The sequence below is a fragment of the Apium graveolens genome, chromosome 6 (genome assembly GCF_009905375.1).
Source record: "Apium graveolens cultivar Ventura chromosome 6, ASM990537v1, whole genome shotgun sequence".
NCBI classification, from domain to species: domain Eukaryota; kingdom Viridiplantae; phylum Streptophyta; class Magnoliopsida; order Apiales; family Apiaceae; genus Apium; species Apium graveolens.
Genome location: NC_133652.1, coordinates 222601060 through 222673148, shown reverse-complemented (window position 1 = coordinate 222673148; position 72089 = coordinate 222601060).

The following is a 72089-nucleotide window of genomic DNA, read 5'->3' as shown; positions in this document are numbered from 1 at the left end:
ACTTATATTTTATTAAGTTTATATTATTCTGAGAATTTTAAAATTATTTTGAAAATTTTCGGGATTTGTTTCACCGCGCGTCGTTTCGTTATTTGTTAAAAACCGGGTACCAAGTGTACTTTAAGAATTATTTTAAAAATTTTGAAAATTTTGAAAATTATGTTATTGTAAACTTCGGGAAATTTCTGAAATATTAAGAGTATTTCGAAATTTTTCTGATACATTTAAATCGCATTCTGTTTCGTCAAAAATAAGAATTCGGGTTAAAAATCGAGCCCCTGAATATTCAAGGATACGTGTTAACAACTTATAATAAGAAGTTAACATGTATCCAATTTTGCAGGACACGTGTTCACAACATCTTAATTCCTCCAACCTTATTCTTTTGTCTCGGTTGTTTCTTTCTTTGCCCTGTGCTCTCGGCTTCTTCTTCTCCGATTCACTTCGTTTCCTTCCCGTTTTTCTTCTTCCTTTTTCCGGTGATTCTCTGGCCTCCAGTCCCAGTAATTACCTCCGGTAATTTTGTTTCGATTTCCATTCAATTCATTCCTGTATATATATATGTGTGCATGATTGTGTATATGTGTGTGTGTGAGTTTGTGCGTGTGTGTGTGAATATGTATGTATGTGTGAATATGTGTGTGTGTGTGTTGGTGTGCTGGTGTGTGTGGGTGGCCGTGTTTGGCTGTGCTCCGGTCGCGAGTGTGGCGCTCCGTTCTGTTCTCTGTTTGCTTGGTTTCTCTGTTGGGCCTGTTCATTCGGGCCTTGGTTTCTTTGTTGGGCCTTGCAGTTGGGTTGACTGTTGGGTTGGGCTTTGCAGTGGGCTAACTGTTATAATTTTAATTCCTATTTTCTTTTTCTATAGGAAAATACATGATTAGTATTCGTGAAATTAAAACTTTCATTGCGGGAAATAATATTAATCGGTATAATTTATTTTGGAACCCATATTATATTGGGTGCCAATAAATTGTGTCGCCGTTGACGATGAACTTCAGTGAGTCGACGGTGGACGGTGATGACGATGTTCTGAGTCCTATATCTTATAAATAAATAAAATGATTTATGAAAACTAATTTCGGACTTAAAATAATTAATTTCGATTGGTGTTGGGATGTACGTTGTATGAAATAGTGGAGTAATAATGTGAAGTGTTGTGATTGTTGACATCGATTGTAATCGACGGGTAGTCTTATAAACAAAGGAGTTGCCGCCAAAATTTTCTAAAAATATATTTGTAAACGTACATAATTGTATTATACGTGTTACCCATATTTGTGTTTGGGTTATGTGGTTACGTGATTATGTGTATAATAACTTTACGAGTCAGGTTATCGGATTGGGTAATTAGGATTTAAGGATATCAAGCATGTCGGTATAACTGAATAGGTTATTCTGTATTTGTAGATCCCAGTCGAGTTTTCCCAAGATCAAAGTCAGCGTGAAAGCTACTTAGGGTTTTGTAAAGTGTTGCAAGGCAAGTACCCCTGACCATTCTTTTATGGTTCAGTGCATATGAATAGCTAAATATTTTACTTTCGTAATGGAACAGAAACGTTTTAAGTTCCGTATCCCCGTAGTTACAAATCACTGTTTTCAAATTGTTTTGGGGACAAGTAACTTTGAAAGGTACCTATCTCGAATGGAATGATTTACGAAATGGATTTTATATGTGTGCTGATTAAATAAATGATTTTGAAAATGAGATAGGTACAAGTGTTTTGAAAACTGGATAAAACGGTCAGATATGGGATATATTGGGGCCAGAGTAGGCCTATTGAGGTGGCGTAAGAGGCTAATTCGGTTGCGCGCACTATTAAACCGATTGGTCTAGCTGGTCAGAGACCTAGCTAGTCTCTGAGTTCCGGAACAGGTAAATGGGATGGCAGTTAGAGCCGTTGGGTGTTGATAGCCTGATCAGCTATCTTCACATATCCGCTACGTATCTGATTGGGATTTATGATTTACATAGGAGCATAATTAGTTGATACAGCGGTTTTATAAAAGTGATTAGGATGCTAAAATTGGACTCTGGTTTTTATACATCACACTAGTATGTTGCTTTGATACAGCATGCTAGTTAGTGATATCCATTTATCTCTGATTTTCATTATAAAATATTGATATCATGATTACAGCTCTGTTCCTATTATTGTTACACTACTGCTTTTAATCTGTTATTCATATGTTGGTGCTGCTGAGCGATTATGCTCACCCTTGCAAACTATTATGTATATCTCACAGATGCCTAGAAGACCAGTCAGACAGACCCATGTTCCCGCCCCTACTAGACCCGGCTCCTCTGAGGTAGTTTGTATCAGGCCATGAGGTCTGATGAGTTGCTGAATAAAGTTAGAGTGTGTTAGATGTTAAATAAATGGGTTGTAATATTGTGAATCTGAATTATACTTGAACCTGGATCGGATCTTGGTTTCGGGTCAAGTTAGTATATTTTTATAATAATCTTGTTATTTATATTTTGGTTATTGTGTTTGGTGACGTCAACTCCTGACCCCGGGGTTGAGGCCGTCACAACTTTGTTGAGTAATAAAATCCTTTTTCTTTTGGTTGAGCAATTCAAAATATTTCTTCTAAAAATCCACAGGCTCAAACCTCCTCTTATCTAAGCTTGGCTTTCTGCACTCATTGCCAAAGTGACAATTTATCCCACATTTGAAACATTTGAATTTAGCTTTATCAACCATGTTTCTGTTGGATTTTGCAGCTTCAAAGTTTCTCTTAAATTTGAGTTTTGCAAACCTATTTGATCGAAAGGCCAAATGCTCATCAATATCATCCATTTCATCCTAGCTTGTGCAGTACTCATCTTCTGCAACCAAATCTTTGCCTTTGCCTTCCCAAACACTGGTCTTTGGTGCAGATTCGACAACTTCAACCTTTAACTATTTTCCTCTTTCTTGTTCAGCTACTAATGCAACAGATCCACCCTTCTTTCTTCATTTCTCTAAATGCTCATCCTGTTTCGAGCTTATAGGTTTTTAAGATACCATATAGTCTCTCTAGAGTAAATTCTTTATACTCTTGAAAATTTATGAGAGAGACTGTCATTGGCTTCCATTCTTTTGGTAGAGACCTCAGGAATTTCAGATTTGAATCTTTAATTTGGTAGACCCTCCCATTCAGCTTTAACCCATTCGGTAGTTTTTGAAATTTACTGAAAATATCACTCAGTGACTCACCATCTTCAAAGTGAAAATGTTCATACTTGCTCAGTTCCCTCACATAGCACTTGAATTTGATCCCAAATTTCCTTAGTAGTATTGTAGTTAATGACATTGTCAAACATATCTCCATCAAGACCATTAAACAGAATATTCACGACCTTTTCATCTTTATGAACTTGCTCAATATCTTCATCTTTCCATTCTGACCTTGGCTTTGGGACTATTTTCTCATTTCCAACAGCTCCTTCAACATCTGTTGTAGCCCTACATAGAACATGAGGTCCTTTCTCTATGCAGTCAACATATCTTTCATCTTAAGAGAGTAGATGAAGGTGCATCTTCACTTTACAGTGATGATAGCTGTCTGTGTCCAGAATTGGAATCTTTATACAAACGTCCTTCCCTCTTATGTTGTTTGATTGCTTTGAAGTTTAAAATCTTTATGTGTCAAGAGCTTGCTCTGATACCAATTGTTATTCCCAAACAATCTATCAACATAATTATAGAAGGGGATGAATGTTATTCTGGTTATTTTTTTAACTTTGAAAATCTTCTCACTAAAATATATAACTGTGTTTGAATATGCTTGAGTGCGGATAAATAATAATAGTATTCAAGAACACAAAGTAAATAAACAGGTGTTTAATCACTTTATGATGGATTATTATTTCCAAAAGAGATATGTTTATAGAGAAGAATACTCTGTGATGCTAATAGCACACAGCTGCTTACAAGTGTTTACAAACTTGACCTCTAAAGACTCAGGATACAGCTATCTTGCTCTGTTGTTCTAAACTAAATTATAATTTTTAGCTTCTAAACACTTGCTACTCTTGGTTTATATATCACCAAGATACATGTGAGATAAGACAAAATATTTAAACCTATCAGCTAGGTCCAATCACATGTTTCTTCATATCTTTATCCAAAGCAATCCAGTTAGATACAACATCTTTGAACATCCCTGTTTTGCATGAAAATGGAAATGCTTTATTTTCTTCTAAAACCTGAATCCAGGCTGCCACATTCCTTTTGCATAAAATCAACCAATGTGACCGTCAAGTCACTGTCAAGTCCCTTTCAACTTTTATATTGATTGATTATCCATTGAGGCTTCATATGAGTTATCCGTTGAAACTTCATCTATTATCCGTTGAAACTTGATTGGCTCATTTGTTGAAACTTGACTAGCTCATCCATTGAATCTTTGTAGATTATCAGTTGAAGTTATTTCCATATTAGTTGACACTCTATCATTTATACAAAATTACAAGGCATTTTACATTTACAATTAACCCTCCTATTTGGTATATCTTGCTAGTAGTCAACATGACTTAGAAATAACTAAAACTCCCAAATCCCCTGGCTAATCTAGGATATAGAATGTGCTACAAACTTATTCAAATAAGCTACTCTTTCAACGGATAAATAATGTGGTCATCCGTTAAAAGCTACAAAATTATTTAACTTATCTACTTAGATTGTTTGGTAAGTTATCATCAAGCCTACAACATATTCCTCACAGTGTATCAAATGGATGTGAAAAGTGCATTCCTTAATGGTAATTTAAGAGAAGAAGTCTATGTGCGACAACCACCTGGCTTTGAAGATCCAAAATTTCTAAATTTTGTTTACAAACTTTAAAAGGCTCTATATGGATTGAAGCAAGCACCAAGGGCATTGTATGACACATTATCAGAATTTCTAATCAAACATGGTTTTACTAAAGGCACAATTGACAAGACTCTATTCTACAAGCAACATGATAATGACATCATCCTAATTCAAATCTATATAGATGATATCATTTTTGGTTCTACTAATAAAAAGATGTGTCAAAGATTCTCAAGACTCATGCAGAGTGAATATGAGATGAGCATGAAGGGAGAACTAAGTTACTTTCTTGGCCTTCAAGTTAGCCAAATAAGTGATGAAATCTTTATCAGTCAAACCAAGTATGTCAAAGATCTTTTGAAGAAATTTGGAATGGTGGATTGCTTACCTGCATTAACTCATATGTTTACAGCTACCAAGTTGGATGAAGATAAGAAATAAAAAAGTGTAGACATATCAAGTTATATGGGAATAATTGGATCTTTGCTTTACTTAACTTCTAGTAGACCAGACATCATATTTGCCACATGTCTGTGTGCCAAATTTCAAGCAAATTCTAAAGAATCACACTTAATGACTGTCAATAGAATTTTCAGATATTTAAAGGGAACACTAAACTTGGGTTTGTGGTATCCTAAGGGAATTGGTTTTGAAGCTGTTGTATACAGAGATGCAGATTTTGCTGAATACAGGGTAGACAGAAAAAGTACAAATGGAAGCTGTCAATTTCTTGGTCAAAGACTTGTATCCTGGTATAGTAAGAAATATCAATCTATGTCAACTTCCACAGCTATAGCTGAATATATAGTTGCTGAAAGTTATTGTGCTCAAGTGCTTTGGATTAGAAATCAACTGATGGACTATGGCCTAGTGTTGCACAATATTCTAATCATATATGACAATATTAGGATATATCCATTATTTCTAATTCAGTTAATCATTCTAGAACTAAGAACATTGATGTAAGGTACCATTTAATTAGAGAACATGCTGCAAATGGTACTATTGAGCTTGTGTTTGTTCCAACTAAAAAACAGTTAGCTGACATTTTCACTAAACATTTGGATGAAGCAACTTTCACTAGACTTGTAAGTGAAACTGGTATGTTAAATTCTTCATCCTAAGGCAAGAACTCAACTAACAGTTGCAACAGATTAATTCTTGATAAATCAAAATCAATTTGATTTAATTAGGAATTAACTGGAATATGATCTTGAAATATTTTAGATTTCTCCGTATATTTATTCTTCTAAATAAAATCCAACCTAGAATTTTTCTGATTTTAAGAAAAATTGTCCAAATGTTACTTCACATGATTGATATGTGAAATTAATATAAGGCATATTTAAGAAAGATCAAAAGTATGTATAGAACTGAGTTCTCGATAAGTCTAAATGACTTGTCGATAAGTCATTTTCTGACTTCTCGATAGATTTCTCGATAAGCCTCTTTTATGACTTCTTGTTGGACATCTTGATAAGGCATTTTATGACTTCTCGACAAGCATTGTAGAGATCTCGATATACTTATATATATGGAGTTCTCTACAAGTTCAAATTTTAGACTTATCAATAACTCATAACTGAAATAATTTAATTCAATAAATTATTTCAGTAAAATACTTATGATATAAAGTCAATTCTAATTTTATGTTGATTTTTTCAATATAAATTAGAATATTTTAGTCCAATAAGGAAAAACTAGGCATTTGTACAACATCTCGATAACTCACTATCTAGTTCTCGATAAGAGTCAAGAAAGTGATATCTCGATATGAGTTCTCTATAGGTCATGTGACTTCTCCACAAGCAAATATCAACTGTTCATTCATTCGCATGTTGATAAGTCACATCTCTACCCTATAAATACCCAGACATCTCGACATAACCCCTCTTTACGCTTTCGAGATCTTAATTGACTTAGTTTCTGCAAATTTTCTTCATTCTCAATCATTTCAAGCTTTATCTCTTTCAAAAACTTACCCACTCAAATTCATAACTCTCTCTAATGGCATCCAACACAAACACTGTTAAGAAAACCATCCCTAAGGAGGGTAAAAACTTTCTAGCTTTCTTTCATCTATCACAGACACCTGATAACTTTAACTGCTTTGTGAAATTTATGGCTGATTCTTATATTACAGGGGCCCTAACAACAATCCCTGTGTTGTAATTGGATGTTTTGAATGAGTTTTGGAACAGTGCTGTAATTTCCTCTCATGAAGATGACAATCAAGTGATGACTGTAACGACCGGGAAATTTACGTTGTATGATATCATATTTATAATAAAATATATGTATTAATATGTCATTTATATATGATTAAATGTGTTGAGTCATTAAACCTTAACTGCTACGTGTTACGTGTTATCTGTTTTGATCCAAATGTGTTTTGGACATTTATTGAGTGTTTTATTGTAAGTTAGATATCTTATATCAAAACCCGTACAGCTCAAAATCATGTATTAAAAGCCCGTATTTCAAACAAAATTCATTGGCCTTATTTTTCCAAATATGCCCTATACCATATCGTTATTCTGAACCCCTAGACGTTTTACAAATTGACCTTTTTCGCGAAAAACGACTTTTCCGGGCCACTTCGGGTACCAAAAACCCCACAAAAATCACATTTTTATTTTTATATATTCATGAAATTATCATATATCATTTTTCTTTGCATTTTTGTAATATTCACAATTTTTGGGAATTTTTAGCATTAATTTTGTATTTATTGGATATTTAAAAATTCAATATTAATACCCAAAAATTATAAAAATTGGGGCCAAATATTTTTAATAGGAGTGTAATTAGACCCTTAATTTTATTTAGGGGTATTATTTTACATAGTATAAATAGCTGATTTTTCAGTAATTAATTATTAATTTTAATTAATAATCAGCAAAATAAACAGAAAATAAAAAGAAAGAGGAATTAGGGTTTGTTTGGGTGAAGAACAGGCAGAGAATCAAAGTCGAATTTGAAGGTAATTCCGGAACCCAAATCGTTCATGTAAGTATTCGTTTTAAAGCCCAAGAATCGTAGTTTCTGATTATGCAATTAATTTTAGTGTTTGATTTCTGGATTTTAATTTCGTTTTTCGGGTTTAATTTCTTGAATTTGGGTTTTACACATCGTTGATTGTTAGATGTTTTGATGGTTATGAGTGTTTAGATCGTCGTTTTGCGAGTCGATTGGTACCGGGTTTGCTGAGTTTGGTGTTGGTTTTAGCATCGCCGGAAAAACGACGCCGCCGCCGCTGTTCTATGCGGTTCCGGCGTCGTGTTTGACGAAAACGAAAAGGGAATCCAGAGGAGCGTCGTTGTGTTGCTGTTGAACAAAAGCATGGAACAAACAAGAGTTAAATCACACGTTTTGATCGACTTTTGGATTCGCCGGAAGTTTCCGCCGGGCCGGAATCTGGGCAACGGCCGGCTGTTCTTCCCGACCCGATTGGGTTGGGGACGACCCGGTTTCTAACCCGGTTTCGACCTGGGTTCGATCCGAAAAACCCAAACCCTAATTTTGTTGTTATGTTTCTGATTAATTATTTATTTATTTATATCTTTAGTATATTAAAATTCAGTTTTTAATAATTCTAAAAATCCAATAAATATTAGATTTAAATTCTGAAAAATAATATTATTAATTTCTGAATTATTTTATTAGTTTATAAATTCGAATTTAATTATATAATTAGTTAATATTGCGGATAATGATTCGGTATTGAGAATTATTATTCGAGCGTTAGTTATTTGAAGAATACAGTAATAATTATTCGTATCGTATAATTAAATACCGAAAATTAATTAATTAACGAATCGTTTAAATTCCAATAATAATATATTAGTTCGGTAGTATTCGAGAATAGTGCGTAGCTCGTATTTATACGAGTGATTAATCGTTAAGTTGATTTATAATTCGAGTAATTCATAGTTATTCGATAAATAGCGTATCAGTTAATTAAATCGATTGATTATTTGTAAATAATCGATCTAATCAAATAAATAACGATGAGTTGTAAATATTTGTAATAAATTATGATTAATCCTAATAATTAGGGATTAATTATTTTAAATTAGTAAATAATTATCTATTAATTATTTATTAGTTATTTATTTATTAATTATTTAAAAAAGTGATTAATTATTTCGATAATTAGTCACATAATGTTCGATAAATCATAACTTCTTCATTTTAACTCCAAAAATTATATAAAAAAAAAATTGACTTTGATTTTTTTCTTAAATAATTATATAAAAATTATTTTGGGATTTAAAAATTAGCAATAATTATTTATATTGAATAATAAATTGAATTATCAGTGTTTAATTGATAATAATTCAACCGTTAGTCCGAATTGAGCGAAACGAAAGCCTGTTGACTCAGAAAAATTAATTTTTTTCACTAAAAATAATATGAAGACCAAATTTCTTCTCAAAATTAGTTGATTTTATAGATTGCTTGATTATCAGTCGAAATGCGTGCCAAGACGAGTTCGAAAAATTCCAGAAAAATGGGAAATGAAGCAGAAGGTGATCAACGGAGCAATCAGCGAATCGATTTCGATTCTAAAAATTATTGTAACTATAAAAATGATTATGTGCTTATGTGCTTATGTGTATTATGTGGTTAAACGAGTCACACTTGTTTATATGTAATATTCGAGTTGGTTATAAACATATGGGTAAATAGTAGGAACAAAATGAAGTTGATTTAAGGTACGACAGAAGTACAAAATGACTTAACCAATCTATTTTGCTAACAGAAACTAATCCAACAAGGCAGGTCAAGTAGGGGATAGACGGAAGTGATTTAATTGCAGTAAGTCGCACAGAAGGCAAGTTTCTCCTCTATTCTATTTTTCCAGAATAGTGATATTCTCTTCAGATTCTTGTTACATTTGTATTACTTTAACTTCTTTATTCATATCTCAGTTCGATTCTTGAATTATTCTTTTCATTTGAATTTATTATTCATATTCCAATTATTACTCACAATTATTAATATATTCTGGTGATTAGAATATATCAAATTATACCGATTGTTCCGGTTGCTATTCCAGGGACTGGATAACATTACTTTTGGGGATTAAGGTTACTTAATCCTAAGGACCAAGACATAACTGGATCCTTGAGATGGGCCGTAGTGCCTGGGTGCCCGACGGGATCTATATAGTGAGATATAGATCTGCACTGTATCCTGGCTGATCAACAGGGTATAGCTGCGAACTTGAGTCTAGTGTAATTCGTTTATATTCGCCAGCAATGGCCTTCTTTTGATTCTTATAAGGTTATATCTTTGCAGATAAACCTGGGATACGGATTCAGTTATATTGCTTTAACATTGTGTATATTTTGTAGACTTGTTGAGCAATTTTGGCGCACCCCTTTTTGTTGTTATTCACCTTATTATTTCAGTTAAGAAGGAATATAAAACCCGTCAGAACACGAGTGGTAAAGAAGCAGGTCAAGCCTCGGGATCCTCTTATACCCAAGGTGTTGATCCCTATCCAGGAAGAAAGCTTTGAGTTGCCCGAGCAGGTGGAGTGTTGATAGATAGTATGTGTGTTTGAATAAAAGCTGAACTTAGTTTAAAATGAGTTAGACAATGGTTTGTAATAAAGAAAGTTTGTGAGATTTTGAATGTTGGTTTGTAATAAAAGTAGTTAGTGGTTCTTGTTTTCATACTTCAACCTAGAAAGGTCCTGGTAGTTGTTAAGGGGTTTAGTTTTATTTCTTTATTATTTATTATTAAGCTTGTACAGGTTTGGTGATAGCTCGTAACCCCTAGACTTATACCCCGGGTCTGGAGGGCGTTACAATGACAATTGTGGTACACTTCAAAATCAAATGGGTTATAGTGGAATTCAATGTTGTTCATCTAAAAAAAGCACCGGGCATCTCCATAGAGAAGATGGGTGCAGCTCCCAGCTCTGAAGAATTCTCAAAATTTATGGACTTTATTCATTATGCAGACAAGATTGATTTGGCTAGGATCAACAAGAAGCATCTGAGAAAAGAATGGTCATTTGTGTTTGACACACTGATTAGAGCCTTCACATGCATGAATATAGGCTTTGAAAATATTTTCAATGTGGTGCAGAAACTTGTCTACTCCATGGCTTATGACAAGCACATTGATGTGGGAAGCCTCATTCTGGGAGAGCTAAGTACGAGGCTCACACTGCCTTTGGTAAGTAGAGGTAAAGAAATTTTTTTCCCTAGGTTTATTATGTCTGATTTAAATTATAAGGTGCATGACATACACTTAACTGAAGGATACCATTTCTTCAGCCATTTCTTCACAACCATAGCTGCAACCATTTCTTCACAACCATTAGCTGGTAGTCAACCAACGACTTCATCCTCTCAAAAGGATGGAGTTAGTAAAAAAAGAGGAAGCAGCAAACCCTATTAGTTGTTATTGAGAGTGGTGAGGAACAAATAAAACTGGGTCACTCTTGGTCAAAAAGCCAAAGAAGCAAAAGAAAGTTGAGTTGACTACTAAAGTAGACACCTCTGCATCTTCTCAAAAAGATTCAGTTATAACACAGGGGCTTAAATAGACTCTAGTGGCACCTTCTCAATAGGGTGTAACTATTGAATCAAGCACTCTCCCCAATGCATCCTGTAATGAGTCTACACCCCCTCTTAAGCACTTTCAAGAGGGTGAAAGAAGTCAATTGGTTGGCACACACATAGAGGGCACATCAATTAAAACCCCCTCATATATTCATGGGGAGTTGATAACACTCATGACTGAGCTCATAAATCTTATCTCTAAAATTTCTTCAAATTTTAATGAAGGGCTTGAATCATCTTCTCAAGCCCTGCCAAAATCAAGTGACACAGTTCATGAAACTATGATCACCACTCACGCATAATCTTTGGATGGTGAGAGGCTACATGCTGAGATAGACCTTGATGACACCATCACAAACACAGGGATTTCATCAGTTTTTACTGAAGACCCTATGAAAGTTTATAATGCACCTTCATGTGCTCAGCAGTCTTCACAGACTGATAGGTTTGAGGGTAGTACTCTTGAAGGGGAGCTACTCAAATCTTCTCCAATTCAATTGGAGGTTTCTCATGAATTAACAACTCCCCTCTAAATCCTAGCTAAAATTTCCTTAATAATTGAAGCTAAAAGTTCAATTTCCAATGATCCATCTATTGGGGAGGCAAGTACACATGCACATTCAAGTGATAGTTCCCTGTTAGAGGAACAAGGGTTTGAGGCCATGGTACATGACAGTAATCTGGTCAAATCCCCTCCAATTCCAATGAAGGTTTACTTACCTAGTGAAAAATACACTGTCATAACCACAACTCCCACTGTAAGTTCAACTGTGACTCCTGTCACATATACAATTTCACCTTCCATACCACCAACCTCAACCAACCCTAACCAACCCTCAATCTCTACACAATCACCACACCTTTTATCCCAATGGCTACAAAGTACTGAAACACCAACTAAAATTGTGGATGAGATGCTGGTAGATAAACTTGAAGGTTTTGGAAATATTTCTCAGCAATTTCTTACCCCAGACATGTCAAATCAAGACTACCAAGCCATCTTTCTCACCTATAGGGAGGAAGTGGAATAACAACAAGAAAATATTATGGATGAAGCTGATAGAGATGGCAATGTGGATGTCTGGCTCTCTAAATCATTTTCAATTGACATGGAGGAGGCACTTACCAGACGTAGGGAGGAGTACATTACAATCTTTGGAAGCAATGCAAAGGTGCTCACTCCACATGAAGTGTATGATGCCATTGCAGAGGTCTACAAAGCTCAGCTCAAAGCTTTCAATTATATTGAAAAGGCTATAGAAAAGACTCTGGATGGTCATCAAGGTGATGTCAAGGAGGTGGTAAATATAAGAATTGATGAACTGATGCCTATATTGAATGAGATGAAAACTTAATACATCAAGTTCTCATACAAGCTTCAAGCTCTCACTCTCACTCCTGTTGAAGAGAGTATCAAAAAACTAAGGGACTCCTTTATTTCTTTGTACAATGTAATTCAATAGTAAATCACCAACAACAATGACATCAAAGTCAAGTTAGAGCAGCTATACACAGCAAGATTTGAACCATCTGCATTAGTCATGGAGAAAGTAAAAAATGCAGTGCTAAATAGTTTTGGTACATCTCCTTTTACAAGCTCACGGACAGCTTCCTCCACTTCAACAAATCTTCAAATACAAGCTCTCCAATAACAAGTCACAGAACTACAAGCTTCAATGCATCTCTCACAACTTAAGTCTCCCAACTCACTTTTCTAGTACAAAGTAAACAACATGACATTAAGTCTCTAATAGACTCCCAAAAGAATTTTCAGATGCAGACTAGTGTGTCAATTGGAGCTTTTATGGGTGCTTTGAATGTACCCCTTAAGGAAACACTCAAATGGTAAGGGCACAAATCCCTCAACACTCAACATTGTCTGCTACCAAGCCTAAGGGGGAGATGATGGAGGCCAAGCTAAAATCCAGTCAACTATCAAGAAAAAGTGAAGATGATATTAGACTTGAAAGACTCAAGATGGAAGCTGAAGGCCCTTGCCTTAACAAGAAGTTTGCTGAGTTTCTAGAAGCCCTGAGAGTCTCCCTCAACTTTAATCATTTTACATATAAAAAGTCCGTGGACAAGAATATCAATTTCCTGAGGATGGTGCTAGTGACAAGACAAAATTTCAGAGAAAAGAGGGTGGTTATAAATGTCAATGACTCAAGAGTTGACAGGTGTATGTAGGTGTCCCTTTCTTTCCTGCAATCAAGAAGGACATCTGACCTGGACATATTCATCAACAAAGTCAAGGTAATGAGTCCAAAGGACACTCTTTTACTACATGAGCATAAAAATGAACAAATGGGTGCTTTTCCTGAAGCCTATCTATAGCCAAGCAAAGGAGTGGCCTATATCTGCCCCAACACTAAAAGATACAAGCACTTGCAACTACCCAAACACCGTGTAATGGGGAATAAAAAATTGATGATGACTTTGGAGACTGAGTTGAAGAAAAAGAGGAACAAAACTCATTAGGATGTGGAGATGATTAAAATTTTTGTCAAGTATTTGAAGATTGCTGAAACCATGCTACTAAGTGTTAGTGTTTGTTCCCTAGAGACAACACTATAATGTTTTATTTTAAGACATTTGGATTATTAATGTTTATGTCTAATCGATTATTCCCTTTATATTTTATTAATTCTTAATTTACTGCGATATAAATGTTAGATTAACAAATGTCCTTGGAATATGATATGCAATTCTATATCTCTATGTACGTGACTTAGAAATAAGATTATGAGAATATTATCAATATTCCTAAAGGTCCCTGGTCGAGTATTATTATTAGGGGACAATCATAATGTATTAAGATTGGTGTGTTTGTTGACTGATGATCACATCTCATTGATCATAGGTATAGTGATACTAAAGTCAAAGACACGGGCATATGTATATGTACATGCTGCTGGATAGACCCGATGCGAGATTCTACATGTTTGTTATGTCATAAGTAATTCTCACAGTGATAATAATGTAATGGTCCTTAGACCTGAAGTCATTATATTTCTATAAGAGAATTAATATACATTGATTCCAATAAAAGTTATCCTTCACCGGGTAATGATAAAAGTGGGCATTGGGTATATTATGAATCGTATGAGAAATATGTATGACCTAGATGGGATTTAACCCTCCTATTTTAGGAGTAATATTATTGGCCTCTTGTGTGAGATAGACTACGAAATTCGTGGCCACGCTCAAATGTTGATTTGATATGATAGTCTACTCATTGATCAAGAAAACTTGGATAAAATAATGATGAGGATGACACATTACATGCCTCTAGTTTAATCTATAATATTTGGTTAAAGGGATTATATTATATTGTATATTATTCACGAAAGGTTTAATCGATCACCGATTTAAATATTATTACTTGGGTAGCAATGATGTATTACTAGATGCCGCTCATTATTTACGATTTAAATTAGATTTAAAATTCATTGCCAACATAATAATATCTTATAGGGTCACACACAAAGAATTCTTGAAGTATTATTTAATGTAAATTGGATTTAAGTTAAACTAAAGTAATTTGAATTATTTATAATATTAATTAAGTTTGACTTAATTAATTAGATAAATAATGATCTTCGAATTTACTAATATTAATTATGAAATTTTTTTGTTATATAATTAAGTGAGACTTAATTATAATACAAATAGGAATTTCGAATTAATAATAACTCCTAATTAGTTAAAAGTTATAATTCATTTTTATACTCTCTATATAATATCTCTTGTGTGGATAATTTTGGGTGCAAGAGACTTTTACAAAAACCCTAGGCACCAAGAGAAAAAGATTGAGAGAGCAAGAAGAAACGAGTTTGTGCTAGTACACATTCAATCCTTGCGTTCAAGCATTCGTGTGGATACAAATAAAGTGTAGACCGCGAGAGAGGGATGCGTGGTGATTGAACAAGCTTTGGATCTCCATTAGTCAACCAATTTATAAAGCTTTTTAAGGTAAACAATCTGATCTATGAATTAAATATCTAATTTTTGCATGGATCCTACAGTGGGTTTCGAATATTCTGGTTTTTCACGTTTTTAATTACTGTTTCCGTTGCATTTATGTGCTCGAAACCCAACAATGACATCAGAGCTACTTGCGAAAAGTTTTTAATTCGTTTATGTGTGTACCGATTTTATGATGATAACATGTATATAATATTCCATGGTTGTTATGTATGCGATTTTGTATATTTTACATGTTATGTTTATATATGCGTATATATGTATATGTTTTGAATATATAATATTCTTGAGATTTGTATAATCATATGATGATTATATAATTTGTATATATACTGATATATATATATATATATATGTTTTATATTTTTTCTTATTATAAGAATTGTATTTGATACGATTCTTAATCGGATGCAGCAGATTTGCTGAAATTTGTGTCTGGTGTTCGATTTTGGCTAATGAATACGCTATTTCATATGGAATCGAGCGTTTGAACGAAACTGGTAGCTATAGCTATCAGTGACTGATCTGTAAGGCGTTTGACGTCGTTTAGGCCTTGTAATCTGCGATTTAATGTTATCAGATTTAATTTTGAATTTTCTGATTTTTGCCACATTTGGTTTTTATTATTAGATCATGATGGGTATGATATGTTAAGATCAGATTATGTGTTCTAACATGTACTTATGTGTTAATTGATCATGGTGGATGGTTATGGCTTATGACCCTAGGTTAATGGTTTTTTAAATACGGCTTGCATGTCGTTTGATCTTGTAATTATTAAATCTCGAATGTAACTCGAGTTTTTTTTTGTAAGTTTATTAGATTAGTTTTTTATATTTTATTCATGTAATGTACATGAAGACATGATGATTTTAAGATCAAGGAAGGGTATCTCAAATAGAGGCTATCCCATGAAGCAATACAAGAAAGAAGACATGTAATAGTTAGCTTGTATTTGTTTTTCACCTTAGATTGACCTAGATCTTTGTCATTAGCTTGATGAAGATCACATAGGATAAAGCCATAACCAACCACATTTATTTATTGCACTTTACATATATATGTGCATGTAATGAATGTATGTGTACAGTAGTTTATAAAGATGCATGCTTAATTAGATTAAAAATATATGTATTAGATATGATGTGGCGCCCTCCAAACCCGGGTCAGAAGTTTGGGGTCCACACACACACTATTTATAACCTGCTTATAACAATAATAAAGATAATAATAATAATATACAGTGACCCTACTTACCAACTACCATGGATCGCAACAGGTTAAAGTATGCACACAAGCCAATCACACTTACTTATATTACAAACCGTTCAAATCCCAACTATCCAACTTAGAACTGAGTATTAAACATTATTACAAACTTTTTACAAACTTAAAATTATTCCAAAAGAAGCCTACTAGCTCAACTCGATCAACCTAAACCCCTAGCTCTCGCGCTGGACTGAGGATTCTCGGTACCAACCGGTTCCTTCTTAACTGGAAAAGAACATAAATAACATCGCAAAAATGAGCTAACTAGCTCAGCAAGTCACAATGACAAAACTGAGAATAATGATCATCAAAGAAATATGGATACGATATCAAGTGAACAATGGATTATGATTTAGAATTGGATATTATATTTTCATTTTAAAAACCAAGGTTAGGCTGCTGATCAGTCACGCACTAACCCCGAGCAGAGCACACAGCACTGCTCTAACTACTGGATCCAAGGCAGACATTGGCCTAACTTGACCATTATATGGTCTGACCACGAATCTAGTCCATAATTTTATAAAAACAATCCAATTCTACCATAATAACAAAATAAGCAGTAATAAACAATAAATAGGATCATTAACAACATTGGACGTTCAATAATGAAAATGGTTTCAATCTGTATAAAGATCCATATGGCATTTCCAAAGCTGGGCTGTTAGGTAATGAAAGAATTGGGTAACAAAAGAATCAACATTTCAGGTTTCAAGGATTTGGTCTTTCAAAGCATGAGATACAATGGTTTGAATGTGTAAGCAATCTGGTTCAATGTTTAATATTTAGTTTGTATGTATTTGTGGAGTAGTATCGTATATTTGAGGTTCGTATTTGGGTATACAACAATCAATGCTATAGAAAGAATCAGGTTTACGGCTCAAGATCAATAACTGGAATCAAGGTTTAGGGTTCAGTGCTTCAAAGCACTTGCAATATAAAACAGGAATATCAATTACTACAATATCTCGAGAAAGTTCAGAACACTTGCATGGTACTAGCTTACTACACTGCACTTGCTCTCAATCACCACTGTCTTACTCTTTGACTATCTATTTCCCTTTCCTACGCCTTGCCTCTTCTGCTCATATATCATAAGCATCTATCAATATTTAACTCATACGATTCTATTCGACACATACTTCTATCTACCCTTCGTTTCACCCAAATCCGATTAACGGATTGAAAGATACGCAATAAACAAGTAAATATCGAATATACAGACCGATAGTTAACCAACAAGTCACATATAACACATAGCACGTCACATAATCAATAATATATCATTTATAAATAATATATTGACACTTTTTGACTATTGGGTTTGACTTAACTATGTTATCACAATAGGATTGTGAACTTAGAGGCATAGAGTTTGGCGAGATTTATTAGATAAATATGAATAAATGTTGTTCCACCAAGCTATCCAAGAGTTATATAGTTGATATAATTGACAAATGTTGTCTACTTAAATAATCATGTTTTAGGAGAAAAGCCAAAGCTGACCTAATGCATGGTGAAATATGGATCTTGGCTCACTAGAAAGGATATAGAAGATATTTTTCTGAATTAATAGTTAGGGCTATTGATTTGATAAAAATAGTGGGAGATATATATTATGTATATATATGAATAATCACTTGAACATAATTTAATGATCATCTGTAGACTAAGCCATTTTATGCACTTTTATATTGTAGATATCAAATGATAAATAACACAAATAACTTCTCTATGTAATAGTCCTTGAGAAGGACAAGCTGACCTGAAATAATTTCCTCAATTGACATGGGAAGTTGAGAATTGTCCTCAGGTTCAAGGATGTCACTCAAACCCCTCCCTTATTTCCTCTAGCTGCGAATGAAACATGTGCTGAACAAAATGCTTACCAGAAGCAAATTGATTATGCAACTGATGTTTCATATCTCATACTTGTAATTACGAGTGATGAGCTTTAGAAGCAACAAGAGCATAATGATGCTTATAATATGATTGATCACCTTCAAAGGATGTTTGAAGGATAGGCTCGTCAGAAAGATTTGACAACAATAAGGCACCGTATGTTTGCATTAACGGGATAATGATATCCGGTTGGACCACATGTTCTAAAGATGATAGGTATATGTACCTTGATATTTTGGGTTTCAAGAATAGTCTAGAGACTCAGCTTGATTTGATCAAACAATATTTGAATAACTTTTATTCTTAGTTTGTTAAGAACAAAAGGAATGAGATAAACAGAATACTCACTGAGTTGTTAATCATGTTTAGAACTACTGAAAATCCATGGTAAAGGCATGAATTACGTCCATATTGATGATGTACACATGGAATTCAAATGGGAAAGGAAAGTGGACATGCAAGGTGAAGATTTGATCTTATTCGGTACCAAACCAAAGTCCAATCCCAAAGGGCTTTTGAAGCCTGATAGTGGTGTTGCTAAAGGAGATGATTGTTATTTTTGTGGAAATAACTGGATGATTGGAAGTTAAATTGTCTAGCTTATTTGGAAGATCTAAAGAAAAAGACTAGAAATGGTCAAGCTTCAGGTATCGGGTTAGAACTGGAGCAAAAGTTGTTGCTCTAGTTGAAGGAACTCGATACCTAATTTTGCCCATATAGGAGAGATTGAGAACTTGATAAATTGTTATTACGTGCCTGCCTTTAGGGGATACATTAAATTAATTTCTTGTTAGGACAAAAAAGTTTTCATTTTAATTAAATAAACAATAGTTGTTTATTCTATTTTAATGATAAGGCCTATAATGTTAAACAATAGTTAATAATTTATATGTTCTAAGATGACTCAAATCAAACATTACCTCTACCCTTGTCGTTAAGCCATATTAATGAGAAACGCATTTCTAAGTTACATATAGATGGATACTTGGATAAGTTTGATTTTGAATCATACGAAAGATGTGAACTTTGTCTCATTGGCAAAATGACTAAAGCTTCTTTTACCTGATCAGGTGAAAAGGCCACCGAACGATTATGATTTATACATAATGATGTATGTGGTCGAATGCGTATGATAGTAATGGGTGGCTTATACTACTTCATAACATTTACTGATGATTTTAGTAGATATGGATATGTGGTTCTTATGAAATAACAAATCCGATTCTTTTGAAATGTTCAAAGAATATAAGGATGCAGTAGAAAAGCAAACAAGGGAAAAGTATAAAAGTTTTATGATCAAATCGTGGAGGAGAATACTTAAACCTCAATTTCAAGAGTTTCTTGAAGGAGTGTGATAGTGTATCATAACTTACTCCTACTGGAACACCTCAATTGAATAGAGATTCTGAGAGGAGAAATGATACCTTGTTGGAGATAGTACGATCGATGATGAGTTAAGTGAATCTTCCATTCAGTTTCTAGGGTTATGCTTTAGAAATGGCTGCATATACACTTAACCAAGTTTCGACTAAAGCGGATCAAAATACTCCGTATGAGATATAGAGTGATAAATGTCATAGCATGTCATTTATGAAAATTTGGGGACGTGAAGCGTTTGTAAAACATTTAGCCTCTGACAAGCTTGGACCAAAATTAGATAGATGTTATTTTGTGGGATACCCAAGTGAGACTAGGGTATAGTTTTTATAATCCTTCCGAGAACAAAATGTTTGTTGCTCGGGCCGCTTTATTTCTTAAGGGAGAACTACTTTCTAAGAAAATTAGTGGGAGGATAATAGATATCGATGAAGATCGGGAACCACATGATAACATTGAACCAGAGTTGGAATAAGATCAGGATGTACATCAAAATGTTGAAAGTAATCATGTTCAAGAAACACAGGTTATTCGTAGATCTAGTAGGATTCACCATGAGCCGGGGAGAAATTATGAAATTCTTTTGACTCATGATGGTGATGTGATGCTTACGGATAATGATAAGCCTCTCACCTACCAAAACGCTATAAATAGTTCAGACTCCGAGAGATGGCTAGAGGCCATGAAATCTGAGATGGAATCCATGTATCAAAAACAAAGTTTTAGCTTTAGTTGATCCACTCAAAGGGGTAAAACCTCTAGGGTTCAAGTGGGTTTTCAAGAAGAAAACTGACATGGATGGTAAATTACAGACCTATAACGCGACTAGTGGCAAAAAGTTTTAAACAAATTCATGGTACAGACTATGATGAGACTTTTTCATCGGTTACTATGGTCAAGTCCATCGGGATTTTGCTAGAAATAGTTGTTTACTTTAACTATGAGATTTGGAAAATGTATGTCAAAACTGCTTTCTTATATGGGAGCATTGAAGAGGATGTATATATGATTCAACCTGAGGGTTTTGTCAATCCAAAGTTTACAAAGATAGTTTGTAAGTTGCTTCTATCTATTTATAGATTGAAGCAAGCCTCAAGGAGAATGAATATTCATTTTGATAAAATGGTCAAAGAGTTTGGCTTTATTCAAAACGAATATGAACCATGGTTTTCAAGAAGGTTAGTGGGAGCCATGTGACATTCCTAGTATTATATGTAGATGACATATAACAGATATAGAATGACATACCTTCCCTACAGGCTATTAAGACTTGGTTGAGAAATAGTTTCTCGATAAAAGACTTAGGCGATGCTACCTATATATTAGGGATCAAGATCTATAGTGATATATTAAAGAGATTAATCGACCTAGTCGGAGTACATACATTGATAAAGTATTACATCATTTTATGATGCAAGAGACAAAGAAAGGATATGTTTAGATGTCTCATGGGATAGTGATCTCAAAAGATAATTGCCCCCTAAATTATTAGATGATAAGGGCCGTTTGAGAAATTTTCAGATGCGTCAGTAATCAGATCTATAATGTGTACAATGATATGTTTTTATCCTGATATTTCGTATGCTTTGAGCATGATGATCTGATACCAGTCTAATCTAGGTGAGGGTCACTGGATAGTTCTCAAGAATATTCTTAAGTACTTAAAGAGGACTAAAGATTTATTTTTGGTGTATGGAGAAAAAAGGGAACTGGTTGTAAATGGTTACACTGATACTAGTTTCTAAACCTAATTTCTGGATAGACAAGGATGATTATGTGTCTATGTATAGTTTGTGTTTTGTCTAAATATAAGTGATGTTAGATGGAATAGTTCATAGCAAGAACATTGATGATTCTACAATGGAAGCCGAATATATTGATATTTTTGCAACAACTAAGGAGACTGTTTAGACATGCCCTTAAGCGATATCACCTTATTAATGAGATTAATGATCAAGGAGATATAAATGTAAAGTGCATTGTAATGATAGTGTTGAAGACCCACCGACTAAGGCTTTGTCGCAGCAGAAGCACGATTTTCATACTAGTTCCATGAGTATTGGATACATGGGTGATTGGCTCTAGTGCAAGTGGGAGATTGTTAGTGTTTGTGCCCTAGAGACAATACTATAATGTTTTATTTTAAAGCATTTGGATTATTAATGTTCATGTTCTATCGATTATTCCCTTTATAATTTCTTAATTTACTGCGATATAAATATTAGATTAATAAATGTCCTTGGAATATGATATGCAATTCTATATCTCTAAGTACGTGACTTAGAAATGAGATTATGAGAATATTATCAATATTCCTGTTAGTCCCTTAACAATATAGCAAGAATTACAGAAGGGGGTTGAATGAAATTCTTGAACCTTTTTCTTAAAATAAAAATGTTCAAACTCGAATACAAGTATAATTGTTTTGATTAGCACAATGCGGAATAAAAACTTAAGTGAATCAAAATATAAGTAATTAAAAACAAGAGTCTTTAAAAACTTTCTGGTGGATTTAAACAATTCCACCGGAGATATATATTATATCGAGAGAACTCTGTGTGCAAGAATGCTCACAGCTGCTTACAAATTTTAAGTACTGAGAATACAGAGAAATGCTAATGATTCTGCTTACACATGTTTCTCACTTTTTGTATCTCAGATTCTGTTTCTATTTGCTACTTCTTGGTTTATATATTACCAAGATTACAAAGTCAAAAGATAGAATCATTATAAAAACTATCGGGTCTAATGCTTTGTTATTTCTTCTCTATTACCCGGTTAATAGGCTTCCTCATTCCATTTGCTTACATCCCGACGCATGTGACCAGTTGTCACTGTCAACTGATGTTTGAATTCTTTATCCATTGAATACATGATTATCCGTCGACTTTATGATCATCCGTTGATGGCTTCATTGATCATCCGTCGACTGCTATATAAAACATCCGTTGATAGCCATTTGATCATCCATCGATGGCTTTGTTAATCATCCGTCGGTAGCTATTTTGGCACTTAATTTCAATTCATTTATGCAGAATTACAAGACATCATCTATGTATAATTAATCAACCTATTCTGCATATCTAGTTAAAGTCAACATGACTTATATGCTACTATAGAATTTATACAAAGGTGTATGCAGAAATGTGCTACAGACTCATTATTACATAAGCTACTCACTCGATGGATAATAAGTCATCATCCGTCGGGACTATAATGAGTTATCCGTCGGGACTATAATTCTTATTCGTCGAGTGCTACATTATTTCACTAAGTAAAATCTACTTAGGTGTTTTGTTTATGAAATCATCAAGTACACAACATATGCACAAAAATCTCCCCCAATTTATGTCTACTGCCATTGTAGCCATAAATTAAGAGATACTTGATGATAACAAAACATCCTAAACATACAGCTTTAAAGAAAAGTAGATAATACTGAAAGTGCTTCAATTAATCAAAATGTACAAAGTTTGGCTCACAGTCATTTCAAGATGCTCCTCTAGCCTGAGCAGATTTATCTAGTTCCTTGAAGGTTTGGATCTTCTTCCAAGCTTTCTGTTGTTTTCATCAATCTGATTTTGGAGCTGCCTGTGGAATTCCAGTTCATCAGATTATGAGAGATTTAGCTTTTCTTGTATTTCCAAGAGAGTCTCATTGCTTGAGATGCTCAGTTGGTCTTCTAATCTGAAGAATATTCTCACACCTTTGTCATCCATGAACTCCATCAGCCAGTAGGGCCTTAGATGCACTCTTCTCCCTGTGTATGGGATGATAAGAGTCTTTGGGAGTGCATCTTTGGCTCTAACAGTCCTTAGTTCTTCAATCTTCTTCAATACTAGTCTTCTTGCAGTGACATTGAACCCAAAGTTCTTCTTAAAGGATGAATAAACTTTAATCAATACAGCTTGGCTCTCTTGAAGAATCCTGTGAAGTGGCCACTGAATCTCCTTTCCTCCTTTGTACTTGAACACTAACCTTTCAGGTAGGTTTCTGTATGCATCAATTCCCCTCACTTCATCTAGTTCATCCAGATAGAGGTTTAGATCAGAAAATTCTTTGATGTCACACAAGTACAAGTAGTCTCCCTTATTGACTTTGGGCTGAGTTTTGACTACAGATTTGGATTTGAGGGGTGACAATTTCACTTTCTTGACTGCCCTTGACTTTGTCCTTTTTGGCTTGCTAAGGATTGGTAGACTGGAGTCAGGAATTGGTATGTTATCCCATTTTATTGGCTCATCCTTGGGCACAATAGGTTCACCATGAATATTCCTGTAGGGATCCACCACCCTTATATCTTCAAATACCACAGAGGGCTTTGATGCTTGAGTTGTAGCTGGTGTGGGTTCCTTAGGAAATTGATCTTCCAATTCCTTGTCAACAATATCCAGTTTCCTTTTTGTTCTTTTAGCCAATTCTTTCTTCCTTGGAGATTTCTTCTGTTCTTTAACTTGCTCCCTTGATTCAGTAGCTTCAGATGGTTGAGGGGGAATTTGTTGGGATGAACTCACAGCCTGTAGCTTGGCTAAGATAGCAATCTGCTCTTTCTTTTATTTATCCTTCTTTGCATCTAAAATAGCTTGCTTCTTTTCCTGCTTCAATCTGGCTTTTTCTTCTCTCTTTGCTTGAGCAAATTGAGAATGTCCAGCTACCACACAAATTTCCTTTCCATTTCTGAATATCTTAGCAATTCACCTTTTTGAAGCTGAATCAGTTGGATCTTTGTAGAAAATAATTGATCTTGACAGAAGCTTCTTTTCATCAGGCTTGGGTGTCTCATACACAGTATCCAAGGGGTTCTTCAGGGATGATTTTGAATAGTTTGCCCTTGGTTTAAGAATCATTTCAGCCTTTGGAGACTTGATGCAGGAAGTTGTCCTCTTTCCAGATAGTTCATGCTCATCTCATTCACACTGATTTGCTTGACTTAAGAGTGATGGATGGCTGACTTAACTGGCTCATTGACAAGTTGGAACTTCTTCTGTATCTCCTCATCAATCTTCTCCCAGTTGATCAAACTCAACTTTTCTTTCTCAGCAACTTTCAAGTTTGCTGCTGCCTGAATCAGATCTATACCATCTGCAACTGGTGGCTTTGAGACAGTAATTGATGGCATAATTACCTTAGTGATTTGTCTGAAGCTTCTGCCCCTCACTTGGTCCTTTCTCCCCCTTTTTGTTATCATCAAGTTGAGGAGTCATGCCTTGTGCTTTAGCCAGTTGCATGAGAAGATTGGTCTGAGACTGTTGATTTTGAAGAATGGTGGCCACAGAATTTTCAATAACTTGAACTCTGTCTTCCAACTTGGACAGCTTCTTTTCAGCATCTGATTCTCTTCTTAGTCTCGGTAATAGATCATGCATGGTACCATATGGCATGACTGAATCCAGCTTCTCAGAATTGTAGGTCTTCAAGTCAGCTATATCCTTTTTGAGTTCATCTACACTCAGATTCTGTCTTAATTGATGTAGCTTCATTAGATGTAGATAATCTAGGTGAGCTTGAAGAATGGCCTTGGTACCAGCATTTGAGCTCCTCTGAATGGCCTTTTGGATAGACATGATTTGTTTGACCAAGGATACATTAAATTGTCCTAGTGTGGACTCCTTTGTCAAGGCCCATTCAGGTAAATCTGGAATAGAACTTGGGCCTTCATCTCCCCCTAAGTTCATGCTTCCATCAAATGAAATAGAGTCATCATCATTAGAATTTACTCTAAATTCCTCAGATGGCTCACCAGTTGTAGGAGGCAATAAATTGACAGCAGCTTTATCCCTTTGTAGAGGTTCTGAAGTATACACCAAATTCAAAGTCTTTTCTGCCTCCTCATTGCCCTGAGCAGCCAACTATTGATAGGCTGACACAAGATGAGTAAAAGTGTCAGCATCCAAGGAAATGTTATCAATTACAACTTTATAATGTTACTGAAATTGTCTTTCCTTTTCAGTATCATCCACAATCATTAACTCATGAGCAATGGCTGGATCTACCCTTATACCCTCTGTACCTGCTTTTCTCTCATGTTCTCTATTTTGTTGCATCAGGGTCTCACCCTGGCTCCCCACCCTCATACCCTCACCTTCACCTACTAAGGTGGGACTCCTCTCACTCCATTTTGCCAATCCTGAATAAATGAATTGCTGATTTTCACTCATTTCCTCTCCTTTTGCCTGGGAGCAACCCAGCCTCTCACTCAAGACACTCTCCTCTCTCAGTCCTAAGAGTGACTATATAACCACTAAATCTTCTGTACTTAAAATAATTGAAGTTTGAAGTTGTGCAGAGATACTCGACGGATGAGTGATATCCATCGAGTGAGTGGTAACGCTATCCGACGGATAACTGCTGTTAGGCTTATCCGTCGGGATACAATCACTACTCGACGGATGAGCAATATTTCCGTCGAGAGAGTAGAAATGAATGAGTTGGGAAGAGAAACTATTGTTGACTCTGTGCTGATTGAAGTTATTTGGGGCACAGATGTCACATTAGTTTCTGAAAGAATTGGCAAGTGAGCCAACAAATCATCTAAAAGATGATGCTCACTTGTACTAGATTTTGGCTTCCCCAACAGAGTTAAAGAAGGGGAATCAGGAATTGATGTGTGTATCATGTCCACATCCAGAGAGTTTGTTGGTGAGTATGGTGTATGAGGTGCTTCTATAACTAGAGATTTTGGTTGTGACTCTACATTTATTGGAGCCTCATCAAACTGAATTTGAGAGAGTGCAGGGACTGTGTCTTTAGCACCAGTTTGCACTGTGTGTGTGCCCTGTGCATCCCCAGAGGTTTTAGATTTCTTCTTTCTTGTATAAGTTTGGGGTGAGCTTGTGTCCCTAACCCTTTTGGCCTGTGCTCTTGACTGAGAGCTTTATTCAATAACCACATCCTTTTGGGAGGATGCAGCTAGAAGTGAGCTTTTGTCCTTTTTAAGCACTGCAGTTTATTGGGAAACTATAGTGTGGCTAGGCTGGGATTCACTCAACTCTCCAACCTTATTCTTGGGGTTTCTTTAATGTTCACCCCTTCCCTCACCTGACTTTCCCTCCTTCACACTCCCCTCTTTTGCTTTTGTGGATTTTTCAACTGGCATCTTTTAAGAGATACCAGAGGGGGTTTTCATTAATTTAGATTGGGAAATAGTAGTAGGTTTGGAGGCTTTGGTAGGCAACTGTTTGGTCATTGGCACAGTTGCCATAGCTACTCCTGAATTCAAAGAAATAGTGGGGGTTGGAATAGTTGTAGGGATGGATGAACTTATCTCACTTACCTGAGGTGCCTGCATTACAGGAAAGTAGAACATTGGCACCTCCTTGTGATGATTGGCCCTGTTCAAATCTGCAATGATCCTCCTCTCTTGAACCCAACAATCCAGTTTGTTGTTAGGGTTCTCAAGAACTATTTCTTCACAGAGGTGGTTAGCCAATAACATAAAAAATCTGGAATAATAAACAATCTTCCCTCTTTTATTTAACTCTCCTAATTTATAACCTAACTCAAACAAGATAAGGTCATTGAAGTTATAAAATTTATCTGTAACTAGCATGTATAGCATGTTAAGCATGGAAATGTTCACTGAATCAAAATTACTGATTTTTCCAGAGAAAACTTTTATAACTACATCACACATGAAACTCCATTCCTTCCTAAGACCCATTCTCCTAATATCACTCATTTTAGAAGTGAAAAGTGCATAGTGAATGGAATTAAGCATATTGATTATATCAGTGTCAGTGTGTGGTGAAGTCACATTGTTATCAGGTATTTTGAAAAATGCTTTTATCACATCACTATTGATACAGAATTCTTTACCTTTAATGGTTAGAGTGATGGTCTTATCTGTAGAGTTGTAGGTAGCAGTGGTCCCCATCTCTTCAACAACTTCACAGAAGATTGTGGGTGATTCTAGCATGGCGTAATTGAGCTTGCAATTCTTCACAAAGTCCATCATCTCCTCTGATTGCTGAATACCCTTATTGACCAATGCAGTGAAATTGTTCTTCTCATAAATGAATCCAGTTTGAGACATAATCTTTACTACATGTGCCATTGCTAGAGAATGAAAGCTTGAAGAGAAGGAGAGTATTTGCTTGAGAGAGAATGAAATTAGAGCAGTTGAATTTGAGAATGATAAAAGAAAAAAATTGCAATGAAATAAGCTTTTATACTATCTCAAGAATAACTGATAAAAATAATAAAGTAAAGTAAATTAACCAATAGAAAATTGCCTAAAATAGCCGTTTAAAAATAAACTGTAAAAATTCCACCTATTATTCGTCGTGTAATGCTTACAAACTGTAAGTATACTCGATGGATAATGTACAGGGAATTAACGGCTAAGATTAAGACACTTCGACGGATGAGGATAAACTGTTATCCGTCGAGTTTTAAAAGATTCCAGAAAAATAATTGATTTTCATTAGCAAATAGTATATCGACGGATGACTAAACTCGATGGATAAGGGTCATCCGTCGAGATGTAAATTTTGACTTAGCCAAAATTTCATCCAAGACTGAAAAATCAATTAAATTTCTGGCTGCATAACAACTTGCAAAATAACTCAGATAGATTTAAGAGTAATTAAGCATACCTACCTCAATTACCAACCTTGAAAAGGTGGATTCATCCAGTGGCTTGGTAAAGATATCTGCAAGTTGCTTCTCACTTGGAACAAAATGTAGTTCCACAGTACCATTCATTACATGTTCCCTTATGAAATGGTACTTGATATCTATGTGCTTTGTCCTTGAATGTTGCACTGGATTTTCAGTGATGGCAATTGCACTTGTGTTATCACAGAAAATAGGAATTCTCTCAACTTGAAAACCATAGTCTAGCAATTGATTTTTCATCCATAAAATCTGTGCACAGCAACTGCCAGCAACAATATATTCAGCTTCAGCTCTGGAAGTAGAAACTGAATTTTGCTTTTTACTGAACCAGGACACAAGCTTGTTTCCTAGAAATTGACAGGTTCCTGTTGTACTCTTTCTATCAATTCTATAACCTGCATAATCTGCATCTGAATAACCAGTTAGATCAAAACCAAAATCTCTAGGGTACCAAATGCCAAGGTTTGGTGTTCCCTTGAGATATCTGAAAATTCTCTTAATAGATGTCAAGTGAGATTCTCTAGGATCAGCCTAAAATCTAGCACATAAACATGTAGCAAACATTATATCTGGCCTACTAGCTGTTAAGTACAGAAGTGAGCCAACCATGCCCCTAAAACTTGAAATATCCACAGACTTTTCAGTAGTGTTTAATTCAAGCTTAGTTGCAGTGGCCATGGGAGTTTTTGCAGATGTGCAATCCATTAGATCAAACTTCTTTAAAAGATCAAAAATATATTTAGTTTGACTAATGAATATTCCATCACTAACTTGCTTAACTTGTAAGCCAACAAAGTAAGTTAGTTCTCCCATCATACTCATTTCATACTTACTTTGCATCAATTTGGCAAACTTTTTGCAAAGTTTCTCATCTGTAGAGCCAAAAATAATATCATCTACATAAATTTGAACAAGTATACTAGAACCATTAACATTTTTGAAAAATAAAGTTTTATCTATAGTACCTCTTGTGAAGTGATTTTCCAAAAGGAACTTTGATAAAGTGTCATACCAGGCTCTAGGTGCTTGCTTCAGTCCATAAAGTGCTTTCAGAAGATAATAGACATATTCTGGAAAATTTGGATCTTCAAAACCAGGAGGTTGACTGACATATACTTCTTCCTCTAAATCTCTATTTAGAAAGGCACTTTTGACATCCATTTGATAGACCTTGAAATTGGCATGGGCTGCATAGGCTAAGAAGATTCTGATGGCTTCAAGTCTTGCAACAGGAGCAAATGTTTCATCAAAATCAATTCCTTCTTGCTGACAATAGCCCTTAGCAACCAATCTAGCTTTATTCCTGACTACTATGCCATTTTCATCCATCTTGTTTCTGAATACCCACTTGGTGTCTATTGGATTCTTTCCTTTAGGCTTGGGTATCAGCTTCCATACATTATTCCTTTCAAATTGGTTTAGCTCCTCTTGCATAGCTAAAATCCAATTAGGATCCAATAAAGCTTCTTCTACCTTCTTTGGTTCTTCCTTTGAGAGAAAGCTGCTGTATAGACATTCTTCCTGAGTTACTCTTCTTGTTTGAACTCTAGAAGAAACATCACCAATGATAAGCTCAAAGGGGTGATCTTTTGTCCATTTCCTTTTTTGAGGTAGATTAGCTCTAGATGAAGAGACCTCAATGTTTTCTTGATGTGTGATTAAGTTTTGATTGCTAGAAACTCCCCCTGAGTTTGTGGATCTTTGATTTGAGAGAGGGGAATTTTCTATAGGTGATCTGTCTTGACCTCCTGCTCCTTTTGATAACCCGACGGATGGTGAATTTTGAGTACCGACGGATGAGGCAGGTTGTCTCCCGACGGATAACGCAGATTGCCTTCCGACGGATGAAGCATTATGCAACTCAACAGATATTGAGTTTTGTGCTTCATTGGTAGTAGATTTGTCTACATTATCCTTAGATATATTCTCTTGATCACTTTCATCATCACTGTCATCACTAACCATCTCCACATTGTCGAATTTGAGGCTCTCATGGTAATCTCCATCTTTCAGTCCTTCAATCTTTTTATCATCAAACACATCATGTAAAGATTCCACAACAATGTTGGTTCTTAGATTGTAGACTCTATATGCTTTACCAACAGCATATCCAACAAAAATTCCTTCATCTGCTTTAACATCAAACTTCCCATTTTGATCAGTTTGATTTCTCAGGATATAGCATTTGCAACCAAAGACATGAAAAAAGTTTAGAGTTGGCTTCTTGTTCTTGAACAATTGATAGGGAGTCATGCATCTTGCTTAATTAACCAGAGAAATGTTCTGAGTGTAGCATGCAGTATTTACAGCTTCAGCCCAGAAATATGTTGGTAGTTTAGATTCTTCAAGCATTGTCCTTGCAGCTTCAATAAGTGATATGTTCTTCCTTTCCACTACTCCATTCTGTTGTGGAGTCCTTGCTGCTAAAAACTCATGCAGAATCCCATTTTCCTCACAAAATGCTCTCATGACAGAATTCTTGAACTCAGTTCCATTGTCACTCCTGATTCCTCTAACTTTGAAATCAGGATGATTATTGACTTGCCTTATGTGATTGATAATGATTTCACTAGCCTCATCTTTAGACTTTAGGAAATATGTCCAAGAGAACTTTGAGAAATCATCTACAATTACTAGGCAAAATCTTTTCCTTGAGATGGACAATACATTGACTGGTCCAAACAAATCTATGTGAAGCAGTTGCAAAGGCTCTTCAATTGTTGAATCAAGTTTCTTCTTGAATGATGTTTTGATCTGCTTACCTTTTTGGCAGGCATCACACAGTCCATCCTTTGAAAACTCCACTAGAGGAATGCCTCTTACCAGTTCTTTCTTTAGCAGTTCATTCATGGTCTTGAAGTTTAAATGGGATAGCTTCTTGTGTCATAGCCAACTTTCATCCTAACTTGCTTTACTGAGAAGACAAGTTACAGATTCTGCTTTAGTTGAGTTAAAATCAGCTAGGTACACATTTCCTCTTCTCACACCAGTGAGAACCACTTTGTTGCTTCTTTTATTAGTCACAACACAGGCTTCTGAGTTGAAGGTTACTAAATTGCCTTTGTCACAAAGCTGGCTGATACTCAATGATGACATTGTCCTTTGAAATCAATCCATATCCCACAGTATAACCCTTGCTGTCATCTCCAAAAGTAATACTTGGGCCAGCTCTCTCCTTAAACTCTGTGAGCAGGGTAGAATCACCAGTCATGTGTCTTGAACAACCACTATCCAAGTACCAAAGATTCCATCTGTTTCCCTACACACATCAAAATCAAATCAAGTTGATTTTGGTACCCAAGTTTCCTTGGGTCCTGCCTTGTTAGCCTTCTTTTTCTGTTACTTAGGATTTATCTCATTTGACTCAGAAGTTTCAGATTCATTCTTAGTCATTTGAGTTGAGCCTTTGAAACCATTCATTGCAACAAAATTATCATGCATAGTATGACTAACAGGAAATGGCATGCTTGGTATAAACATGTTATTCCAGTAAGGCATGCTAAATGACATTTGTGGCATACTATATGCAGCATAATAAGGATTAGGTGAAAATGGCATATTAGCAAAATGTGCATTCATGTTCCTTGTAGGCATAGCATTAACAGGCATGGGAGGCATAGCATTCATGTTAGGAAATTGAGACTGAACAGACATGGAAGTGGGCATGGCAGATTTGCAATTAACAGATAAATGATTTACACTACCACACTTGACACAGATTTTTCTAGGAGCATATTTATCAGGTGTGTAGTTATTGTGTTTGTTAATCCCTACTTTACCATTCCTATTGTTTTTCCTTTTAGTCTCTGTTTTTACCTCAATTTTCTCAAGTCTATCACTTAACTGTTTGACAGTCATGTGACCAACATTAGCCTTTTTCCCTTTCTTAACTTGACTTGACTCTCCTAAAACAAAGTTCTTGGAAACAGACCCATACTTCTCATTTAGCTTAACTAGTTTGGCTTTGCTAATGGGCTTGCTCACAGCCGACGGATGAGGATTTTCATCATTCGACGGATAACACTTATTGTTATCCGACGGATAGTCCTCATCATCCATCGAGTCTACATCTGTTCGCAATCCATCTACAAAATTAGGTTCTAGTTTCTCTTTGTTCTTTTTCCAGGCTTCATCACAGAAAGACTGGATTCCTTGAACCTTGGTGATTTGAGCATGGACATCCCTGGATGTTTTCCATGCTTTAATCACCTCGTGTTCACACTCGGGCTGCTTCTTTAAAATTTCTTCCTTTTTCAAGGACTCAGTTAATTCCTCCTTAGCAATCTTACACTCAATTCTTAATTTCTCAAAATTAATAAACTGAGACTGAAGCACATTATTCCTCTCACTTAAAAACAGATTGTTTTCTTTGATTTTAGCATTTTCTTTAGTAAGAGACTTAAGTGTAACACGCAAGTGATATAACTCTGTAGACATGTCATTTATGGCATCATTACACTCAGCTTTAGATAAATGTGCAAGGTTTGTGGTAATTACCTGATTGCTTGAGGAACTTGTCTCTGTCTCATCAGACTTGGCCATTAGGGCTAGATTGACATAGCTGACATCTTCATCTTCATCCAGACCATCTGCTGCCCAGTCATTTTCTTGTGTAATAAAAGCCCTTTCCTTTTGCTTGAGTAGATCAAAGTATTTTTACTTATAATCCACAGACTCAAACTTTTTCTTACTGGAATCTGACTTTCTACACTCATTGGAAAAATGCCCTTCCAAGCCTCATTGGAAACATTTGAATTTTGACTTATCCACCAGGTTTCTATTTGGCTTGGCTGCTCCAAAGTTCTTCTTGAACTTGAGCTTGGCAAATCTCCTGGAAAGAAATGCTAGGTGCTCATCAATGTGCTCCATGTCATCTTGGCTCAATGAATCTTCACTTTTTACTGCAAGCCCCTTGCCCTTGTTCTCACAGACCTTTGAAGTTAATTCAACAGCTTCCATCTTCACTTCCTTCTCTTTTCCCAACTCAGCAACTAGTGCAATGGATCCTCCTTTCTTCTTTCCTCTCTCTATCCTTTCATCCTGCTCTATTTCAAGCTCATAGGTTTTCAGGATGCCATACAGTCTCTCCAAAGTAAACTCCTTATAATCTTGTGAGTTTCTCAATGAGACTGTCATTGGTTTTCATTCCTTTGGAAGAGATCTAAGGAATTTTAGATTAGAGTCTTTAGTCTGATAGACTCTTCCATGCAACTTAAGAGCATTTAGTAGTTTTTGAAACCTACTAAAAATGTCAGTGAGAGACTCACTTTCCTCATTGTGAAAATGCTCATATTGCTGAATCAAGAGCTGCATCTTGTTTTCTCTAACTTGCTCAGTGCCATCACAAATTATCTGTATAGTATCCCAGACTTCCTTGGCAGTTTTGCAGTTGATAATGTTGTCAAACATGTCTGCATCAACTCCATTAAATAGAATATTCATGGCCTTTTTATCCTTCCTGGCTTGTTCAATGTCAGGATCAGACCATTCATGCCTTGGCTTGGGAATCGATGGCTCATTTCCTGTTGTAGCTCTCATTGGAACATGAGGGCCTCTTTCTATGCAGTCCACATAGGCCTCATCTTGAGAAAGCATATGAAGATGCATCTTTACCTTCCAATGATGGTAATTATCTTTATCTAGAAAAGGAATCTTGACTCCAACATCCTTCTTGTTCATCTTGCTGAATTGTTTTGATCTTTAAACTCTTTGTTGATTGAGAGCTTGCTCTGATACCAATTGTTAGTCCCTTAACAATATAGCAAGAATTACAGAAGGGGGGTTGAATGGAATTCTTGAACCTTTTTCTTAAAATAAAAATGTTCAAACTCGAATACAAGTATAAGTGTTTTGATTAGCACAATGCGGAATAAAAACTTAAGTGAATCAAAACATAAGTAATTAAAAACAAGAGTCTTTAAAAACTTTCTGGTGGATTTAAACAATTCCACCAGAGATATATATTATATCGAGAGAACTCTGTGTGCAAGAATGCTCACAGCTGCTTACAAATTTTAACTACTGAGAATACAGAGAAATGCTAATGATTCTGCTTACAAATGTTTCTCACTTTTTGTATCTCAGATTCTGTTTCTATTTGCTACTTCTTGGTTTATATATTACCAAGATTACAAGGTCAAAAGATAGAATCATTATAAAAACTATCGGGTCTAATGCTTTGTTACTTTGTTCTTTATTACCCGGTTAATAGGCTTCCTCATTCCATTTGCATACATCCCGACGCATGTGACCAGTTGTCACTGTCAACTGATGTTTGAATTCTTTATCCGTTGAATACATGATTATCCGTCGACTTTATGATCATCCGTTGATGGCTTCATTGATCATCCTTCGACTGCTATATAAAACATCCGTTGATAGCCATTTGATCATCCGTTGATGGCTTTGTTAATCATCCGTCGGTAGCTATTTTGGCACTTGACTTCAATTCATTTATGCAGAATTACAAGACATCATCTATGTACAATTAATCAACCTATTCTGCATATCTAGTTAAAGTCAACATAACTTATATGCTACTACAGAATTTATACAAAGGTATATGCAGAAATGTGCTATAGACTCATTATTACATAAGCTACTCACTCGATGGATAATAAGTCATCATCCGTCGGGACTATAATGAGTTATTTGTCGGGACTATAATTCTTATCCGTCGAGTGCTACATTATTTCACTAAGTAAAATCTACTTAGGTGTTTTGTTTATGAAATCATCAAGTACACAACATATGCACAACAATTTCCAAAGGTCCCTGGTCGAGTATTATTATTAGGGGACAATAATAATGCATTAAGACTGGTGTGTTTGTTGACTGATGATCACATCTCATTGATCATAGGTATAGTGATACTAAAGTCAAAGACACAGGCATATGTATATGTACATGGTGCTGGACAGACCTGATGTGAGATTCTACATGTCTATTGTGTCATAAGTAATTCTCACAGTGATAATGATGTAATGGTCCTAAGACCTGAAGTCATTATATTTCTATATGAGAATTAATATACATTGATTCCAATAAAAGTTATCCTTGACCGGGTAATGATAAAAGTGGATATTGGGTATATTATGAATCGTATGAGAAATATGAATGATCAAGATGAGATTTAACCCTCCTATTTTATGAGTGATATTATTGGCCTCTTGTGTGAGATAGACTATGAAATGCGTGACCACACTCAAATATTGATTTGATATGATAGTCTACTCATTGATCAAGGAAACTTGGATTAAAATATGATGAAGATGACACATTACATGCCTCTAGTTTAATCTATAATATTTGGTTAAAGGGATTATATTACATTGTACATTATCCATGAAAGGTTTAATCGATCACCGATTTAATTATTATTACTTGGGTAGCAATGATGTGTTACTAGATGTCACTCATTGTTTATGATTTTAAATTAGATTTAAAATTCATTTCTAGCATAATAATAACCTATAGGGTCACACACAAAGAATGCTTGAAGGATTATTTAATTTATATTGGATTTAAATTAAATTAAAGTAATTTGAATTATTTAAAATAGTAATTAAGTTTGACTTAATTAATTAAATAATGATATTCAAATTTCCTAATATTAATTATGAAATTTATTTGTTAAATAATTAGGAGAGACTTAATTATAATACAAACAGGAATTTCAAATTAATAATAACTCCTAATTAGTTAATAGTTATAATTCGTTTTTCTACTCTCTCTATAATATCTCTTGTGTGGCTGATTTTGGGTGCAAGATACTTTTACTAAAACCCTAGTCACCAAGAGAAAAAGATGGAGAGAGCAAGAAGAAACGAGTTTGTGCTAGTACACATTCAATCCTTGCGTTCAAGCATTCGTGTGGATACCAATAGAGCGTAGATCGCAAGAGCGGGATGCGTGTTGATTGAATAAGCTTTGGATCTCCATTGGTCAACCAATTTGTAAAGCTTCTTAAGGTAAACAATCGGACCTACGAATTAAATATCTAATTTTCGCATGGATCCTGCGGTGGGTTTCGAAAATACTGGTTTTTCACATTTTTAATTACCGTTTTCATTGCATTTATGTGCTCAAAACCCAACACTAGGGATACAAATCAATCAAAAAGATGATGACTTGGATGATGATAAGTAGAAGAAAGATGAACATAAAACTTCTAGCTCAAATCCAAGTCAATCAAGCAAAAGCTGTGGTAGTCATATAGATGACAAAAAGAAAGGGAAGGATGAAAAGAAAAGTAAAGATGATAGCAACAGAAGGAAGAAATATGGAGGAGATGGGAGAGATACAAAGAAGACACCCTTAACCCAAACATCCAAAACCTTGCCAATCCAAATACAAATATTTAGCCAAACAATATCTCAAAATATCCAAACCTCTAAGCCCAAGTACCTGTATAATCCAACTGTAAATTCCCTACACAAAATACATATCAAAGCAAACCAAACCTTCTTGAAGAAACTCTCCAAACCACCTTCATCAAACCTCCAACTAAAATTCACTTTAAGTCTGCAGGGAGAAAACCTAATATGATTCAAGTTGAAGTTGGTGCACTTTGGAATTGCTTTAATCAGGATGACTTTCTACCAATTATAGAGAACATGTCAGATGATGAATACCGTAAATAACTAGCTGATGAAATAATCAAAGTCTGTGTTGTCTCTCTAGGAGAAGTCATGATTTACTTCAAGGATGGAACTTTCAATTTGTTTAATAAAGAAGTTATTGAGAACAACGCAAAACTTGAGAGGGTAGTAGGTTTGATGAATGTAAGTGATTCTTTTACAAATATGAGGAAGGCTGAGTTGGCTGAGAAGGTGAGAGAGAGAAATGTAAGACATGCAAGGGAAAGAGCTGAAAGGGAAGAAAATGAAGGAAAATATGCTCAGGAAATTGAGATATTTGAGCAAAGGTCAAATGAATTGAAAGCCAAGGGTTTGAGAAGGGTGTCTCCAAAATGGTATGTTTCTGCATACAAAAACTCACAAATTATCAAGGTACATGATCAATTATCTTGACAGTTACTCCTTGGATAAATGGCTCAAGCTGGTAGAAGCATAGTTAGACTCAAAGATCTAATTAAAGAACAGTCGGGCTATGAGAAATTCAGATAATCATGTACTTCAAATCTGTATATAACTGCAAGAATGTATAAAAGTTGTACTATGTAAATTTGCCAGTCTAATTTTATTTAGTTTTAGCTTGAGGTTAGTCTTCTTATCAGGCATGAATTTGTGATAAGTAATCTTCTCACAAATTGGGGGAGATTATTGTGCAAGACATGTATGTACATAACAAGACTAAGTCATCTTGACAACTCTAAGGATAAGTTGTATGATAATATAATTTGGTATTCTGTAATTATATTTCTTGAGTCTGTAAAAATGTTAAGTAGATTAGACTGGAGGATTTTTCTATGAACAACCATCAAGATAAAGAATAAACTTTGAAAGAAGATCAAATCCTGATCATGCCTCAAAGAGGAGTGTAGCAGCTTGGAGTTGAATAATGTTCTTCTAGGAAAAATGTTTTAAGTCAGATATTGGAAAGTCACATATCAAGGAATATCGAGAAGTATGTCGAGAAGTCCAAAAATGACTTGTATAGAAGTCCCAAGAAATATCGATAAATCAATATGCATGTAGAGAACTTAGATATCGACAAGTCAAAAAGTCCATGTAGAGAATTGGAGATATCGACAAGTCAATTCTTCATGTAGAGATCTAGAGATATCGACAAGTCAAATCCTCATATAGAGAACTGGAGATATCGATAAGTCATTCTACTAGTAGAGAAATAGAGATCTCGACAGGTCAAAAACACATATAGAGAACTCAAGATATCGATAAGTCATTTTACTTATCGATATGTGACATCTCTACAGAATAAAAGAGATCTCGATAAACTATCTCATATTCAGAATGCAGACAACCTAAAAATTAAAGATTATCAGTCAACAAACAATTATATCACTGAATTGGAAAGCCTACAAATGCAGCTTGAAGAATACAAGATCAAGGGCCAAGATTCACTGGAAAAAGGAGGGTCACAAACCTACTAGATTCTGTACAGATTTGCTAACACTGGAAATAAAAAATGTACAAAATAGGTTTAGAAACTGTGTTAGTCCATTTTAGTGCAAGTTTTGTAAATCTGTGTATGTTGATCTATAAAGCATATCACGGGTCCTTTGTTTAAAAGTAACAAACAGATCTAGAAAAAATCATATATTCTCTCTCAATAATTATAGCTGAGTTCTTATCTTTAAGAACACGGATTTGTAGAAAAAAAGTTTGATTTTAATAAATCAAGTGAGTTTTTGATAATCTGCCTGTGTGTTTATATTTATGCATTTTATCACCCCAAGTTCATACATCTGATTTGTTCCAAACAGCCAAACACTTTCACTGTTGATTAAAATTCAAGAAAACACATTCACCCCCTCTGTGTTGCATTTCATACCTAAAAATGTGTTTATGCATAGTGAGTGCACTGCTCACAAAATCAAATTTATCCAAATATTAGGCTCCATAATTAAAATTTAATAGATATATAGGGAAATGATTAAATAGAAACATATTTTAAAACAAAAATTAGAAACTAATCTAAATCTTTAGATCAATCAAATCTAATAACCTGTACGACACTACATAAAGTTAAAATACACCATTTTATATAGAATCTTAGCTAATCCCGTCTAATTTATAAGAGGTTTTCAGTGGAGTGGGACCATATATATATATATAACTTTTGGTCTCATGTGTCTATTTTCCTCCAACTTCATCTTCAATTTTAATTTATATATTCTATCATAACTTCTATTACTATAAATCATTTACATCAAACATGATATTCTTGTATCACCTCGTGCTTTTCATATTATTTCAATGTCTAGGATGATTTACTTAATCACCATCGACAACTTCAGTCATCCACCGAACTCTGCAATATCATCAATGGAAGTTATATTACCAAGTTCAACCATTTCTACAAATTTCTAGGAACAAATTAACATTCATGCCTGAGATATAAGAAGTTATCACCTAATTTAAAGCTAAATTTGTTAGATATATTTGTGATGTCATGTCTAATCTGTTGTGTTTAGTTTCAGAACTTAATATCAGGACTTACTGGAAATCAGAACTTACTGAAGTCAGAACTTATATCAGAACTTAAGGCCGTCAGGATTTATATCAGGACTTAAGTGTGGATACTTCAGATAAGGAAAGCAGCTGATTAACAGGAAATGATCGTGACTAAAACAATAGAAGATATGCATGAAGAGCTAGAAGACTAGAAGACTTGTAGAAGATATCAGATTAATATATTTTAGGAGACAGAATTATATTCCATATCAATTAGAAGATATCTTGTAACTGTGTACTATATAAACACAGCTTAGGTTTTACACTATATGTGTTATCATTCACGAGAAACATTATACATTGTAACCAAGCAGCTCTTAGTGATATTGTTCATCACTGAGAGAGAACAACTGTTCTATTGTAACAGAGTTTATTATATTAAATATATTTGATTACTGTTGCATACTTGTGTTCAAAATCGATTTGATTATATAAACACTATATTCAACCCCCTTCTATAGTGTTGTGTGACCTAACAACTGGTATCAGAGCCTTTATTTTAACACACATACAGTAAGATCCAATCAATCAATCATGTCTGAAGAAACACAAACTCCAACTAAGCCCACCAAAACTCAAAATACTCAAAACACTCAAACTCACAGTCGATATGAGACTATTAGGGTTCCCATATTGAGACCATCTGAGTATCCCATATGGAAAGTAAAGATGGCTATATTTCTAGAAGCTACAGATCCAGAATACCTTGATAGAATTAATGAAGGGCCATATAAGCCTACCAAGCTCTCTGTTGCAGTTGTTGATCAACCAGAAAAGACCATACCAAAGGAGAAAGGTGAATACACGCCTGAAGATATCTCATCTATTGCCAAGGATGCAAGGGTAAGGCATTTGTTGCACAGTGCAATTGATAATGTCATGTCAAACAGGGTAATTGGATGCAAGACTGCAAAGGAGATATGGGATGCTTTGGAAATAAGATTCCAGGGAACTGATGCAATTAAAAAGAACATGAAGACTATACTCACTCAAGAGTATGAGCACTTTGACTCAAAAGCTGATGAGTCATTTACTGATTTATATGACAGGTTTTCCAAACTCTTGAATGATCTGTCACTGGTGGACAAGGAATATGATCTTGAAGATTCAAATCTAAAATTCCTTTTAGCTTTTCCTGAAAATTGGGATTTGAAGTCAACTACCATAAGAGACAACTATGACCTTACTGAAACTACTCTTGATGAAATTTATGGTATGCTTAAGACTCATGAACTTGAGATGGATCAAAGGAGCAAGAGGCATGGAAGAATGTCAAGGACATTTGCTCTTAAAGCTGAGAAGGAATCTCCTAAAGTGGTTGTCTCAAAGAGTGGCAAAGGAAAGGCTCTCATCATAAAGTCTGATTAAGAATCATCAGATTATGATGATGATGATTCAGAAACTGAAAGTTTATCTGAAGTGGATGTCTATGCAGAGATGATGCAACTGTGTGCTGTTATGGTGAAGGGTATCACAAAGATAGCCTATAGGAAATTTAGAAAGGGCAAGAAGTTTTCCATGAAAGGTGGAAGTTCTGAAAAGAAAGGATTCAGAAAGTCTAAAGGCAAAGGAGGAAAGTCTGACAGAGGAGACAACTCAAATGTCAAATGCTACAATTATGGTGAAAAGGCCACATATCTCCTGGCTGCAAGAAAGGAAAAAGTGATAAAGAAAAGGCACTTGTCACAACGAAGAAAAGTTGGACAGAAACTTCAGATTCTGAAGATGAGGTGAACTATGCCTTGATGGCAAATGCTGATAGTAGTCCTGAAACTGTTGAAATGAAGGTACCTCAAACAACTTTTGCTTTTCATTCTGATGATATTACTGAGTTGAGATTATATCTTAAAAACATGTTTATTAGTTTTAGAGATGAGACTTTAACAAATGAAAGATTAACATCTGAAAGTCTTGCTCTTTGAAACAGAAATGACTATTTAGAAAAAGAGTTAGTTATGTTCCATCAAACTCAAAAAGAAAGAGATGATGCTTTGTATGTTAGAGATGAAGTGCTAAAACTAAATAAATCTCTTAAATCTGAATTAGAAAAGGAAAGAGAAATTATCAAAACTTGGACTAACTCTGGCGGAACAACTCAGAATATACTAAGTAGTGGAAACTGGAAAGAGGGCTTAGGTTATGAAGATGATAAAGTACAAAAGGAAAATGTGTCATCTAAACCAAACTTTACCAAGAAAGCTGAAAAGCCTAAAGTTAATCATGTTAAGTTTGTAGCAAAAACTGTAATTTTTGATTCTGAAAAGATGAAAGATTCTAGAACAGAAGTCAAAGAAAAGTCAACTTCTGACAAATTAAAACAGGATAAACCAGCTTCAGTAAACATAGGTTCAATGACTAAGAAGCAGCTTAAGCATAAGTTGAAAGAGATTAGAAATGTGAACAAGGTAAAGGAAGCTAGGAAAAATAGAAATGGAAAGGAAGGTGTGAATAAAAGCAATAATTATATGCATGTTCATAATGCTCCTAGAAAGAAATGTTATAACTGTAGAAATACTAACCATCTTGCTTCTTTTTGCAGGAAAAATAAAGATATAAACTCTTTACCTCCTAGATCAGGAGTTAAGAGTCAGTCTGTTAAGTTTAAACCACAAAATCCTTGTTTTCATTGTGGTAGTTTATGGCATTCCATTTATACTTGTAAGGAATATCATAGTTTGTACTATGATTGTTATCAAATAAAACATTCTTTAAAAAAAGTTAGTGCAATTCCTTCTAGTGTAAAGTCTGATGCAAAGTCTGATATAAAATCTGATAAACAGCATGTTAGCATAAACTCTGAAACTAAATCCGCTGCAAATGCTAACAAACTTAAAAAGGCCAAAGGATCCAAGCAAGTATGGGTCCTTAATACTAACCAATAGTGGTCTTTGTGATTGCAGGGCAATAGGAAAAACATCCTAGTTCTGGACAGTGGATGTTCAGGACATATGACTGGAAATAAAGCCCTGCTATCAGACTTTGTTGAGAAAGCTGGCCCAGGAGTTTCTTATGGAGATGGAAACATGGGAAAGACTCTGGGATATGAAAATATCAATCTTGGGAATGTCATCATTGAAATAGTATCTCTTGTCTCAGGACTTAAACACAATCTGCTAAGTGTGAGTCAAATCTGTGACATAGGTTATCATGTGGATTTCTTTGAAGAACACTGTGAAGTTGTAAGTAATTCTACAGGAAAAGTGGTTCTGAAAGGTTACAGACATGGTAACATTTATGAAGCCAGACATTCAACAAACTCTGATGGTTGTGCAATCTGTCTGTTAAGTAGAGCATCAATTGAAGAAAGCTAGAATTGGCACAAGAGACTCTCTCATTAAAATTTTTACATAAATGAGCTAGTAAAGAAATATCTTATGAGAGGACTGCCAAAATCAGTATTTGCTCTTGATGGTCTTTGTGATTCATGTCAAAAGGCAAAACAAAGAAAATCTTCATTCAAGAGCAAAACTAAATCCTCAATTCTTGAGCCTTATCACTTACTGCATGTTGATCTATTTGGTCCAGTCAATGTCATGTCAATTGCAAAAAAGAAATATGCTATGGTTATAGTGGATGAGTTCACAAGATACACTTGGGTGTATTTTGTGCACAAGAAGAATGAAATTGCATCTACTCTAACTGATCATGTCAGACAGCTGGATAAATTGGTCAAAGATTCTGTTAAAATAATATGAAGTGATAATGGCACTAAGTTCAAGAATTCAATCATGGAAGAGTTCTGCAAAGAACATGGAATAAAGCAGGAATTTTCTGTACCTGGAACTCCACAGCAAAATGGAGTTGTAGAAAGAAAGAACAGGACTCTCATTGAAGCTACACGAACTATGCTTGATGAAGTAAAGCTACCAACCTACTTTTGGACTGAAGCTGTGCAGACTGCTTGTTTTACACAGAATGCTACACTAATAAACAAGCATGGAAAAACACCATATGAGATGGTGAAGAAAAAGAAGCCAAATCTGAGATATTTTCATGTATTTGGATGTAAGTGTTTTGTTCTTAAGACTCATCCTGAACAACTGTCAAAATTTGATCTAAAAGCTGATGAACGAATTTTTGTTGGATATCCACTTTCCACAAAAGCCTTCAGAGTCTACAATTTAAGAACAAGGGTGGTCATGGAATCTATCAATGTATCTTTTGATGATAAAAAGATTTCTGGACTTGAAGATTTCAATGATCATGATCAGCTAAGATTTGAAAATAAAGATTTAAATTCCGATTCTGTAAAATCTGATGATCTAAATCCTGATCCTGTAAGTTCTGATGGGTTAAATTCTGATGTCATTGAAACTGTGGTAACTACTCCAAGGGAAAATTCACCTCTTCAGGGGGAGCAAGCTACTGATCCTACCACATCTTAAGACTCTCAAGAAGCATCAGAACCTGTCACTGGTTCTTCAAGTTCTGATTCTTCATGTTCTGATTAGCCAAATTCTGATAATTCTGGAAACTCTGATTCTTCAATTCCTGAAGGATCCAGAAATTTCAGAGAGCATAACTTCAGGGGGAGCATCAGAAAATGCTGATGGAGACAGCATGGATCATGGGGGAGGATCCAGTTCTAGAGAACAACTTCCATCTACAAGGAAGTGGACTAAATCACACACACCTAACTTAAAAATTAGAGATCCTGAAGCAGGTTTCAGAACTATAACAGCAACATCAAATGAATGTCTATATCATTCCTTTGTATCCCAGACTGAACCAAAGAAAGTGGAAGAAGCTCTTCAAGATGCTGATTAGGTGCAAGCAATGCAGGAAGAGTTAAATGAATTTGAAAGAAATAAAGTCTTGACCCTAGTGCCAAGACTAAAGAACATATCCATTGTTGGCACAAAATGGGTGTTCAGAAACAAAACTGGCAGTGATGGCATAATTACAAGAAACAAAGCAAGACTGGTTGCTAAAGGTTACTCTCAACAGGAAGATATTGACTCTGATGAAATATTTGCTCCAGTTGCTAGATTGGAAGCCATAAGAATCTTTTTGGCTTATGCTGCTCACAAGAAGTTTAAAGTCTTTCAAATGGATGGAAAAGTGCTTTTCTCAATGGAGAATTGGAAGAAGAGGTATATGTTAAACAACCTCCAGGATTTATAGATCCAAAATTTCCAAATCATGTCTAGAGACTTGACAAAGCACTTTATTGCCTTAAGCAATCTCCAAGAGCATGGTATGAGACTTTAGCTCAATTCCTTCTGGAAAATGGATTTAACATAGGCATAATTGATAAAACACTGTTCTACCTCAACCATGGAATGGACTTACTTTTGGTACAGATATATGTTGATGATATCATCTTTGGTTCTACAAATGCCAAACTTTATGAAAGGAGTCAAGATATCAAATGAGTATGATGGGAGAACTTAGCTATTTTCCGGGACTTCAAGTTAAGCAAAATGAAGAAGGTGCTTTCATAAATCAATCCAAGTACACCAGAAATTTACTCAAGAATTTTGGAATGCAAGACTGTTCAACTGCATCCACTCCCATGGCCACTGCAACCAAGTTAGATAAAGATACTGGAGCATCCGTAGATATTACTAACTACAGAGGCATGATTAGCTCTTTACTCTATTTAACTGCAAGTAGACCTGATATCATGTATGCTACCTGTCTTTGTGCAAGATTTTGGGTAGATCCAAGAGAACCTCATCTAATAGTTGTGAAAAGAATTTTGAAGTACCTCAAGGGTACAACTGTCTAGGATTGTGGTATCCTAGAGAATCAGATTTTAAGCTAATAGGTTACTCAGATGCAGATTTAGAAGAATGCAAAATAGACAGGAAAAGCACTAGTGGAAGCTGCCAATTTCTTGGAGGCGGATTGGTTTCTTGATTTAGCAAGAAACCAAAATCAATTTCCACATCAACTGCAGAAGCAGAATATATTGTTGCAGGAAGCTGTTGTGCACAGATTCTTTGGATGAAGAATCGGCTACTGGACTATGGGTTAGAATATTCTAAAATACCCATTTACTGTGATAATCGAAGTGCTATTGCTATGACGGTTAATCCAGTTTAACACTCAATGACAAATCACATCAGCATTAGGTACAATTTCATAAGGGAACATGTGATGGAAGGTACAGTAGAATTGCATTTAGTTCCAACAGATCAACAACTAGTAGGTATCTTCACAAAACCACTATGTGAAGCTACTTTTACAAGCCTGGTAAATGAACTTGGAATGGTTTCAGGTTCTTTCTCAAAATCTATTTAGTTTTTGTTCTCATACATCAAACTTTATGATCAGTATTTCCAGATTGTCTTATCTTCATGTAATCTGAGCTTAAATTATAATATATTAAATACTGATTGTTATCTGATGTGATTCTATATACTCTGATAGTGTTTTGAATGTTCTGTGACTATTCAATCCAATGATGATAGTTTGTTAGATGCTGACTTAGTAGTCTTTAACAAACTACACATCCTATGTTTGAATTAGTTGTTTATGTGGAAATCCATAACACAAGCAAACTCTGATTTTGATCATAGTCAAATTTACTTTGTGTATCTTATTACTAAGTCAAAAACTAGATTTTTGCTTCTTATCTGTCAAATTCTGATATCAGTAAATCTTAATGATGAACTACATGCTTGATAAGCCTCATTTATCTGAAGAAAACAAAAGAAAAGAAAATTGAAGTCAGGTACTTCTTTGAGATCTAGAGTAAATATGTGAAAGGGAAGACCTAAGTGCATTGCTGGTATTAAGTTATATGCATTAGAAAAGCAAATAAATTTTTCTTGGTGACTTTTCACATTCTCTGATTACTGGAGAAATACTTTGATAATAGCATAAATTCTGATAGCAGTTGTGACTCACACTGAGAAGTCACTGTAAAAAGAATGTCAAAAAATGCATAAAATGAGCACAAACAGTTGAGGTGGACTCTTGCATAAATATTCTATAGTAGACTTCAAAATTAAAGACATATTTTAAGCACTTTTCTTAGTTATGCCTTAATATTCTATAGTAGACTTCAAATGATCATAAAATGATCATTTTATGATCATTTGCAAAGGCACACACTCTCACTCCATATTAATGATGAAAATTACTGTGGTGATTAAGTTGTTTTTTGACAAATAGTTAAGTATTATTTGCATAAATTCTGAGGACAAGTTCTGATGAAAGTTATGATGATTAAACTCTGAAGAAACCAAGTAGTATTTGTATGAAGAATCACAGAAACAGACATTCACTTTTTGAGTACAGAAGCCATGTTCAGATGACCGTTAAATTCTGATAATAGTCAAGTTCTGATGTAAATCCTGATGGAAACTCTGATGCTTATGTGGCATTATTTATTTACTTGACTTATTTATGGTATTTACTGTAATGGTCATATTTATCAGAAAATAATTAAGTGAGATAAAACAGTGATAATCATTTGGTTTATGGGTTGCGTGTTTGTTTTGAAAAACAGCATGTGAGTAATAATTACTGCACATTTCCCGTGCCCACTAACCACTGTTTTGACTATTTACTGTGTGACAGGTGTCTAATGTCGGTTCTGCTTCAAAATTTAACCATTGTAATTAGTGGGTGTGTAAATAAGAGTGTTAAAAGATTTTATAATCTTTTACCTACTTTTCTTATTCTCTAATCTCTCTTATTCTCTCTCACTCTCTAACATTCTCTGAAGCTATTTTCTTACAGGCATTTTATCAAACACCTTGTGTACACACCATTTTCTCACTTATTTCTTTACAATAATGGCACCAAAAGAAATCATTTTTAATGGAGCCAAGTTTGTTCCTAATAACTACATGGCTATTCTTTCTAAGGACGAGGCTCCCTCAGAACTTCATTTCGTCCAAGACTTTCTTGCTCGAAGTGAAATAGGCTATGCACTGACCCAACCCCAGGCTCTTTCAGGAACACAGATACTGGAATTTTGTTGGTCAGGTGTTTATGATGATGGTGGACAAGCTGGGTCCCTAAGTATTATCTTTACAACAGGGGAGGATGAACAAGTGGTGACTGTATCTACTGTTCGACAAGCTCTACATCTGCCAGAAGATTGTATTTTCAATTCAACAGTTGAGGAGCTAGCTCTTCAACAAATGATGGAAAATCTAGGCTATGAAAAGCCTTTGGAAAAGTTGGGACAATTAAAGAGACCCCACATCAGGAGGGAGTGGAGTTTTTTCTTTGACTACATCACCAGAGCTTTTTCCAACAAATGCTCCAATTTTGATGCAATTCCCATCCTTAGTCAACAAATTGGGTATGCTCTAATTCATCAAACTCATTTTGATTATGCAAGTGCTGTGATAGGTTTCATAGGTGATAGGATGACAGAAGATAGAAACACAGTTTATTTTGCTAGATACTGTCAGCTTATATATAGTTTCTGTTGTCTTGATGCACCTCAGAATTTTAGTGAGTCAATTCCATGATTTAAACTTGCCAAATGGGCTTTCACTGACTTATTATCTACTGATAATAAGAAGACTGTACTAAGACCCCTCCAAATTCCTCAATCAGTCAAACAAGTCTTAGTGAACTCTGACCCAAACACCTATACTGCAATATATCCTGATATGGCACCAGTTCAACCTCCATCAGCACCTACACAACCTACCACTTCACAACCACAACCTACCATCTGAACATCTTTCAAACCAGCACAATCTTCTCATCAACAACCATCTGCTACAACATTAAGACCCAAACCTTCAAAAGAAAAATCTGTTCCTAAATCTCCACTAAGGAGAAGAAGGATGATACTAAGGGATGAGTCTGATGAAGAAGAGGAGCAAGTCCAGGTTCATGCATCAGAACCTGTGACAGTTGAACCTGAAAATGTAATTTTTCAGAAGGAAATAGAAGCTGAAGGGTCTGAAATTCAGAAAAGGAAAAGATCTGCAAACTCTGATGCAGATCATGTTTCTCCACCATCCAGGAGATCAAAAAAATGAGAGCAGGAAGGCATTTGGCACAACCTCACTCTGAGAATACTCAAGAAGCTGAGGAAGGGAATCAGGAATCTTTGATCTCTTCTGAACCAATTGTTATTGAAGCTCTTCCTCAAGCTAAAGACATTGTTCCAGATACAGTGATCACACCTCCTATCTCTCCTATTAAAGAAACAACAGTTGAAGATTCAGGATTAAGTCCTGAAATTGACATCCACAGGCTGAACATTCCAACTATTCTCTATCTGGAAGCTCCAACTGCAGCTCAGCCATCTACTGTTACTTCTCCAATCTTACAGGCTGAGTTACCATCTATGTAATAACCCCAATTTTTGGAGATTTTTGAAACCCGGATGAATAGTAACTTTTGCTGACAATGCTGATTAAGAAAAATTATCAGACCACGATATATAGGAGTACTGTTATGGAAATTCTAAGATCGTATTAGTATTCCATAAAGAAAATAAGTGTATGTAAAAGCTGTCGAATTTTGAAAACGAGCACTTTTATTTTTCCCCGAGATTTCCACCAGACATTAAGGGATTTAAGGAATTAATATTAAGATGAAGGATTTTAAATTCAAGGATTATAAAGGAGAATTAATTTAGGTATTAAAAATACCAAGAAGATTTTATCAATAAAACCATTAAGGTATTTAACCAAATGATCAACGAGATTGAGTGATAACCGGTCAAAGAAATGAATAACGACTCTTGTAAATACCTTTGCAAGTGGCAAGGCAAGTGGATGGTTGATCAAACAAGAAACCAAGTGATAGTTAGGAAGGAATGACTAGTTAATTATATAGTTAACTAGGGATGATCTCATCTCACCACAAATCACCAACACATGGCAAATGGTGAGATCATCTTCCACTAACTCCTTTGTTTATTATTAACCTAGCAAAATATCAAGAGAACCCATAATTATCCACCACATTATTCCACCAACACAAGAAAGCAAAAGCATTTCCTCCCCCATTTCCATTGCTCTCGGCCAAAACAGAACCATCACACTAAAACTGCTGTATCTCCTTCATTTCTCACTCAAATATTGTGTTCTATAGCTCATTGGAAAGGTATTGATATGGCCTACAACTCTTGTTCACAAGTTTTGTCCAAATAATCATTGTAAGACCCTCATTTTTACAGTTCTTTAAATCGGACTTTTAGAAACTTCAAAGCCTAACTTTGTGTTCTTGATTTCTTTGGAAAGATCAAGCTTGTAGGAGGCTCCCTAAGGCTTCCTAGCAACTTAACACCTCCCAAGGAAGGTATAAACTTCAAACCCTAGCCTTTACTTTATTTGTTAGTAAGTTTAATGGTTGGTTTTGTGAAATGAGAAGCATGGATTGTGATTATTAGTAGTTTGGTTTGATTTGGAAGTGTTTTGGTAATTGAAGCTTGATTATAGTTCATAGGTCTTGATTGTGGTTGTTTGAGTTAAAAAACTTGGAGATTATGGACTGATGTGGTATGGTTTAGGTGAAGTTTTGTTGTATTGATGGTTATGAGTTGGTTGGTGGTTAATTGGAGTAGTTTAAACATTGGTAATCGCGTAAACATAGCCGTCGTAATGTCCGATTTACTTTAGACTGCTTTTGTTCATAACATTTGGACCCGAGAACTCCCTGCTAGATTATGACCATTTCCATGTTTAGATAGTTCATGTTACGAGCTTCGTTTTGATATGTAATTCATTTGATTCCGATGTTCCGGTTAGGAGAAACGACCGTTTTAAATAACGGCATTTCGCGAACGAAACTTTTCCCCTCGCCTTACTTTGAAACATAGGTTAAAGACCAAAAAGGGTTAATTAGTGTATGAAACAATTATGGTAAGAGTGTTAGGCAGTTGGTAAGACACTCGCGAAGAAATCGCCTTAAAACTTGTAATGGTCAAATTATAAAAAATGGTGGAGCCGAGGGTACTCGAGTGACTTAAGAGAATCAGTAAGCGCAAAGCGAGCGTTAGAGTCTAAGGTAGTTAGAGTATAGATTTACAAGTGACTTTGGTTTAATTCCAACTTACTTGTTGTTTATAGGTTACCAGACTCGTCCCGAGCCTTTTATCACCCCCAGTCGCTCAGGCAAGTTTTCTACCCGTTATACTGTTGTTGTGATGTATATAGGTATATGCATTATCTTGTGATAGATGCATGTTGGTTAATTAGCAAATTTTGCGATATATTGAAGCATGCTGATATGGTATATATATGCATGCCTGTTTCGTATTTTTGCCATATATATCTGTTGGTTCAGTTGATAATACCTATGCTAGAGAATAGCGGTAATTTGCATATACCCTTAGCATAGGGACCCAAAGGTGAAAACATTTTCTAAAACCAGGAGTCGAGGATCCCGAGTAGATTTTTTATATATATATATATATTTATATATATATATGGTTATAGTTTTCAAAACTATTAATCGAATAAGGTTTATTCGATAACTTTATTTTATTAATGAATATTATCTTGAATATTTATTCGAGGACTTATGACTCCTTTATATTATTTATTGAATATTACTTGGATATTCATTTGAGGATGTATGACTCTTTTATTTTATTTAATGAATATTATTTATAATATTCATTCGAGGTATTATGACTCAGCTTATTATTTAATGAATATTATTTTGAATATTCATTCGAGGGCTTATGACTCAGCTTATTTATTTATTGAATATTATTTCGAATATTCATTCGAGGGCTTATGACTCAGCTTATTTTATTTATTGAATATTATTTGAATATTCATTTGAGGATCTATGACTCCGATTATTTGCTGAGATATATTCTTTATTTTATTAAAGAATAAGGTGTCGATAATCAAACTCACTTTTGATTATTCAAATAAAGATAGTACTTTCGTATAGGTATATCTCTGGATATTTAATATTCATTTCAAGTATAAGTTTCAAAACTTCTACTTCAATTATTTTTATAAAGATTATTCTTTATGGAAATATTATTTAAATAATAATATTCAGATATTTTCTAATATATTGGGACTGATTTATTTTGTTAAATCAGCATCACTCCAAACATTCTTAAAAATATTTTGCGAGTCTTCAAAATGATTTTTAAAAGTTACAGCGGATCCCAAAACTCATTTTTATATTTAAGATCCTCCTTTCGAAGGGGATTTAAATACTCGCTCAAAACCTGAGGGATCCGGCTCTGTGGTGTGTTTTATATTCGCAACAAGGTTGCTGTTTTGTTAAATGAATCGATTACTTACCCAACACTCGGGAAGTAAAATTCTTGGAACAAGTTAATCCATTAACAGGCATCGCCTGGGAAATATCGGTGAGTTCTCCTTTCCAACTAGATACGACTTCTTGGTGGAGCCGTATCAACAAGTTTCTACTTGGGGAAAGGGGGAACGAGCTTTACGTTTCAGAGTCATGGATTTCATCTGAACTAGGAGTGGCGTAAGTGGTCAAGTGGCGCCGGCCCAGCCTTATTATATTGGCCCAAATGGCCTGGAAGTTCCGCTAAGGCGGTCCATTCCTTAGGAGTTCAGTGTTCGGTTGACAAGTAAATCCGACAGGTTCTCCTCTACATGTAGAAAATGGTGGGGTTGCACTACTACGACTGATCATCGTAAGTGGTCTTCCTGGCACGGCAAACTCCCGTAATGAGTTCATCATCCAATTGGATATTTCTGCAACACTACCCAGAGCACTTCGATAGAAAGGCTACGTTTGGGCGATTGTTGAGTGTTGGCAGGGTCAAGTTTTCAAAATGATGTTTGCATCAAATGAAGTATCTCGTAACTTCATTTTATTTTGATGATATTTTAAAGATTTAATCTATTTAAATCTGGTCTTGTAGTCTCATCTACGTGATGAACTTTTGAAACTAATTATAACTTGAACGGTGGTAGTTCAAGTAGTATTTGGAAAAGATATAAGTATATTGGAGTATCTTGTAACTTTATCTTTTAAACTTATATCTAGTAAATGATTATCTTATGCATGACAAAGATTTTCAGAAAAATGTTGAGACAAGGTTAGATATATGAGATCACCTTGCAACGATATTTTTATACAGTTATACACTGGAACTTTGTGTATATTATGCATGGAAGAGGACTTCCAAGATTTTGAAAAGTATAAATGTATATATACTGAATATTTTGCGACTTCATCGCATTAAGATATCAAACTTGGTTCATTTCTTTTGACCAAGACTTTCATGAGTACTATGAGAAGGCTCATATATTGTAAATTATTATACATATTATTTTGGTGGGCTTGCTGCTCACCCTTGCTTTCTTCTTTCATCACACAACATCAGATAGACAAGATGAACAGGACCAAGCTCCCAATTCGCGAGCGGATAGGAAACGTTCTGCAGCTTCCTATAGGCATTGAAGTCATTGTAGCTAAGGTGGGAACTACCAATAGACTAGGCTTCAACTTTTGATGTACCAGATTTATGTATACTTATGAATTGTAGTAATGGCAAAGAAAATGTAAATTTATTCAGAAAACCTTTTAAGGTGTATTGGCAGATAATTGTGGAATAAAATGACTTGTGATTATTTTTGGATGTTCATCTCTGAGACTATAACGTGTGGTGTGTGTTTATTGTGGGGTCACAGTACAGAGTAGTTGATTAATTATTAAGATTGGGTGTTATTAAGGGAAATGGAACTCGTGACAACCCGGATCCCCGACCCCGGATTTGGGGGTGTTACAGAAGTGGTATCAGAGCTAAGCGTTATAAACCTCAGAGATGATGTGACGTTAAGATAATAACTAAGATAATAAGAACTCTTGCCAAGTTCATAGTCGGGCTACCTAACGTAGTACTGACAGTTAAAACCCTTATGGGAACCCTTATAAATATCATGATAGAAGAGTAGTTCGTTATCGTATATGGTAGCGGGACTCCGTACCCTGAGGTTGAGGAGCAACAACGCGATGATGTTTTATTACTAATTGGAGATCGGATTGTGGATCCGATAGAGCGTCCTAACGCAGGACCGGATGATGTTCATATTGAGGATGTAGCGGTTGAGGATGTTGTCCTAGAAGGGATTGTTGCTGAGGAGGATCCCGTGGAGGATCCTGACAAGAATGAATAAAGGACCACTGAGGAATTGATGACCATGGTTAGGAAACTACCAGAGGTAGGATTGGCCGGTCACTACCGGAGGTTCGTTCAAGTTTGTAAAGATAGTAGCCCCTTTAACGCGGCTTACTCGTAAGACTGAGAAGTTCGAATGGACAGAGAAATGCGAGAACAACTTTTAAGAACCGAAGCAAAGGTTAGTGACGTTCCCTATGTTGGCGTTACCGGATGAAAAATGAGATTTTGTGATGTGTAGTGACGCTTCGCATAAGGAATTAGGGTGCTTCATATACAGCACAGCAAGGTAATCGCGTACGCGTCAAGACAATTAAGGGAATATAAAATTCGATATCCCAACCCATGAGCTTGGGTTCGTGGCAATAGTTTTTCCCTAAAGATTGGAGGCACTACTTGTATGGAGAGAAGTGCAAGATTTACACAAACCATAGGAGCTCTAGTACATTTTTACGTAGAAAGAGCTCAACATACGCCAGAGGAGGCGGTTAGAGCTAATCAAGAATTATGATTGGGAGATTCTTTATAATTCGGGGAAAGCCAATGTGGTGGCTGATGCCCTTAGTAAAAAGGAGAGACCCAAGATGATAATGTCTTTGGGATAGTTTATAAGAGATTTTGAGAAAATAGAAATAGAAGTGAAGGTAATCGGAGCCGGTACCGAAAAGCTGTTTGAGATTGCAATACAGACCGAATTTTTGGAAAAGAACATATTGTGCCAGAAAAAGTGATGAATGAAGGCAGAGAGTCAATGACTGGAGAAGAGATCCACACCGAGAAAGATGATAAGGGGATAGTGAGGTGTTCATACAGAAATTGGGTTCCAAAAGTTCAAGAGCTTAAGGATGAGAACTTAGATGAGAGCCATAGCTTGAGGAATAAGATTTAGGGCAAACCCTGAATGTGATAGTCAGGGAGGTTGCCATCAAGAAAGAAAGAACCCATAACATAATAGAGTGGAAAACAAGGTTTTTAATGTAAAAGATAACCCTGATTATGGGAGAAGGTTGAAACATTTCATACTAAGGAAACAGAAAGTCGATTAAGGAAAGGAGACCCGAGATGGTACTCCTATACGACAATTTATGGACCAGTCTAGACAGAACTTAGACTATTATCCCCAACCACCACCCTGAGGAAACAATGCGGTGAGAAATTCTTTCAGGACCTTTAAGTCGCTAAGCTCTCAGAGTTCCAAGGAACAAGCTAACCCAGTCGAGGCAAGAGCCTGGCTAAAGGAAATACATGAATCATTTGAGATTCTAAATGATTGACGAATCACAAAAGACTATTTTTGTCACTTACCCTCCTAAGAGAGAGGCCACCCGCTGGTGAAAGGCCAAGGAAGGCACGGAGCAAGAGACTATAATAAACTGATTTAAGTTCAGACAATTATTTTCGGGAAAGTACTTCCCAAGGTTATGGAGGTAGTGTAAAAGCTTTGGAGCTAGAACAAAAGCGGATGAGTATGATGAATTATGAATCTAAGTTGTAAAAGTTATCAAGATTCGTTCTGAGGACACGAATCCAGAATGACGGGATATTTGAAATCAATGCTTATGTTGTGTTGGTTCATGAAATAATGATAAGAGAAAGGAAAATAAAAAGAAACTGAAGTGGAAAGGAATATAAAGGCAATAGAGTTTGAGGAATGATAAGGAAGTTGGGTATGAGGAAACCCTAAAGACTCGTAGCAATAGAAATAGAAAAGTATGTAATCTTCAGGATGAGGGTAATTCACCATGAGTTAAATTGATGGTTGAAGGCATAAGAGATAAATATATTTTATCCCCTGTAAGTTGGGAGGATTTGAGGAAACCTTGATATAGTTCGAAGGATAAATATTGAGACGCGGATAGACTGAGGAGACAAGGAAGTAAGAAATTAGGAAAATTGGATGAAGGAAGTGACCTTCAAGAATGTGAAGTGTAAGACCGGTGGCTTGATACCCAGGAAGGGAGACGGCAGGTATGAAAGATATCCCAACATTGAGATGACTGTTGAGATAAACAACAAAAGTAAATAAGGATTTATTAAGAAGAAGTTCACGTTGAACACGACCAATATCTTCCAGATCATCCATGTGATCATTACCAAATCAGGAAAGAAAAGCGGATAACCATTTTTATCTTTTGGAGGCCATGTGGATTGACCTTAACTTGAATAAGGATGCTATTGTGAAATTCGGTATAGACTATCGAGGTGGAAATGATTGAATAAGATACCCTTATCAGGGATATATGACTTTATTTATCCATGGAAGGATGCTTGTACCTTTTTAAAGGTGGAATTAAGGATAGAATATCGGTAACTTAAAACGAATCCTATGGGAATGCATAAAGGTTGGCATTTCACCCTTAATAGGGATAGTATGAGTTTTGACAGTATGAATTGGAAAGGATTAAGGTAATAATAACCTTTAAGGATCAGTGGAGAAATTTTTCAGAAGTATATAGACAATGGTTCTAGTATTAGTAAATGGTATTTTGATATGCCCTGTATATAGGGAATACAGGAGGAACGATTGAAGGATAACCTTAGAGGTTTTACAAGGAGAAAGGAAATATTCGAAATTCTCAAGAATAAAAATGTTGATAAAGGAAATATGACATAATTATAATGATGCCAAGTGGGGCACGTGTTAAACCACGAGAAAGTATGGATCGAACCAGTAAAGGTCGAAATTGTTCAGGGAATTAGGACCTAAGATAAAAGATGTTCTAAGTATGATTGAGAGTCAGTCGTGACAGTGATTAACCTCTAAAGATTGAGGCAATAACTTATGGAAAAATGGTGATATTTTTTTTTATTTACTCATCAGATATTAAAGAAAAGCATTTTCACATAAGCTGTGATTGAAATAAGGTAGAAAATTTATTTGGAGGTGGTTAAAATGACATTGACTGTAAGGAAATTTTACTATCAGGAAAGGCCAAAGAGGTGGCCGACACTTTAAAGGTAAGAGGATAATTATAGGCGCTTGTGCCAAAGGAATACAGTGATGATGGTTAAAGCTATGAAGGTTGTATTATGGTTTGGAAGATTGACATTCCTTCTGATGACTGTGCAATACCCAATCGTAATAGTAGTTGGTAAAGGTTTAATTCGTGTAATCGCCATGAGCGGGCTATCTATCTCAGGAGATACTATCTTGAGAATGAGCCTGGACCATGTTTCAAAAAAAAAAGGACTAAACAAACCTTTGAGTTAAGTCTTCTATTGAAGGCATATGATTAAGAATGGTATTAACCTGCGATCATTGCTTTCATTGAAACTCTTCTGCAATTTTATCTGCTTCATGTCATGAATGTACGTCAGGATCAGGAGTGTTCTTCATGAATCAAGAACGGTGATCATGTTACCTCCTTAGAAGAATTCGATATGATATGAATGGACTCTGTATGGTTAGCTATTAAAACTTCATGGAAAACGAATGACTACAGTAGGTTAACGGTGGGCCATAGTAATGCAGGAATGATTCTGAAAGTAATGAGCTGATTACTTACAACCGTGAGAGTTGTATTGGAATGGATGTTGAGAGTAAGTACCACTAATCGGGTCGTGGTGGTGTATAAGTTATCATTGATAGACTAATTAAGTCGATTATCTACCTATGATATATTTATTCCTTCTTATCGATAAAGAGTAGTATTACCCATATGAAGAAGGTTGCGGTATAGAAATGGATTCTAGTAATGATGAGGTCTAGAATGAGATCCCAGATTCGATTTTTGATATCGAGGGAGTTTCAAAGGTGATTGTGTATAAGCTCGAGGAAGAGCATGGGTCCATAGAATGATGGACGGAATGGCGAAAATATTTAGGCATGTGAAATGCGATGCTATAATACTTGATGTTGATATAAATACATATATGTTTTGTTCTCCTATGACAAACCTTTATAGTTCAGAGGTAGGTTCCAAGCCAGATATTTTGTGGCAGTATATTTTTTCATATATACAATTCTCTTCAATTCGTTCTTTTCTCTTCTTTTCATTTCATGTAAGCTGAGAAGAACAACCCTTCCAGAAAGGGGAGGTATTGCCGAATGACTATCTATCTGTGTGATAGAAGCCTGGTAGGATACCATCTATTGTTTAATTGCTTGTCAAGTACTAAAGGCTGGCCACCTTCTGTACTAACTATGCGATATAACAAGTGTTCATGATCATAGTGATCTCTCAATAAATTCTTTTACTTCTATATGAAGGATTAAGCTTTCAAAAATAGAAACAGCTGAAAAAGGAGTAATAAAGTTGTGGTAGTATTCAGAATGGAAACACATTCGTGATACTAAGGTTGGCATGGTTATTAAAAGGTTATAGAATGCTAACGAGCAAAAGTATAACTAGTATAATATTAGGAACGGAAGGTAGTAGCGATTACGAACTGGAAAAGAATGGGTATTGAGAAGCAAAAGCTCTAATGTTAAAAGCTATAATGAGAGTCTGTGCAATAGACTTGAAAGAATTTGGAATGATCACTTAACACGGATTGAGTTTTCTTATGATAATAGATCATATGTCAGTATTGAGATATCACCTTATGAGATCCTTGAGGGAAGACAATGTCGATCTCCCTTATGTTAGGATGAAGTTGTAGAGCGCAAGATGCTCGGACCCGCATTAGTCCAAAGGATCAAGGATATAATAGATTTTAATCAGAGGACGGCTGGTAGTAGCCCAAGATGGGAACACGAAGTATGTTGATTTGACACGAAAGGACAAGGAATAGGAAGTGGGGGACCTAGTGTTGTTATAGGTATTCCCTTGGAAAGGAAGGATGAGGTTCGGAAAGAAAGGGAAGCTAAGTCCACGAATTGTTGGACCCTTGGATATATTAAGACATATTGGGAAGATAGCATATGAGCTAGCCCTACCCCCGAATATGTAGCAAGTTCATAACGTGTTCCACGTATCAATGTTAAGAAAATGTAATTCAGATGCCAGATAAATAGGGGCATACGAGCGCATAGACATGCAACCAGACGTAACCTATATGGAGCAACCAGGAAGGGTTATAGATCGAAAAGGGACAAGTGCTTAGGAGAAGGGTTATCAAACTAGTCAGAGTTTGGTGGTAGAACCATAATGTGGAAAATTGACTAGAGAGTTAGAAGGCACAATGCTAGAAAAGCATCCCCAACTGTTTTCTATCTGATTCCGGGACGGAATCCTTTTAAGGAGGGGAGACTGTAATAACCCCAATTTTTGGAGATTTTTGAAACCCGGATAAATAGTAACTTTTGCTGACAATGCTGATTAAGAAAAATTATCAGACCACGATATATAGTAGTACTGTTATGGAAATTCTAAGATCATATTAGTATTCCATAAAGAAAATAAGTGTATGTAAAAGCTGTCGGATTTTGAAAACGAGCACTTTTATTTTTCCCCGAGATTTCCACCAGACATTAAGGGATTTAAGGAATTAATATTAAGATGAAGGATTTTAAATTCAAGGATTATAAAGGAGAATTAATTTAGATATTAAAAATACCAAGAAGATTTTATCAATAAAACCATTAAGGTATTTAACCAAACGATCAACGAGATTGAGTGATAACCGGACAAAGAAATGAATAACGACTCTTGTAAATACCTTTGCAAGTGGCAAGGCAAGTGGATGGTTGATCAAACAAGAAACCAAGTGATAGTTAGGAAGGAATGGCTAGTTAATTATATAGTTAACTAGGGATGATCTCATCTCACCACAAATCACCAACACATGGCAAATGGTGAGATCATCTTCCACTAACTCCTTTATTTATTATTAACCTAGCAAAATATCAAGAGAACCCATCATTATCCACCACATTATTCCACCAACACAAGAAAGCAAAAGCATTTCCTCCCCCATTTCCATTGCTCTCGGCCAAAACAGAACCAGCACACTAAAACTACTGTATCTCCTTTATTTCTCACTCAAATATTGTGTTCTATAGCTCATTGGAAAGGTATTGAGATGGCCTACAACTCTTGTTCACAAGTCTCGTCCAAATAATTATGGTAAAACCCTCATTTTTACAGTTCTTTAAATCGGACTTTTAGAAACTTCAAAGCCTAACTTTGTGTTCTTGATTTCTTTGGAAAGATCAAGCTTGTAGGAGGCTCCCTAAGGCTTCCTAGCAACTTAACACCTTCCAAGGAAGGTATAAACTTCAAACCCTAGCCTTTACTTTATTTGTTAGTAAGTTTAATGGTTGGTTTTGTGAAATGAGAAGCATGGATTGTGATTATTAGTAGTTTGGTTTGATTTGGCAGTGTTTTGGTAATTGAAGCTTGATTATAGTTCATAGGTCTTGATTGTGGTTGTTTGAGTTGAAAACCTTGGAGATTATGGACTGATGTGGTATGGTTTAGGTGAAGTTTTGTTGTATTGATGGTTATGAGTTGGTTGGTGGTTAATTGGAGTAGTTTAAACATTGGTAATCGCGTAAACATAGCCGTCGTAATGTCCGATTTACTTTAGACTGCTTTTGTTCATAACATTTGGACCCGAGAACTCCCTGCTAGATTATGACCATTTCCATGTTTAGATAGTTCATGTTACGAGCTTCGTTTTGATATGTAGTTCATTTGATTCCGATGTACGGTTTAGGAGAAACGACCGTTTTAAGTAACGGCGTTTCGCGAACGAAACTTTTCCCCTCGCCTTACTTTGAAACATAGGTTAAAGACCAAAAAGGGTTAATTAGTGTATGAAACAATTATGGTAAGAGTGTTAGGCAGTTGGTAAGACACTCGTGAAGGAATCGCCTTAAAACTTGTAATGGTTAAATTATAAAAAATGGTGGAGCCGAGGGTACTCGAGTGACTTAAGAGAATCAGTAAGCGCAAAGCGAGCGTTAGAGTCTAAGGTAGTTAGAGTATAGATTTACAAGTGACTTTGGTTTAATTCCAACTTACTTGTTGTTTATAGGTTACCAGACTCGTCCCGAGCTTTTTATCACCCCCAGTCGCTCAGGCAAGTTTTCTACCCGTTATACTGTTGTTGTGATGTATATATGTATATGCATTATCTTGTGATAGATGCATGTTGGTTAATTAGCAAATTTTGCGATATATTGAAGCATGCTGATATGGTATATATATGCATGCCTGTTTCGTATTCTTTCCATATATATCTGTTGGTTCAGTTGATAATACCTATGCTAGAGAATAGCGGTAATTTGCATATACCCTTAGTATAGGGACCCAAAGGTGAAAATATTTTCTAAAACCGGGAGTCGAGGATCCCGAGTAGATTTTATATATATATATTTATATATATATGGTTATAGTTTTCAAAACTATTAATCGAATAAGGTTTATTCGATAACTTTATTTTATTAATGAATATTATCTTGAATATTCATTCGAGGACTTTTGACTCCTTTATATTATTTATTGAATATTACTTGGATATTCATTTGAGGATGTATGACTCCTTTATTTTATTTAATGAATATTATTTATAATATTCATTCGAAGTATTATGACTCAGCTTATTATTTAATGAATATTATTTTGAATATTCATTCGAGGGCTTATGACTCAGCTTATTTATTTATTGAATATTATTTCGAATATTCATTCGAGGGCTTATGACTCAGCTTATTTTATTTATTGAATATTATTTAAATATTCATTTGAGGATCTATGACTCCGATTATTTGCTGAGATATATTCTTTATTTTATTAAAGAATAAGGTGTCGATAATCAAACTCACTTTTGATAATTCAAATAAAGATAGTACTTTCGTATAGGTATATCTTTGGATATTTAATATTCATTTCAAGTATAAGTTTCAAAACTTCTACTTCAATTATTTTTATAAAGATTATTCTTTATGGAAATATTATTTAAATAATAATATTCAGATATTTTCTAATATATTGGGACTGATTTATTTTGTTAAATCAGCATCACTCCAAACATTCTTAAAAATATTTTGTGAGTCTTCAAAATGATTTTTAAAAGTTAGAGCGGATCCCAAAACTCATTTTTATATTTAAGATCCTCCTTTCGAAGGGGATTAAAATACTCGCTCAAAACCTGAGGGATCCGGCTCTGTGGTGTGTTTTATATTCGCAACAAAGTTGCTGTTTTGTTAAATAAATCGATTACTTACCCAACACTCGGGAAGTAAAATTCTTGGAACAAGTTAATCCATTAACAGGCATCGCCTGTGAAATATCGGTGAGTTCTCCTTTCCAACTAGATACGACTTCTTGGTGGAGCCGTATCAACAAGTTTCTACTTGGGGAAAGGGGGAACGAGCTTTACGTTTCAGAGTCATGGATTTCATCTGAACTAGGAGTGGAGTAAGTGGTCGAGTGGCGCCGACCCAGCCTTATTATATTGGCCCAAATGGCCTGGAAGTTCCGCTAAGGCGGTCCATTCCTTAGGAGTTCAGTGTTCGGTTGACAAGTAAATCCGACAGGTTCTCCTCTATATGTAGAAAATGGTGGGGTTGCACTACTACGACTGATCATCGTAAGTGGTCTTCCTGGCACGGCAAACTCCCGTAATGAGTTCATCATCCAATTGGATATTTCTGCAACACTACCCAGAGCACTTCGATAGAAATGCTACGGTTGGGCGATTGTTGAGTGTTGGCAGGGTCAAGTTTTCAAAATGATGTTTGCATCAAATGAAGTATCTCGTAACTTCATTTTATTTTGATGATATTTTAAAGATTTAATCTATTCAAATCTGGTCTTGTAGTCTCATCTACGTGATGAACTTTTGAAACTAATTATAACTTGAACGGTGGTAGTTCAAGTAGTATTTGGAAAAGATATAAGTATATTGGAGTATCTTGTAACTTCATCTTTTAAACTTATATCTAGTAAATGATTATCTTATGCATGACAAAGATTTTCAGAAAAACGTTGAGACAAGGTTAGATATATGAGATCACCTTGCAACGATATTTTTATACAGTTATACACTGGAACTCTGTGTATATTATGCATGGAAGAGGACTTCCAAGATTTTGAAAAGTATATATGTATATATACTGAATATTTTGCGACTTCATCGTATTAAGATATCAAACTTGGTTCATTTCTTTTGACCAAGACTTTCATGAGTACTATGAGAAGGCTCATATATTGTAAATTATTATACATATTATTTTGGTGGGCTTGCTGCTCACCCTTACTTTCTTCTTTCATCACACAACATCAGATAGACAAGATGAACAGGACCAAGCTCCCAATTCGCGAGCGGATAGGAAACGTTCTGCAGCTTCCTATAGGCATTGAAGTCGTTGTAGCTAAGGTGGGAACTACCAATAGACTAGGCTTCAACTTTTGATGTACCAAATTTATGTATACTTATAAATTGTAATAATGGCAAAGAAAATGTAAATTTATTCAGAAAACCTTTTAAGGTGTATTGGCAGATAATTGTGGAATAAAATGACTTGTGATTATTTTTGGATGTTCATCTCTGAGACTATAACGTGTGGTGTGTGTGTTTATTGTGGGGTCACAGTACAGAGTAGTTGATTAATTATTAAGATTGGGTGTTATTAAGGGAAATGGAACTCGTGACAACCCGGATCCCCGACCCCGGATTTGGGGGTGTTACAATCTACACCAATTCTGGATCTGGAACCTGAAGATCAGAATTTAGATGAAGCTGCTACAGAATCTCATTCAGTTACACAAACTCTGGTGTTATCAGAAGATGAGGAGATTCTAGCAAGTTCTAGTGACAGTGCTCCCGTTCATGCTCCCATTCTTGGAAAGGAGGAATTGCTTAAATTTAATGAAAAAGATGTTCCTGTTCCTTGGGAAGAAACTCACAGAGGAGTTGAGTGGACCAAAAAGTGGAATGAATCTGATTTCATTCCAAGCTCAAAAGTTCTGACAGAGCATATATCAAAAGCTGATGAACTGTTGACAAACTCTGATTTCAAGCACCAACTCAAAGTCACATCTCTAATTACTAAAAACCTTTAAGGTCAACACTCCATTACTCATGAAAAAGTTGACAAACTTCTGGAAAGAGCTGATAAGCTGGATATGGAGATTAAGCTAGACAAAAAGAGGTTTATCAGACCTATTCATGAGAAAGTTGAAGCTATTAAAAAGGTTCAAGAAAAGCAACAGGCCCAACTTACTGAGGTCCTGAAGAATCAAACCTCTCAACAACTTCAATTGAATGAAATTCAATCTTCAGTAGAACTTCTTCTCTCTCTCTCGTACTACCAGATGATGCCAAAAAGGGGGAGAAGGTAGTTAAGTCCAAATGCTCAACTAGTCAAATACTGAAGAAGAAGGATGATAAAGGTAATGACCAGGGAAACTCTGATAAGAGTAGAGGTTAGAGTTAAGGTCAAGGAAAAGATCAAGGAAAATCTTCACATAAAGTAATTTCTGATGTTAGCAAATCTTCTACATAGAAGAAGTCAAGTTCTGATGCTGTGCATGCTAAAAGTCTGATGTCAAGTTCTGATATCCTGGTTCAGTCAGGATCTAAAGACTCTTAGAAGTATTTACAAACTCTGAAGCTAAAGGGAAAGCAGACTACTGTCTACTACAAAGATCCTAAAATTCAGATACTTGATGAAGAAATTGCTAGAAGACTATTTCTCAAGATAATCCTGGAATGGATTTAGAGACTTTAAAGGAGGAAGAAGCTAGATTTGTAGTTGAGAAGACAAATCTAAAGTCTAAAGTTTCTGATGAAAAGAAACCTCCAAGGCCTAAGGTAAAAGGCATTGTGATCAAGGAAAGCCCTGAGGCTTCAAAGACCAAGACAAGATCACAAGTTGATCTCAAGGATAAAGGGAAATGAAAGATTGATGAACCAACAAAGCCACAGGAGATGAAGATTCCTCAAATCCTGATGAAACCTGTATACAAACTGGTTCAAGTATTTGATGATGCTGTTGCAGTAGATGAAACTATTCAAACTCTGAAGAGAAGGAAGATAACTGAAGAATTTAAGACAACCTCTGACACAGCTCAAGTTGTTCAGAATGAAGAACAGCAAGCTACAGAAGAAACAACAAATTCTGATCAAGTCATCAAGACATCAACCTCTGAAAGTGCTCAAGTTGATTTGAATAAATTGACAGTTATTGATAAGAGAAAACTCCTATAGAAGAATGTTAATCCATCAGATCCTAAGAAAAGCCAGCCGCTATCTGATTTCATGACTGTTGGATTGAAAGCCAGAGAAGCAAGAGACAGAGCTGGATTAGGTTCTGAAGAAGCCAAAATCAAGATAGGAGTTGAAGTACTTATAAGAGATCCATTTTTATTGACTGGAAAACCTCTTGAAGAAGTTACACAGAAATACCTTGATAAGGTTATATCTGTTCAAGTGGTACTGGATGCTCATGATAAAAGTAATGTCAAAGAAAAACTTATTCTATTTCTTAAAGATGGAAGGACATATAGAATGTCAGAATCAGATGTGCTGAACAAATCTATGAAAGAACTTCAATTCTTTCATTATCTTTTGGAGATAAAGTCTGATATTACTAGGAGATGGTCAAATTTCATCATGAAGACCATAAGGGATAAAACAAGAATTTCTGGATCAAGCGTTACCGAATTCATTCCAAATATTATTCAAGATGATGGAAGTGAAATTTCAATGAAGAAGGATTCTGCTAAACTTGAGGTTATTTTAAAGGAGAAATGTATGTGCTATAATGAAGACTCATCTCATCCAAGAGTAATCAGACTTGGGGGACTTTAAAAACTTTAAAAATAGGGCTAATTGCTTCCCCGGAACCTCTCCTATCCTCTCCCCTATCTCGCTTTTCTTCTAGGAGATTGTGTAATGCTTACTCTCAAACTTTTGATGGTTTATAAAGGAATCATATCTCAGCACTTAGGACTGCAATCTATCAGATTGGAATTCAAGATGAAAAAATGAATCAAGTCAAAGCTACACTAGCTCAAGTCCTGAGGAATGCAGAAGAAAAGCTGATATCAAACTTTGTCAAGAATCATTTTGGATTCATATTGACTCAGTAAAATTGGTAAAAGCTACAAGGACTGTAAGTTGTAGTTAGTTGTCTATTTAAACTCTCATTGCATTTGTACTTAAATGTTTTTGACATCATCAAATCTATTAACTTGTATATTTTTCATAATTTACAAGTTTGGGGAGATTGTTAGATATATTTGTGAAGTCATGTCTAATCTGTTGTGTTTAGTTTCAGAACTTAATATCAGGACTTACTGGAAATTAGAACTTATTGAAGTCAGAACTTATATCAGAACTTAAGGCCGTCAGGATTTAAGTGCGGATACTTTAGATAAGGAAAGCAGTTGATTAACATGAAAGGATCGTGACTGAAATAATAGAAGATATGCATGAAGAGTTAAAAGACTAGAAGACTTGTAGAAGATATCTGATTGATATATTTTAGGAGACATAATTATATTTCAAATCAATTAGAAGATATCTTGTAACTGTGTACTATATAAACACAACTTAGAGTTTACAGTATATGTGTTATCATTCACAAGAAAGATTATACATTGTAACCTAGCATCTCTTAGTGATATTGTTCATCACTGAGAGAGAACAACTGTTCTATTGTAACAGAGTTTATTATATTGAATATATTTGATTATTATTACATACTTGTGTTCAGAATCGATTTGATTGTATAAACACTATATTCAACCCCTTTCTATAGTATTGTGTGACTTAACAAAATTAATACTTTTGTTTATAAGAATTACTTAAATTTATAATCAACGTAAATATATATACCATTTTTTCGTGTTTATTTAGTAATTTCGTAATAATAAATGATGATATCGTGTTAATTGTTTTTGGTGGCTATAGTTTCATAATTAAAATTCATCTTATGTGAGAAGATTACAATAATATGAGTGATTATATATATCTATGAATGTAAAAAGGAGTTAATAGAAAAAGTAACGTGCAAACTAGAAAGATAGAGGGAGGACAAAGAAAGAAGTGGATAATATTTGTGTGGTTGAGATTTAATTGGAATTGGAATTGAAACAATTGTGAAATCAATGACTTTCTAGTTTTTAGTCTAAATGAGTTTTCATTTGGTGAAAACCATATATATATATAGCCTTTTAATCAAATAAAAAATATAATATAGAAGCTAATTTAAATACCGTATTTTTTAAAATTAAATTAAACATGGAGCACATGTCTAATCTCGTCCCACTTAAACCTCACACTCTTCATTCTCATCACTCACTTGTAAACTACTACATACAATACATAGATAGAATTAAGAGGCGTTTGGTTGGGGTTACTTGACAGAGGGAAAGAGAAACAAGTGACCTTATTCCCTTTTTTATTTGTTTTAATAAATATGTCATTCTATTTGACCTTTTTACTTTTACATTTACCAAATAATCTCCAAATCGATTTCTCACCTCCATTAGGTATTTCTATTCACTTTTCTCATTTTTTTCCTAAATAACTAGTATATTAAATTATTAAAATACATATAAAGATATATATTATTTTAATAAATTAAAATTAATTTATAACATTTTTATTTTTAAATTAAAAAATAGTTTTGATATAACTATGTTAATTTGTTAAAAATATTTGTGATATTGTTACAGGATATATTGTATTAATGTATTAAAATATAAATATTTTTGATAAAGATAAAAATATAATTGATTTCTTTGAAATTATGTAATAATAGAAAAACTAGATATTAAAATTAACTAATAATTTTTCATTCCATTTATGTATGAAAACCAAACGGGTAAAGCCATTCAGGATTATTATTTCCTTTTCTCCTTATTTTACATTCTGGATTTCATTTTGTTTCGCTAACGCAAACCAAATGCCCCTATATATATCAACCCGTATAATTAAAACTTTGATATCTTTTTATTCTAGTGTTTGACGATTTTGACATATAATTCTAGTGTGATCTCCCTGTAATATTTGACACATATTTTTTTCCATAATTACTGCATATGTATATTTCTCTTCGCGATCCTATTAAATTAACATCAATATTATTTCATATAAACTTCATCACTTATGGGATAACCTCTCTACCTTAAATTATTAACAATGTGATATAATCGATCTTTATCATATTAATCAGTCTACACTAATAAATCATCATTCATAATTACATTTTGCAGTACAAAATCTAAGTAAATCACCAAAATTTTGAAGAAAATCACCAACCATGACTTTTTTAAAACCTTAGCAATTAATCTTGATTTTTACATATATATTTCTCGCACAAGTTTTTTTGTGAAGTGGCTTGGGGAATAGATAGAAAAAGAATGACCTTAGGTGTGTGGGTGGATGGGTATGAGAGGTGAGAGATAAAGAGAGAGAGATACCGATAGATTTTCTAGAATTAATGATGACAGTCGAAGATTAGTAGCGGATACGGCGGTATGAGATTGAAGATGACATCGGTCGAAGGTTGGTGGTGGTTGTATGTGAAAAAATGATTTAATTTTATACACTTTAATACATCATAAATATATCTTCTCCCTTTCATGCATATCCATTATATTTTGTAGCCTTTCACCCATCTCTCTTTCCAAACCATTAAATAAGTTGTTACACTGATGCAAATACATATATATTCTATATTGATTTGACATCTTTTTGGAATAATTCGAGCTATAAATAAGATTTTTTGAAACTATCAGTATTATTTGGTTCAATGATATTTGATTCAAATATGTTAGTTCAGTTTACAAAATTACTGATTGTCAATAATCTTTTAAGGTTATTTGTTAAGATAACTTTGTTCTTGAAAGTTGAAAGACACATTTTGATAATAGATTGTACGCTTATGAGTTGAGGTTTAGGACTCTTCTGTACCTAATTATAACCTAACTATATATGTAACTCAAATTACAAAACATATAATTCAATATGTAATTAGTTAGACTTTTTTTCTAGTAAGCCTCTTCCATATGTATTAGTTCCCCCTTTTGCAAAAAAAAAAACCCTCAGCCCCGTTAGAGGGACCCTTCTGTGATAAGGAAGTAAACTATACTCGCTCTACCATATCTTTTACTTCATTTTTTCTAGACTTTTTCAAATTAACTTACCAATTTATATTATATATATATGGTATTTGTCCCTGCCACGCATGTGTCAGGGATTTCTTATTTAAAACACTCTTCCAAAGTCGTCAAATCATTATTTTAACAGTCATGGTTAAATAAAAGATTCCCATTTACTAATTTATTTTTAGCCGAAAGGAAAACCATTTTCCTCGATTATTTTCCTGCGGATAGGCAGTTTCCTTTTCCGTGGAAAATAACTGAGGAAAGGGTCATAACTGTCAAAATAATGATTTGAAAGTGCTGGAACAGTATGCTAAATTAGATGTCCCTGACACGCGTGTGTTAGGGAACGAGACCCACACACATATAATAATTCTAGTGAAATTTGAAAACAATCTATATTATATATTTAACTACAGAGGAGGGGGTCCGGAGCACTAACTTCTCAACCAGTGAATTAGGCTTGTATATGTTGGGATTCTTGGCACAAACGCAGCGGAAAAATAAAAAAATAAATATGAAAAACAAAACCCCAAATGCAGGATCCATACGAAACAAGACATTTAATTAGGAGATTAAATGTTTACCTTAAATAAAGCTTTCCTTCTGATTGTAATGGAATTCCGATCTTGATGAACCACAACAGCCCTCCTTGCGAAGATCTGCTCTCCAAGGTATCTACACGAACGTCCAATCGTCCAACGATCACCGAAGCCGGTACTAACCGATATGGTTGCCTCTTCCTCTCTCTTTCTCTGTAGCCTCTCTAAGATGTAGAGGTGCTAGGGTAATTCTCAAAAATGTGATGTGACTAGTAACCCTTAAAATATACATCTTAATGTATATATATGGGAGAGAGAATTAAGGCCAAACCCTAAACCTAATGGGCTTCCAAAAAATGACTCATTCTGATTTTGGGTTTATATTACTATTAAATTCGAATTCTAATATATATACAATTAATCAAGTATCACTTAATTAATTTAACAAATAAGTTCGAATTAATAATAATAAAATATTTAAATTCATAATTTAAATAAAACTCCGTTTTAAACGTTCTTTGTGTGTGACCTTTTAGGTTATTATTACGTTAGCAATAATTTTATTTTCTAATAACAATAATAAAATTATAAACAATGAGTGGCATATAGTAATATGTCATTACTACTGTTAGTCTCTAGAACACGCCCTAATATTCAAGCAAGTATACGCGATCGTAAGTAATATAGAATTAATTCTAGTTCGTTCCCACAGGGACTGGTTTAAGTTAATTTTCATCAATGTACTTATGCAACAATGGTATGGTTATTATCCAATGCTAAGACGAGTAAAAAATTGAGATTTTTTAACTACAATTAACTAAGAGATTATACTAAAGAACATTAATTAAGAAAGTAAAGAGGGTTGAATACTATATGACACAAACATGGGATTCTAACTTCATTAAATACTTCATTCAATAGCCTTTTCGGTTTTAACCTTAGCATGCAATGGTGATGACACTAATCAGATAACACGAAACTATAAACGCCAACTTTTGTTGTACGAATACCATACTATCAGACATCCACAAAAGAGATAGAAGCTGAATAGACACCAATTATATTGAGACCCTACATGTCTATAGAATTTGACAACATTACGTTTTAATGCACAAGTTATCTATCGTGATTACATAGGGCAAGTATGATGGTTAAAATTACCTAGGAATCATGCATATCAAATACATGAACCTATGCTAGCATGGAAAGTTCTAAACCCTTCGCTTCATTAAAGATTAACACACTATCTTATAAGTTCGTGATGCTCATAAGACGAATAAGCAAAACCAATACTAGGTTATCATATAATCACCACACAGTAGGGCATCGAAACAAATTAACTAAAGAAATCCATATATAAATCCGCTAGAACCCCACAGTAACGATTAGCCCATAATTGGACTCATCATCAACGTGGGTTCCGACAAAAGCATGGTATAATAAACGTAGTCTTTATACATAATAAATAATAAACCAAGTACGAAACAAGAGTATAGGTTCACATGCAAGAAAACCAGCATCCAAAGTTACAACTTAAAACAAAGAATCGCAAGAATAAACTAGATCCTCTCCGCCTTGGTTGAATTGTGCTCTACGGTCTTCTTACGCCTTCTCCTTAAGCTCTGGTACGTCTTGTTATGAAAAATGAACTTAAGTTATGTTTATATAGTAGCCCATGCAGAGTAGAAGTCCATAAATCAGAATCACAAGAGAATCAGGATTCTTTTATCTCGACCTGGCACGACCGCGCGCTTCACCAGCGCGGGTGTGCTGAGTTTCTGCCATCCTGGGGCGGCCGCACGCTTCTACAGCGCGGGCGCGCTGACTTTCCTCGAAAAATTTCTGCTTTCTTCTTTTCTTGCTGATTCAAGTTGGTCTTTTTATGAGCTTTTATTCTAGACACCATCGTAACATTATATCAACATCAACACAATTCCAAATCACCTGGATTCCTGATAAATGTCTGAAATGCAAAACACTACAAAACATGTTAAAAACACCAACAACTTGAGTACAAATCATCAATTCAAAGCTTTACGGAGCGTTATAAAGTGACATAAATTCCCCTCAACATACCCCCAAACTTGAATCGATGCTTGTCCTCAAGCATAAGCAGACTCAAAGAACAAGAAATAAAAATGCATGAATACAATGATCCCCATAGAATAACTAAACCAATCAATAAGTAACTTCTCAACAAATGCAGTTATTCGCACAAAGATCAATCAATCCCCACAAATCAACTTAAAAACCAGAAATGTGCATATGTGCAATTGCTTACAGATAAACTATCACAACTAGATCAATAATCACGACTTACTAGTCATCAAGGCAATCGCAAGGTTATAACTAGAATAAAAGCTAAACTCAAAATGACTTATAACACTTCAATTTTTATATCGATGTTTTACATGGATTCATGCTTTTATTCACAAAATAAAAAACAACACAAATATGCTTATTTAACCGTGCAATGAGTGAGGTCCACAAAGACTTATACAATAATACCCATGTAGTGAGCGTTAGGTTAGTGGATCTCAGACTATAAAAGCCTTAGGTCACTAGGCACAAAGTCCCCTATGAACTTAATAACTCGAGTATTAAAGAGCCCACTCAAGATCAATCATGCATAAACACATATATTTATTCTTTTTTCTGGGTTTTTTCACATAATTTCTGAACGAGTGTGTTTCTCTCCATCTCGTTCAACCCTAGACTACTCATATAAAACTGAGCCGGATACTAGCCATTTGACACCTAGCCCCAACAATTAGCAATGAAATCCAATTTTTTAAATATCCA